Here is a 62,948-nt window from a genome sequence, read left to right as displayed (position 1 = left end):
ACCATCAGAGTGAACAGGCAACCTACAAAATGGGAGAAAATTTTCGCAACTTACTCATCTGACAAAGGGCTAATATCCAGAATCTACAATGAACTCAAACAAATTTACAAGAAAAAAAACAAACAACCCCATCAAAAGGTGGGCGAAGGACATGAACAAACACTTCTCAAAAGAAGACATTTATGCAGCCAAAAAACACATGAAAAAATGCTCATCATCACTGGCCACCAGAGAAATACACATCAAAACCACAATGAGATACCATCTCACACCAGTTAGAATGGCCATCATTAAAAAGTCAGGAAACAGGTGCTGGAGAGGATGTGGAGAAATAGGAACACTTTTACACTGTTGGTGGGACTGTAAACTAGTTCAACCATTGTGGAAGTCAGTGTGGCGATTCTTCAGGGATCTAGAACTAGAAATACCATCTGACCCAGCCATCCCATTACTGGGTACATACCCAAAGGACTATAAATCATGCTGCTATAAAGACACATGCACACATATGTTTATTGTGGCACTATGCACAATAGCAAAGAGTTGGAAGCAACCCAAATGTCCAATGATAGACTGGATTAAGAAAATGTGGCACATATACACCATGGAATACTATGCAGCCATAAAAAATGATGAGTTCATGTCCTTTGTAGGGACATGGATGAAACTGGAAACCATCATTCTCAGTAAACTATCACAAGGACAAAAAACCAAACACCGCATGTTCTCACTCATAGGTGGGAATTAAACAATGAGAACACATGGACACAGGAAGGGGAACATCACACTCCAGGGACTGTTGTGGGGTGGGGGGAGGGGGGAGAGACAGCATTAGGAGATATACCTAATGCTAAATGACGAGTTAATGGGTGCAGCACACCAACATGGCACATGGATACATATGTAACAAACCTGCATGTTGTGCACATGTACCCTAAAACTTAAAGTATAATTAAAAAAATGTAAATTAGTACAGCCATTAAGGAAAACTGAAGTTCTTCAAAAAACTAAAAATAGAATAATTACCATAGGATCCAGCAATCCCACTTCTGGGAATTCAACCCAAAGATTTGAAATCAGTGTGTCAAAGAGATGTTTGTAGCCCCGTGTTCACTGTAGCACTATATTTACAATAGCCAAGTTATGGAATCAACCTAATGTCTATCAGCAGATGAATGGCTAAAGAACATGTGGAAAATGGGGTATATATACACAATGGAATACTATTCAGCCTTTAAAAAAGACATTCTGACATTTGTGACAACATGGATGAAACTGAAGAACATTATGCTAAGTGAAGTAAATCAGACACAGACAAATATGGCACATACTTATATATGGAATCTAAAACAAACTTACAGAATCAGAGTGTAGAATGATGGTTACAAAGGCTCGGGGCTGAGAGGAATGGGGAGATGATGTTCAAAGGGTGTAAAATATGGCAGAAGAAATTTTAGTTCTACTGCACAGCATGATAAATATAGTTAATAATAGCATTATACATTTCAAAACTAAATTTACATGTTCTCATCACAAAAATTGTTAAGTATTTGAGGTGATGGATGTTAACTAGCTTAATTATTCCATATTATACTCATAAATCATAGCACCATTTTGTACCCCGACATACAATTATAAATTGTCAATTTACAGTTAAAAAAAAAAGCAGGAGGCATTTTGTGGAGGGAAAGACTAAACCCCAGAGTAGCAAAGCAACTTTCATGGTCTCCCAGGGTTTCAGACAGAACCATGAGCCTTGTCCAGGTGTGGGTTCCCCTACAGGATTCCCATCATGCTTTGAAGCTCGACTTGAGTCCAGGTGATAATGACAGGCTCTGCAGGATCTGGAAGCCAGTACAGACTTTCCTCAGCACATTTGAGAGCAGGATGTAGGGCTCATAATCTATAATCATACTTGTGTGTATATGTAAGCCCTTGGTAACTACATGTCAAGGGTTTTTTTTCTTTCTTTCTTTGCCTAAACCCAGTGTATGCTGTAGAAAACAAAGTGCTATAGTAATTCGATGAACAGAAAATTCTACAGGCAAATAAGGTGGGAAACACTGCATATTATATCCAACATTCTTGGTGCACCAGGAAACACGTTTGCATATTAAGGACTGAATGGTCCCATAATAAAGAGACACCTTTAGGTTAGTTTAATCCAGTGATTCCCAGATTTATTTGGTTATGACCATCTATCCCCCCAGTAGTCCTCACCAATATTCTGTGGAACAAACCTGTTTATTTGCAGAACACAATTTTGAAAAGGGCTATTCTGAATGTCTATGAAGTATTTTAAATATGGTACATTTTAATGAGGTTATATACCAAAATAGCCTAAACACCAACAACGACAGAAACATCCAGGATGCAACTTGTGAAAGTAAAAATTTTTATTTTGATTGATTTCTCAATGTATAGTTCAGTATAATGCCAGTTTTTAATGGCAAAAATTTGGTTCCACTGAAAATCCATAATGCTACAGAGAGCTACTACTTTTTCCAGGAAGTAGGTAAACAGCTGGAAAGAAAAAGGACAATCTCCTAGCAGCATGGCAACGTAAACTGCAGATCTAATAGGTCTGCAACTTTTATACTAAAAATGGCACAAACAGCTGGTGACACAAGTGAGAAATGGGGAACAAGATGTGAACACTGAAAAGAACAATATATATACTGTAAATATAATGAATAAACCAAATATAGCTATAAGGATCTTAAAGGATGATTATAGAAAAGGGAACCAAATATTTTCCTCAAATGCTTTTTAGAGCCTTTCTGTAGAGATACAAATATATATATATATATATTTATCCAAAAATATGTTTTATACAGATAAATGTTTCTCAATTAAAGATGGGACCAAAGCTATAGGTATAACATAAAGCACATTGTCTTTTGTAAGACTATTCATCCACCTGAATTTTCAATTTCTGTAAAGTTAGTGCATTAAATGTTTCCCAAATATAATTACCTGACAGTCTTTTTATAGATATAAATCAAGTAGGCATTGTTTTAAAAGGGTTTGCAGTTAAACTTTTGTAAGATGCTGTGCATATTAAACTTATTATGAGCCCCATTAAGAATCATTATTAATAAACATATCAAAAAGGGCTATATAAGTCAGATTTTCCTGTTCATAGTAAATATTTTCTTATTTCCAGTTTACAAGTATTGAAAATGCACAAGAAAGATTTTACTTCACAAGTACTTTTAAGAATATACTTTGATTTAATATGTATGTCAATAAAACTCCACGTTGTAACATTATGTTTTTGTTTTTAAAATAGGGATGTAATACTAATAACCACTACCTATAAAATAAAGCACACAATTGTTCTGGTGATTTTACAAATCTTTTTTTCCAGGTGTAAAGGCTACAAAAATTCCAAAAAATTAGAGCACACTGAAAACATATTAAAGTTTGACATCTAACTTTATAGTATTTCCATTTTACCCTGAAAGATAACTTAAAAAATATGGCCTTCTTAGAACAGGCCACTCTGCTATTATAAAAAATTGGTGACAACAAGAAATTGTATCACTGATATGTGGAATTTTTGTAAGTAGTTTTCTCTCCAAATCATTAGAAAAATGTTCAAAAATAAAAACAAAATAAAATATGGTGGTGGTCCCTAAACTATTTTGAAGGCAGGTAGCTTAGTCTAAGCTAAAATATTTTTTTCACTCATAGCAATAATCCTCCCCTCAAATGTCCTTTAAAAAATGCATGAAACCGTACAATAGCAAAAATCAAAGAGCACAGACTGTATTTTCAAGAACAGAAAAATCTCTAATGCTGAAAGATATAGTAGAAAGCAGATTTCTTTGGGGACATTAATCAATTAGTTTATAATTCATTATGAAGATTTCTCTTTTCTATTCCGGGGAGAGTCTGCTACATTTGAAGTTAATGTTCCATTCACACCATTTTCTGCAAAAAGAAAAGAATCCATGTTACTCTCTTTTATAAATAAATGCAAGTTATAATCTTTATATGTAAAGATACCTTCAGGAAAGAAAATGTAAAATCCAATATACACTCAGGTGAAATTTATTTACCAGTATTTAACCAATCACAAAACCTGGTAACATTTTTAACACAATGAACTGAAAGTAGCAAATTAAAAGAAAACTATTAAAAGCAGAAAAAAGTGACAGGACAGAAAACTATAAAGTTACAAGAATTTAAAAATAGTATTCAAGAGAAATACCTTCTGTAGAAATAAAGAAACTTTTCACATTTGACAGCAAAGTCCTTGGGGATATTTGTTTACAATATACTAAAGTTGGTGTTTAGGATAATTCCTATGTGGAGGCGTGTATTATGGCCTTCTTTTTATTTATTTATGTTACTGTTGTTTTTTGAGACAGGGTCTCACTCTGTCATCAAGGCTGTGCAGTGGCACGGTCATGGCTCAATGCAGTCTTGATCTCCCGGGGACCAGTGATGCTCCCGGGGACCTCAGCCTCCCAAATAGCTGGGACTACAGGCATGTGCCACCACATCTGGCTAATGTAATGGCCTTCTTCAAGCTATGATGGAGTAACAAATGTGTGACTGACTCTCTCTCCAAAAATATAAAAGTTGCATACAGAAATGGATGTTTGAGGCGGGGGTAATGGCTTGCACCTATAATCACAGCACAAGTGGAATCCCAGCACAGATAATTCGCACATATTGAAACCTGTGAAATACAGACTGAGCATGGTGGCTCATGCCTGTAATCCCAGCACTTTGGGAGGTTGAGGTGGGTGGATCACCTGAGGTCAGGAGTTCAAGACCAGCCTGGCCAATGTGGTGAAACGCCATCTCTACTAAAAATACAAAAATTAGCTGGTAGTGGTGGTGGGTGCCTGTAATCCTGGCTACTTGGGAGGCAGGAGAATCACAGGAGAATCACATGAGCCCGGGAGGCGAAGGTTGCAGTGAGCCGAGATCGCGCCACTGCAGTCCAGTGTGGGCAACAGAGGTAGATTCCATCTAAAAAAAAAAAAAAAACAAAAAACAAAAAACACACACAAAAAAACCCCAAAACAAAAAAAACAAACCTTGTGAAATACAGTTAAAGCAGTGTTGAAAGGAAAAGTTTACCCTTAACTGAATGTAATTCACAAGAGATACAAATCAATGCTCCAAAGATCCATCTCAAGAAGGTAAATCACAAACAAAACCGCAAATTAAACCCAATGAAAAGGAAAGAAGAATAGAAATCAATGATCCAGAAAAGAGACAACTAGGAAAATCAACACAAAAAGACAAATGTTGGTTTTGACTGATGGAAGGAAAGATAAAAGGCTTACATTACTAACACACGAAATGAAAAACAGGAGTCACTCCTCATTTACAGGCGTTAACAGGATAACGAAAGTCATATGAATAATTTTATGCCAATGTATTTGCAAATTTATATGAACTAGAAAAATTCCTTGAAAAACACTATTTACCAAAAGACAAACGACTAAGAAACAGAAAATGTGAACAATAGTATTATCTTTTTTTTTTCTTCTGAGACAGGGTCTCACTCTGTTACCCCGACTGGAGTCCAGCGACATGATCTCCACTCACTGCAACCTCCATTTCTCAGTGATGGCAGCAGCAGTCCGTATGGAGTGGCTACTGCCATGACATTGGCTGTAGTGTGGGAGGTGCAGCCAGGGCTGCATGCTCCACATAGCTAGCAGGAGCCCCATCCCTTTCAGAGTTGGAGTGGTGGGAGCCCCGCACTCCTGGGCACAGCGGCAGCCGCCCAGCCGTAGCTCTTGGGGGTCCGGGAAGCCCCACTACCTCTGCAGGCTTGGAAGTGCCTGCTCCCGCTGCCTGGCCACTCTGCCGCTCCTGGCGTCTGCTAGTTTTGGAGTGAAGGTGAGACTGACCCTGGGATTAGAGCAGCGCTGATATGCCTGCTCAGGGAGCCCCTAGATCTGGGGCCTTTTCTCTCTTTCTTGTCATCCGCAACGTGGCGAGCAGCGGGGCATGTTTCAGCCTTGTTTGTGCTATAGCCCTTTTAGTCCCGCCATTCAGCAGGTCCAAAGTTCCCAAGGCAGCTCCCTGCTCCCTTGGCCCTGTCAGTACTTTGGGTGCTGATGAGCACGAGACGGAGGCCAAGGGGGGCTGAGGGTAGCTTGGCGTGGGCCTGTAGGCACCCCTTGGCATGACCAGCCTAGGCACCATGGATGGCAGGTCGATGGCAGCAGGAGGCAGACAGGTTCCCGGGCAGAAAGGGGTGGGCCCCTGGTGAAGTCCCTGTCTTCAAGCCAGGGACGGCCTGAAACCTGGGGACCAGGCCACCAGTTCCATGGACTGGAGTGAGAACTTATAGTGCCTTTTCTGGGCCCGCCCATGGACCAATCAGCGTGCACTTCCTCCCCCCTGAAGCTCATAAAAATCCTGGACTCAGCCAGACTTGGGCAGATGATGAGACTGTGGATAGGAGCTAACCACTCTAGGTCTCTTGTCTGCTGAGGGCTGCACAGATAACGAGATGACCTGCCTGAGGAAAGGAGCTAACCACTTCAGGTCTCCTGAGAACTGTTCTGCCTCTCAATGAACCTCCTCTCTGCCTTGCCCACCCTCCAGTTGTCTGCATACCTCATTCTTCCTGGATGCAGGACAAGAACTTGGGACCTGCTGAATGGTGGGACTGAAAGGGCTATAGCACAAACAAGGTTGAAATATGCCCCCCTGCTCACCACGTTGTGGATGACAAGAAAGAGAGGAGAGCTGTGGTCCTTTGGGAAGCCCAGATCTAGGCGCTCCCTGAGCCAGGGCTGTGACAACCTCTTTGGGGTTCGGTGGTTCTGGCCATCTCCAAGCTCTGGAGATGCCACCACATTCCCCTTGTCCAGTCATGGGTGCCTGCAGCAGAAGCCGCATGCAGTACATCTGGTCCAGCTGCAGCCTCACAGAGCCAGCACCTGTGCTGGTGCCTAGAGCTGCCTGCCCTGCGGCAGCAGCCTGTGTGTCTGGCTGTGCACAGTGGCTAGACCTTGCGTGTGCTTGCCCACACACCCCCTGCTGCTCCGCATCTGGCTCATGCTTGACAGGTGTGGGATCTGGGCCGGTAGCTTAAGCCAGGCACAGCCTGTCAGGCCAAGTGGGTGGAATGAGCCCAGTGGGTGCAAGCAATACTCAGGCAGAAGGTACTGCCAGCCACAAAGGTTTCCAGCTGGTGAAGTGACACCCCAAGGGTGACATCAGGATCATGGGATCCTCCCACCTCAGCCTCCCAAGTACTGGGACTACAGGCATGCACCACCATGCCTGGCTCATTTTTGTATTTTTTGTAAAGACGGAGTTTCGTCATGTTGCCCAGGCTGGTCTTGAACTCCTGGGCTCAAGTGATCCACCCATTTCAGCCTCCCAAAGTGCTGGGTGCCCAGCCAATTGGTTGAGACTGGTGGGCAGATCACTTGGGTACAGGAGTTCAAGACTATCCTGGGTGACATGGTGAAATCCCATCTCTACAAAAAACAAAAAAAGTAGTGGCATGGTGACATATGCTTATAGCCCCAGCTACTCAGGATGCTGAGGTGGGAGGATTGCTTGAGCCCACAAGGTTGAGGCTGCAGTGAGCCAAGATTGTGCCACTGCACTCCGGCCTGGGCAACAGACCGAGACCCTGTTTCGAAATAAAAGAAGACTCTAGGTCAGAGGGCTTAGCTGGTGAACACTTCCAAACACTTAAATAAGAAATAATGCTGATATTACACAAAGGACAAATCTGCCCAACACTTTGTTTAAAGCCAGCACAACCTTGAGGTCAAAATCTGACATATTACAAAAAAGGGCTAATACAGGCTGATCTATTATCACATGAACAAAGATGCAAAAATCCTAATGAAATATTGAAAAAGGGAATTCAGTGAAAGTGATGTACAATGGTCTCCCCTTATTTGCAGTGTTGCTTTCCACGGTTTCAGTTACCCACAGTCAACCATGGTCTTAAAATAGGAGAGTACTGTATAATATTTTGAGAGAGAAAAATACCACATTCAATTAACTTTTGCCACAATATGCTGTTATATGTGACTAATTTATAAATAAAACTTTATCATAGCTATATTAGGAGAAAACATAGTATATACAGTCATGCATCACTTAACAGGCTATGTTTTAAGAAAGTGTTAGGCGATTTCATCATTGTGTGAACATCATAGAATGTACTTCCACAAATCTAGATGGTAGAGCCTACCACACACCCAGGCTATATGGTATAGCCGATTGCTCCGAGGCTAAAAATCTGCACGGCATGTTACTGTTTGGAATACTGTAGGCAACTGTAATACAGTGGTAACTATGTATCTAAACATATCTAAACATATAAATGGTATTGGAGAAATACAGCATTATCTTATAGGACCAGTGTCATAAATGAGTCATGTATGCACATATGTTGTACAGCTGTTGACTGAAATGTCATTATTTAGCACGTAACTATATAGTATGAAACTACCCCTGGTTTCAGGCATCCATTGGGGGTTTTGGAATGTGTTCCCCCAGGGAGACTACTATATTATCACCAACTTGGATGCATCTTAGAAATGCAAAATTATTTTAACATTGATAGTCAATGTACTCAATGCAATTCACAACGTTAATAAAGAAAAACTCTATGACTAAATGTTGCAGAAAAAGCATTTCTTAACATTTCACAAGTCATGGACAAAAACTCTTAGTAAATGATGTATAGAAGAGAACTGAATAAAGGGCATCTACAAACCATTCTTAATAATGAAATACCGAAAGGTCTCCCTCTTATATGAGGAACAAGAGTATTCATTTCTTATATTCAATATTATGGTATAGTCCTAGCTAGCGTAATACAGGAAGAAAATGAAAAGGTATAATATGTATAGATGATATAACTATATTTTAGTGTAAACTTTAGAATAAGTGAATTAGGAAGATTTTTTTCAGTACATGGATAGTATCTTAAAGAAAACAAATGGCATTACTACGTAACAAACAGTTAAAATTGTTTTTTAAAAAGAGCACGTACATTAGCTTAAAAAAGAAAATATCTGAGAATAAATTTAATGAAAAATGTATGAGATCCCTATACAGAAACCTATAAAATATCTCCTTCAACAACTCTTCCACCGCTTCTTGGCATTTTGGCTAAGACCAAGTGAAGAACTCTTCCAAAAAACAGAAAAGGAAACAACACTCCCAGTTCATTCTGTGAAGCCAGTATTATCTTGATACTAAAACCAGACAATGATGTTGCAGGAAAAATATACACCAATTATCCTTTATGAACACAGACACAAAAAACTTCAACAAAATGCGTGCATACCAAATCCATCAAGAGATAAAAAGGATCATACACCATAACCAAGTGAAATTTATCCCAGGAATGCAATGTTGGTTTAACATCTGAAAATCAATCTAATCTATAATACCAACAGAAAAAAATAACAAAACCCCACAAGGTTATCTCAAATAGATGCAGGAAAAAAAGCAATTGACAAAATCTAACAACCTTCCATGATAAAAACAAACTAGGAATCAAAGGGGAACTTCCTCAAACTGATAAAGGTCATTTATGAAAAACCCATAGCTAACACCATACTTAGTGGTAAAAGACTGGATGGATGCCTACCCCTAAGATCAAAAACAAGACAAGGATGTCTGCTCTCACCATTTCTATTCAACACTTGTTGTGGAGGTTCTGGGTGGGGCAATTTGGCAAGAAAGTGCAATAGAAAGCATCCAGATTGCCCACCAAAGACAAAAAACAAAAAACAAAAAACCTATTTGAATAAATAAATTCAGCAAGGTTGCAGGAGACAAGGTCAATATACAAAAGTGAATTGTATTTCATATACACTGGCAATGAAGAATCTGAAAATGGAATTAAGAAGATGGTTCTATTTTACAACAGCATCAAAAAGAATAAAATAGGATTAAATTTAACGAACTGCAAGATGTATACACTGATAAATATAATTGAAAGATATTAAAGATCTAAATAAGCAGACATTCATGTTCATACTCTGCAAAGCAACCTACAAATTGAAGGTAATCCATACCAAAACCCCAGCTGGCTTTTTTGCAGAAACTGACAAGCTCATTATAGAATTCATATTAAAATGGCTGGGCAAGGCGGCATGTGCCTGTAGTCCCAGCTACCTGGGAGGCTGAGATGGGAGAATCCCTTGAGCCTACAAGTTGAAGTCTAGCCTGGGTAACATAGCAAGATCCCATCACTTAAATAAAAACTCATATGGAAATGTAAGAAACCCAGAACAACCAAAACATAAAAAAGAACAACAACATTGGGGACTCACATTACCTGCTTTCAAAACTTACTACAAAGCTACAGTAATCAAGATAGTGTGGTTCTGGCATAAGAATTGACATATATCAATAAATGCAATAGAATTCATGATTCAGAAATAAACTTTTCTTAAAAATGATTTTTGAAAAGGGTATCAAGACAGTTCATAGTGAAGGAGTCTTTTTAATAAATGGCACAGGGACAACTGAATATCAAGATGCTAAACTGAGTGTAAAATAGTATAACCACTTCAAAGAACAGTTTGGCAGTTCCCTCAAAATGTTAAACACAGTTACTGCATGACTCGTAAATCCCATTCCTATGTATGTACCCTAGAGAATGAAAACACATGTTCGAACAAAAACTTGCACCTAAATGTTCACAGCATCACTATTCATAATAGCCAAAAAGTAAAAGGCACTCAATATCCATCAAATGATGAATGGATAAACAAAATATGGTATATACCCATACAGTAAGTTTCCATACAATGGAGTATTATTTGGCTGTAAAAATAAATGAAATCTTTATATATGCTATGACATGGATGAACCTCAAAACATTATCCATTTGCAAAAGACCACATATCACATGGTTCTGTTTACATGAAATGTCCAGAAAAGGCCAATCCTTAGAGACAGAAAATAGATTAGAGGGTGCCAGAGCAGAATGAAGGGGGAAATGTGAAGTGATGCTAATGGGCATGGGGTTTCTTTTTGCAGTGATAAAAATATTCTGGAATTAGATAGTGGTTTGCACAATTTTGTGAACATACATTAAAAATGACTGAAATGTATACTTTAAAGGGTAAACTTTATGTGAATGACATCCCATTAAAGCTATTAAAAATATTACTTGGAGAAATTAAAGACAACCTAAATAAACAGAGGTATATATATCATGTTAATGGGTTGAAATAGTCAATTATCCCTAAATCGATCTACAGATTTGATGTTATTTCAACTTAATATCCCAGCAATTTTTGTGGAAATCGACCAGGTTGTACAATTTTTTTTTCTTTCTAAAGAGGCATATGTTGCTCAGGCTGGAGTGTAGTCGCTCTTCATAGGCATTATCATTGTGCACTGCAACCTTGAACTCCTGGATTCAAGTGATCCTCCTGCCTCAGCCTCCTGAATACCTGGACTACAGGCACCCCCCACTGCACCCAGATAAAGTTGTACTAAAATGTATTAAGAAAAGGCAAAGGGCCAAGACTTACTGGGAAAAACTTGAAAAAAAAAAAAAAAAAAAACAAAAAACAAAAAGCAGGGCTGGAGGATGTAAATTATCAGCTATTAATACTTACAAAGGAGTAAACCAGAGTGGACATATTCTAAAAACTTCCTGTGTTACAGTTCTAGGCATAATACCACATACACACTGAAAAAATTAACTGTAATATCAATGCATTTTCAATTTTTGCAAAAACCATAAGGAAAGAAGAGGTTAAATGAAGGCTTTAAAGACAAAGAATCAAGCAATCAGAAGTTATATAAAAAAAAAAGCTATTCCACTTGGGACAAATGGGCAGATGGGAAGAGGTTGTGAAGAGCTTTTTAAAATGTGAATAAGATGCTTGAAAACAAACTACCATCCTCTAGTTTAGTTATTCACTAAACCTGCCCATAAAGTTTGGTCTCAAGTAGCTCGAGTTAACCAAGCATGGAAAACTTGTTAAAGAGAAATTTGGTGGACAGCTTCTGAGGGGAGTAACTGAGTTTCCTCACCCAAGGGATCACCCAATTGTGGAATGCAGTAAGATTACTTTGCCTTTAATTTTGTTGAAAAGCAGAATAGTATTTTCTTTATAAGACCTTAAAACTAATAAATAAGATCCCACAACAAATTTTTTAAAAGTTTTCTACTTCCATGAGTTTTTCATTGCTTACTGAATACAAACCTGTTCCTTTTTTAGAAGATCTGCCTTTAGTTACTGTTGGTTTCTTCTTCACAGCTGGTGCCTGAAAAGCAGAATGTTCCCTCCACCTCCGAAGCTGAAAGTTAATGAACTTCCACATCATGAATGCTTGAGTAATGCAAATGGATGCCAGAACAGCGATTCTAAGAAATATTAAGAAATAAAAAGTTAGTGTATAAAAAACAATGCCACTGAATACATTCTATCTGCTTTCATAGTATTTAGTAGTAATTCCCACTCAGTTGAGAAAATTGTATTAATAATCACTGCATTAATAATTTATCCTAAAAGTTAAATGCTTTAGTACTTCACTTTAGATATGTAAAATAGCAACAGGTATGAAATAAAATCAAATAAGTATTTTCCCCAACCTCATATTCATCCTTTTATAGATGATTCAATGTAGAGAAACTGATAATATATATTATCTAGCTGTATAAAGTGAAGAAAATGTTAAATTGATTGTACCTAACAGCCAACACATTGAAGTTTCCAGTACTGAAATCCAGCTTCTGATTCTCTGCTCTTGCAAGGCCAAAACCAACAGTCAGTACTGAAAGAATTAAAGTCAGAAGTCTTCCCAAAACAAAAAGAACTGCCCACAGAGAAAATCTGCAAGAAAAAGGCCGTAAGTCAAATTCCTGAAATCTCAAAAACAAGATTCTATTAGAAATTAGATTCCTAAGTTGGGCGTGGTGGCAGATGCCTGTAATCCCAGCTACTTGGGAGGCTGAGGCAGGAGAATTGCTTGAAACCAGAAGGTGGAGGTCACAGTGAGCAGAGATCGCGCCACTGCCCTCCAGACCGGGCAACAAGAGCGAAACTCCATCTCAAAAAAATAAATAAATAAATAAAAAAGAAACTAGATTCCTATTAAGTAAAGGCATATTAAAATAGCATTTCTTATTCTGCAAAAAAGAATTTTGTGTCAAATATGTGGGAAAGCCTATATACCACACTCAGAGATATATAACACATATTAGCCTATTTAAATTTCTAAAAAAATCCAGTAAATAAATGTTTAATTTTCTGTTTAGCTTATCTCTTTTCTTGTATAAGAACTATTAATGTTCCTCAGAACTACTAGTATTCAGAATAATTTTGGAAAATGCTGGACAAAACAAACCAAAAAAGCTGTGTTATAAAGAACAGGATGCCCAATTCTCATTTAAGAGTCCCAGTTTTACTTTTTTTAAGACAACTTTGCACTCTTTACAAGTTATACCTCTCCAATTCTGTTTTCAGTTCAATTTCACCATCAATATATTTTAGTTATCTATAAGGCTAATTATCTATTGTTTCATTTTCTTCTGAGAGTTCACTTCTCTCACTCCTCCAAAAGAAAAACCATGCAATAAACAAAGTAGAAGTTATAACAGAAAAGTAAACCCAAGAAGCCTTCAAAATTGCAAGATACAATACGGTATGTCTCTAGCTGAGAAAGCCTCCATTTTAGAGAGTAAAATACAAAGTCTGAATTGCTAAATAATTTCGTTTTATTTAAAGCGGCTACTAATCGCTTAAAAAGTTAATATAATGGCCAAAAGCATGGATCTTGGCAATGTTAGGCACTGACTTTAAATACCTACTACACAAGAAATAGAATGGCTAAACAACTTACCCTTTCTGATACTTTTCATTGCTAAAATAAAACAGGCGGGAAATGTGGAAAAGAAATTCAACAAAATAATGTAGCACCAGAAGAACAAGTCCTAGATGATTCAAGCTGTTAAAAGAGCAAATTAAAAATGGGAATATTAATTATCAATTAAGACAGGTCAGCATACTATCTACCCAGCCTACTTACACACCCATGAAATAAATATCCCAACTCACTTCAAAAGGTAAGCTCCAGCAATGTGGAAGAGGTAAAGACCAATGTAGACAAGCTGACGAGGAATATCTTCCTGTAAAAAAATATATTATAGATTAAAACATGCTAAAACATTTCCTTTCCTTTTTTTAAGAGGTGGGGTCTTGCTATGTTGCCCAGGCTGGTCTCAAACCCTTGGACTCAAGAGATCCCTCAACCTTGGCCTTCCAAAGGGTTAGGATTTCAGGCGTGACCCACTGCGTTTGGCTCATTACTGTTCTTTAAGAGTAAATGAAAAATGTAGAAGTAGGAGATCTGAAAGCTATTCTGCCCCCACCCCACCCCAATCTCTCATACTCAATAAGGTATTATAGCATTAGCAAGTCACTTAACCTCTGCTGGCTTCAGTTATTTCATCCGTAAAATGTGAATACTTAGATTTGCTTCAATCAGATAAGCTCAAAATCGCTTTTAGAGCTAAGATCTATGGCTCTTTTTTCTAATGAACATGTATTAAATGACACAATATTAATCATGGTTACATGCTGACAATTTGATGTTCCTCTAATATTAAAATTGTTATGTTTATGGTAGTAGAGACACTTTTATTTACCTAAAATAGCATTCACATTTTCAGCTCATGCTTTAGTCCCTTGTCAGTCATTACAAGTTTAACATTTTTTATTCTCATTTATACTATTCCTTAATTGTATATTGTTTTTCCTCAATTACTTTGCAAGCCCAAGTACCTAGATTTTATTTTTACTTCTTTTTTTCTCCCACAGTTACCTAGTTGAGCTGGTTATCTCAGCAACAGTATTTTTAGAAAACACAAGTCAAGACCCACTAGTGGGGCCAGGTGTGATGGTTCATGCCTGTAATCCCAGCACTCTGGGAGGCCGAGGTGGGAGGATCATTTGAGGCCAGGAGTTTGAGATCAACCTGGGCAACACAGCAAGACCCCATCTCTACAAAAACTACAATTAGCTAGGCGTGGTGGTATGCAACTGAAGTCCCAGCTACTCAGGAGGCAAGACACGGGAGGAGCATCACTTGAACACAAGAGTTCGAGGCTACAGTAAGCTATGATCATGCCACTGTACTCCAGCTTGGGTGACAGAGCAAGACTCTGTCTCTTAAAAAAAGACCTACTAGTGGATCATAAAATCAATTTAGGGGTCACATCAGCATCTTTTAAAACATGAAATAAAACAGAAAATGTGGCCAGGCACCATGACTCACACTTGTCATCCCAGCACTTTGGGAGGCTGAGACAGGAGGATTGCTTGAAGCCAGGAGTTTGAGTCTAGCCTGGGCAACATAGAGAGACCCCATCTCTACAAAAACATGTTTTAAAAATTAGCCAGGCATGGTGGCATGTGCCTGTAGTCCTAGCTATTTGGGGAGCTGAGGCAGAAAGATTGCTTGAGCCCAGGAGTTCAAGGATGCAGTGAGATAGGATTGTGACTGCACTCCAGCCTGGGCAGCGGAGTGAGACTCTGTCTCAAAAAGAAAAAAGAAAAAGAAAATGCTAGAGTATATAGCACATTGTATTATGAAAATTCTATTCCACATTTTACACACACACACACACACACAAATATAGCACATTGTATTATGAAAATTCTATTCCACATTTTACACACACACACACACACAGTGAATTATGATGTAAAAAGTTTTTCATCTTTGGTTGCAGTAAAAATGTTTACAAAACACTGACAGTGATAAGCTCAACAGGCCAGCCTACTGACTGATAAAACGCCTATACCTCATTTCTAATTTCCTTTGTTGTAGCAGTTTTCTTCATATGTATATTTACAAGGATTATATTAGTCTAGTTAGTACTATTCATGTTCTACAGCTACTAATTAGAACGATGGAAATGGTGGGTTGCTGCTGGCAGGCTGAACTGTGTTCCTTTGCAGCCTCACTAAACTTATCTCTTGCATTTAGCACAGTTGAGTGCAGGTCTATTGGTCCTCCATTTCTGTTTCAGTACAGAGAGCTACTTCACCAAATATTTTGAGGAGTAGAGATTTTTTGAAGTCTAGTTTTGAAATGGAAAACTCTTCTCTAGTAAGAATGGCACAAAGATCAAGTGTTAGGTAGAACATAAGACAGTCTGAATATTACTATTTACAGTACTGTATTTTGGGACTCTTAGGAAAACTGATACCAAGTTTACAGTCATTCTTCCAACGGATGAGAGAAGTATCTCTGAAAATAGAGTCTTAAGATCCTCTCTACATAATTTGTAAATTTCCAATGAAATATTTCAGTTTACAAAAGGAAGGAGAAATGGTGTTGAGATAACACACAACCACAAGGGAAGCTCTCCTCTCCCGTTACAATAATCTCAGAAAAGCTCACTTGTAGTATTATCAATGCAATCTGATGTACAATGCATGTAGAAGTGCCACTATATATATGCCAGTGTTTCCCAGTGTGGTGTGTACATTGGTACTGAACAAAATAACTGCAGACAGTACACAATGAAATACTTTAACTGTGACTAAAATTTTAAATAAAGTGGTGGATCATGCCTGTAATAACAGCCCTTTGGGAGGCTGATGCAGGTGGATTTCTTGAGCCCAGTTCGAAACCAGCCTTGGCAACATGGCGAAACCCCATCTCTAAGAAAATACAAAAAATTAGCCAAGCATAGTGGTGCATGCCTGTACTTCCAGCCACTTGGGAGGCTGAAGTAGTAGGATTGCTTAAGTCTGGCAGGTTGAGGCTGCAGCTGCAGTGAGCCCGTGATTGTGGCCACTGCACTCCAGCATGGGTGATAGAGCAAGACCTTGTCTCAAAACAAAACAAAAACCCAAAATATTTTGTTACTTAATATACCTTAATAATTAAAATGTCAAAAGTATGAATTAGTAGTATGTGAATATGGTAAAGCAGGAAGGTGGCACATAAATGACTAGGTATAAAAAATATTGCCATATTCTTTCATATGTGTTACTCAATGCTCCAAATTTCAGAGGAGAAAACAGACCAAGAAAACCCTGAAAACTTATGAGGGAAGTGTTTTAGTTTTTAACTGCTGATTGAACTCATTTCATTGTATAAAAACTTGGGTAAGGCAATGTAAAAAAAAAAAAAACTAATTTGCTGGAAAAACTATAATGTAATGTCACTACTTAAGAGGATTTTTTTTTTTAATTTAAAAGAAATCCAAGTACGTTTTTAAAATTCGCAGTGGTCAATTAGCAGAGAACCTAAGCTGCCTACTCTTTTCTTCTCTGACAAGACTGAAAATACTATTATAAATTACAAACAAACTACATTTCAAAAAGCCATTCCATTTCTGATCTTTTGTCTTTAAATTTCAACCCAATTAGGTGGAGCGCAGTTGTGCTTGACATTAGCTAAGGAAAAATCCATAGAGTTTCTTTCCTAAGTTCAGATTCGACTTTGTATCTTAGCCCCATACCTCCTTTTTAAAAAAGAGAAACATGGTCTCACTATGCTACTCAGGCTGCAGTGCAGTGGCTATTCACAGGTGCAATTACGGTGCACTGTAGCCTCCAACTCCAGGGCTCAAGTGATCCTGCTATCTCAGCCTCCTGAGTAACTGGGACCACAGGCACGCACCACTGTGCCCAGTAGCCTTACCTTTCCGATAGTCAACCGAGTCAATAATAATAGAGGGTAAAATGCCATCACTAGGTTCTATCTTCACAACCATCAAATGCCTATGCAAAAGTTTTAAAAATAGTATCTACTGCTTTCAAAAAGATAGGATTATCAAGAAACCTTTTTCTAAGTAATGGTCCATTCAGCTTTGCACAAATTGACTAGTGTCTCTAAAGCAGTGTTTGTACACTCAAAGCTTACCACAGAAAAAGTAAATTAGTAAGAGAATGGGTAAATACTTGTGTCACTTACTAGCTGAGGGGTCTTAGGCAAGCTAATTAATCTTTCTGTATAATGGGGATAACAACAACAATAATACCAAAAAAAAAAAATACAGAGATGAGTAGAATACCACAAGGGGTGGTAGCAATTGTGGCTAACTTAACAAACACCCTAGATAAAGGTATTCCCAAATGATTACAAAAAATACATGGAAGTAGGGGTAGTGTACCATGAGTTTTATTTTATTTTTTAGAGATGAGTCTCATTACATGGCCCAGGCTGGTCTCAAACTCCTGGAATCAAGCCATCCCCTTGCCTCAGCCTCCCCAGTAGCCAGGACTACAGGTGTGTGCCACCATGCCTGGCTTACCATGATTTTTAAAATGATAAATTTTATCTAGAAAATGGCTACTTTTTAGTATCCCTGTGGTAGGCCAGCCTCCCTCAATGTTCTCCATTTCCTCTGGGGTTACAGCCCCGATGGCACGGTGTTCACACGTCTGAGGCCGACAACAAAGCCTTGCCTCGCACCAGCACAATGGTCTCTGGATGTACACATTTACATGGGTTGTGGGGGAAGGGAGAGAACAGGGAAGGCTGGGTGAAATCATAACAAATTCTAAAATCGTAAATAACTTCAAGTGCCATTTTCAGTTGTTATTCCAACATCTTTTTATTAAAAAATATAACATACTTCAACAAATGTATTTTTATAAAAAACACATTTCTTGACTACACTATACTGAAAAATAAACAAAGCTGAATATCACATATATGCCCCAAATATAAGGCAAAGATTTCCCCCCAAACCCCAGATGGTACATCTTATAATTAAATCTTTACAAAGCTCTGCATTATAGAGCTCTGTATTAATTATCTTGAACAAATAAATGTTTGCGTAAGACACATACACCCAAAAACTTCAATCAATGTCATTTTTAAAGGTTTATAAGGTCTAATGAAGGAACCAGTAAGACAGACGTAAAGATGACGTCATGATGTGGAAAAAATGTTATCAGATTAAAAAAAGTGCTTCTAGTGATGATGAATGACAGATACTAACATCACAGTTGCATATGAAAAGTGTAATGTAACTTTCATGAAGTAGGAAGGGGGAAAATACTATTTTTAATACTTTATATGATATGCAATTATAGGTATGTATAATTAAACTAAAATTGAATATTAGAAATAAAACATTTGGCTATTTCATGACTTCCCTAAAAGCTCATATATTCAAGCTGTCTAAGAAATATTTTGAATCTTCTCATGGGCAAAATGGAGAACTGTTTATATACACAGTATATGTAATTTAAGTTTTCTCCTTGAAAGAAACTAAGTTATTTGTGACTAACACACCTCTTGAACTGCTCCTAACAGCGCTCCTTTCTTTCCTATTTGTCTGTATGATTGGTTCAAAACAATCACTGTACTAGTTTCTTCCAGTAAAGAGTTCCAAAAATAATTTTCAGAGAGTAAATTTTAAGAAACTGTTTAACACATATGCAGCTGCTACTTTCAAATTATGTTAATTACTTGAAACAGTTACTTTCAACTGTCACATGCAGGTGTTAAAAATAGTTTCAGTTAAGTTCTAAGTTATGCAAATTATTCCATAAAAATTAGATTGCATTTCTGGAGAAGTGCCATCTGGCAGGAACTGATAAGAAAAGAGCTTCAGGAACTAAAATGAACAATTACTTTGAAATGTCCCTTCTTACTTACCATAGACAGTGAAGAAGATATAGACATGGATTAATAATGAAATCCAGAGGTATTTGTTCATGAGTATACAAACACCTTAAGAAGGCTTTAAATATCTGAGCCATGCTACTAAGACATCAAGAAACTATGATACTCTCAGTAGTGCTGTCCAATAGAACTTTCTGCAGTCATGGAAATGCTCCATATCTCCTCTGTTCAAAATGGTACATACTAGCCACAGTAGCTAATAAGCACTTGAAATGTGGCTACTGGGGCCAAAAAGGTCAATTTCGTTTTTGTTTTTGTTTTTTTAAGTTCATGTAGATGTGACTAGTAGTTAGCATTTTGGACAGTACAGCTCCACAATATCTATGATTCACATTAGGAGCTTACTAAACACGGAAGGGCTACTGGAATCTGGGCCTAACAATTTTTTCTGAAGACAGTTCTAAGTCAAGGGTTTAAAAATAAAAGGTCTTCATCGTATTCCTTACAATCAATATAGCTGGAGAAACAATCTACTTTATAAAAGAAATCAGCATAAAAAGAACTTAAGTGCCATAGCATATGGCCTTTAATTTGGTGCTGTTTTCTAATCCTAGCAGACAACATGAATCACGACAGATACACAGAATACAGACACAAAACAGTAGCAAATCAAATGCCTAGTCCATGAATTATTTGTAGCACACATAAAAATAGTGTTTTATGGCTTTTGAGTAGGCAAAGATAAACTAGTCACCAAACTGGCTGTCACACTTTTACTCCAGAAGGTTTCTCAAAGGGGATTTAAAAAAAAAAAAGAAATTTTAAATGCAGAAAAATGTAAACATATACACAACAGACAGAAAAGATTCTGACATACCCATAACTCAATCATTATTAATAAATGATTGAACTTGTTTCATCTATATCCCTCTTCACTTTCCTTCACCTGGTATTATTTTGAAGTAAAATTCCACACAGGATTTCATATATGAGAATTTAAAAAAAAAAAAAACCTTCCAGAAAAAAGGGAAATGAAAGTACTTGATTAATTTATCCGAGGGAAGAGGTGTTCCAGGAAAAAGAAGTGATGTGCTGCAATTACGAAACTAGAGACTATCAGTGTGCATGAAGCGTAAGGAGTAAGCAGAGGAAGGGGTCCCCGGGAAAAGATGGTGGCGATGGGAGAAACTCTCAGGGCACAGTTGAGCAGCATTACTCTAGTTTAAAGTAATAGGGAGCCAACACAGCTTTCAGAGGAGAGAGGGTAAAGAAAATGACTTTTGTGATAGCATGGAAGCCTGCCTTCAGAAGCACTGAGGGTAAAAGTAGGAAGGAGGATTTTGCAGTGCTCCAGCAGTTTACTTATTTGTTCAAATAAAACAAACAAATATCCTTTCTACACACTAAAAAGGGAATGCTCTACCCATTTCAAGAGAGGCTTTGCTGGTGAATATTTATTTTACTTTTTTTTCCAATACTGAATTTTGCTTTAGGACTTACACACAGAACTGTTAGCTGTAATGTGACTAATCCTTTTTGGCTCACTTGTGAAATAATTTGCTAAGAATATCAGTAAGATAAAACAAATATTACATTTAAAAATTTGTTTAAATTTTAATTTACATTACCACTAATATAATTTTAAGACAAGCCATTAACATATCAAATGTAAAAAATGGTAAGCTAAAATACTGACTGAAGGTTTTTTTGTTTTTTTGTTTTTTCAACAAATGCTTAAGGATTTTAGGCTTTGTGGAAAGGGGGTTGGTGGGAGAATGATGGGGTAAGAGTTGAGGTAAGAAGGATGGAGGAAGGGCAAATGTAAGAAAATACTTAATTTTATTAAAATTTGTCAAAAAAAAAAAAAGAAAAAAAACAAGACATTTTTAACACTACAAAATCCCAGCTTACTTTTTTGGTTTTCTGGAAGTAGAGTTCAGGAAAAGCATGAAGCCAGTAAGCCAGCTGTGATATGTAGAAAAACTTCATTTGAAATCTGTACAACACAAGAAAATGAAGAGTATCTTTTAAAGTATAATTTTTTTTAAAAAACAGTAAACAAATACTGGAAATCAGTATATACTAAGTAACTACCTTTGTGTTATCATTCCATACAGTATCTGTGCACCTTTAAAACAACTCTTCAACAACCGCTTTCCCCATCTCCCTGTGACAGTCCCACCATTGGACAAGACCCCTGGATTAAACAGCAGGCAAAGATATTATCTGCAGAAAGCTATTGACATGTAAGCCAGTTGGGAGGAGTCAGAGCCACTATTAGTTCATTAATACTGACTAGTATGTCATGTTAGCTACTGAAAACATAACCCACACGTCTATACAGTTTCATCATGACAAAAAGTGGAAAAAGACTGACACAAAAGCAAAGGCTCATAGATTAATAATCACCTGAAACTGGAATAATCCCAATTTCAAATATCCTGTTTATTTTTTCTTTTCTTAGGCAAATATGGTAACTGTACCTGGTTGGAACATTGAGAAAGCCCCAAATAAATGGAGGCAGAGCTAGGATTAAAGAGAGTCAGAATAAGGCACACAAGGGCTCTCCAGGAGCTGTATCATAATCAGTCTAGAACCAATACTCTCCTCTTGACATTATATCCCTCTAGCCCTTCTGCTTCCTCTTTATTCTCCCTTCTCCTTCTCCTCCAGAAGTCTAAAATAGAAAACACAAAGCCAACCTAATTTCTTGGTGGTGGGGGTGGAGAGAATACGGTCCCACATAAATACAATATTTACAAAGTTCGTTGAACTTTGTAGTAAACTAATAAAACTTTAGAAATCAGAGTATGATTCAGTAGAGTGGGTATTACTGCTGGACTTAAAATACCCACAGTCAGGTTATTCCCTTTCCTTCATATCCTCTCCCTTCTCCAATTCTCACATCACAATGTATTTACTAAATACTGTCTAGGTGACAAGCACCTGCAATGTACCCGGCACAATGAAGGATATAAAATAGTTTTTACTGCTACCAAGGCACATATAGTCTTAGTGGGTATGGGCACAATACAAGACTTACAAAAATGAGACAATTATAGAACAATCAAAACAATATATAGACACTACATCAAATATCTACCAAAATGACAAATTTGGGGATACAAAAGACCAATACAGGCTAAAGTAGTAAGGAAAATTAATATAGAAAAGTTGTACTAAAGCTGAGCTCGAATAATGAATTATTCAGACGTCTTTGTAACCACTGAGCACTTTAACCTGGCAGCACTGTACAGACTAGAGAAATAAAAAAGAAATAATCCCTAACCTCAAGAAGCTTATAATAGGAGAAAAAAAGGAAGATATGAAAAGAGACAGGCGGTGGGGACAAAGAAAAGGAGCAAAAATATAGAGAAGATGGAGTCATAAAAAGGAGAAAGGATGAGTGAAAAGAAGGGAAAAGAAGTGAGTACCAAATTAAGATTATGTTAAAATCAGTTGTCTCAAGCTTACAAAGATGTTGAAAAGATTAGAATAGAAACATTAAAAAAAGGTACACAGCGTTTTTTTTTCTTACGGCAGTGGGACTGTCAAAGACATATTTTCCTCTATTTTATGCATTGCCTAAGGTCCTAAAGAGAATAACAAGAATGAATTCTGATTAATAGTGACATGACCATGGTCCTTAACAAAGAAGGGGCTGCTAAAAATGACTTACGTCATCAGGTTATGGGGATAAGCCCTCCATAAGATAGTTGGGTCTGAGATGTAGTTTTCCTAAGAAAGAAGATATAAAAATTAACCTGTGAGCATAATGCAAACTTCTTGGAAAATAAGACATTACTTTCATTTCTCAAACATTTACAGGTCCCCATATCAGGTTGCAAAGAGCCCACTAACGTCAAACTCCTTAGTTGTTTTAGTTATTTTCAATCTAATTTGAGTTGGTTACTTGAGCAAAATGAAAATCAAAGATATGAGATATGGAATCAGGTAAGAAATAATTCCTGGCCCTAAAAAATCTTTCAATCCCATAGAATAAAAATACACGTACACAAACAAACATAAAACCAACAATAAGAGGCACAACAGTGACCAGGAGAGAAGAATTTTGTCTTAGGTAATCAGAAGATTTCAGGAAAAGTTTGTAGCATCTGACAGGAGACAAAGGATCAGGGCGCTACCGAGTTTTATGGAATTACGTCAGTAAAATACTGCCCCAATTTTTTTCTTAGATAATCAGATCTACTCAGTGAGAATTATTGCATATGTAAGAAAAAAAAAAGATTAAAAAATAAATAAAATCTAAAGTGATTTTTGTAAGAGTATTTTCCCACAGAAGTATAACTTTTATGTTTTTTTAAAAAAATTTGTAATAGTTTTTAAACTAAAATTTACATATTACCTATAAAGTATTATTAAAGCAGCAGAGTAAAATGGAATGAGCAACGGAATAAAAAGCTGAGTTTTAGTCTACTTCCAACATGAAGTGCTTTACCCTGGAAAACTCACTGTTATTCATCTCTAATATAGTGATTAGAAAGAATTATGTGTCTGACAAACTCAAAAGTATGTAAACTATGGAACACCATATAAATTTAAGGGATTGTTATCGCTAATATTAAAGCAAATACTGCCTTTCTTTTTCTCATTAGTTAGAGTGATACAACTAAAGGTTTCGATTGCCGTAACTGAAAAGTTATACAACATTTAAGAAGCTTGGAAAACACTGGGGCTGTTTTTAAAGGAGGAAATGACTGTGAACATTACAACTCATGTAACCTAGCAGGAGTATCCCTCACATCTTACGCTTTCTGCTGATACAGAGGTATCTGTAAACCACTATAAGATATAAAAGTAAGGCCGGACTTGGTGGCTCAAGCCTGTAATCCCAGCACTTTGGGAGGCTGAGGCGGGTGGATCACGAGGTCAGGAGTTCGAGACCATCCTGGCCAACATGGTGAAACCTTGTCTCTACTAAAAATACAAAAATTAGCTGGGCGTGGTGGCGTGCGTCTGTAGTCCCAGCTATTTGGGAAGCTGAGGCAGGAGAATCACTTGAACCCGGGAGGTGGAGGCTGCAGTGAGCCGAGATCACGCCACTGCACTCCAGCCTGGCAACAGAGTGACTCTGTCTCAAAAAAAAATAAAAATAAAAATAAAAGTAACACTCAGAGTGATTAAAAATGAATAAGCCTTTCTGAAACAGTAAACATAGTTTAGAATTTTTGCTGTATAAAAAAATACCTAAAACAGATTTATCACGGAAACTCTTAACTTATACTATTTCATTAGCAGAGTTCCTAATCTTAGATAAGGAAGGAGAACAACAACCTAAGAGGACATACTTACAGAGATGAGAATGAATGTGCCCCAAACACAGGCAAAAAGGTAGAACGCACTAAGCTGACCAGATTCATTAAACTTGCTGTGTTTCGTTTTGGAGAAGTGCATTCGCCTGTTAATTTTCTAAAAATAAAAACAGCCATTAGTAATTAAGAATAAATTATAAATTATATTTAATATATGACTATCAGATTATGAAGAGCTAGTACCTCATAAAGTATAGATTTCTAAGGCTGCATACTTACATCCAACATATACTCTTGAATTACGGCATGAATAATTATCGCCACTAGCATGTAGAAGAAAACCGTAGCCAAATCTTTGATACCATAGTAATAAAGGGATGCTGATTCAGTAGCTTGTTCTTCTGAAGACCAAAAAGGACATAAATACACAAAAATATACACAAGGTTATAAAAACAGCATTAAGTACAACATAGTTATGGAAACAAAGAAGAATAACCTAATAAAAAAGTTCTATATAAACATCATAAATAACGTGGTCTTGGACATCTTGAGTCTTAGAGGCGCAATGAAAATCAAGACTATCTAGAAATCTAAAGCTTTAGAAATTACTTACAAAGACTTGACACATGTTAGTTCCAGCCACCAAAGACCAAAAAACAGGGAAGAGGAGGCCACACTCAATAAACTGGTATTATCCCAGGGGTATAAATTAGGTTGATAAAGCTATACTTAGCCTATTGACCTATTTTTTTCAAAGGGCTTTTGAAACTTTCTACTTCTACTTTCTAACTACACACTAAATTATGATTCTGATGGAAAAGCTGATTTGACCTGTATTTGATTTAATTTTCATCTATAAGCAGCAGAGATAAAGGCAACTACTAAAGTTGTTTTTAATCCTTGCAATTGCTATAATTTTTCAAAACAAATCTTTATCAAATACTTGTGAATTGCTGACACTTATTCTCAAACTTTATGTTTATGGGGAACATATACACCAAAGAGCTTTATTCTTCTCTGGCATATTCAAATTTCAAAACAGTATTGTAGTTTTGAGTAACCTGATAACTAAATCACTAAATTAAATATTTACAAAACTATACATAACTGAACAAAAACCCAACTCAGAGGCTAGGTGCAGTGGCTTACCCCTATAATCCCAACACTTAGGGAGGCAAGAATTGCTTGGGGCCCAAATTCAAGACTGACCTAGGTAGTATAGTGAGACTCCATCTCTACAGTAAATTGAAAAATTAGCTGGGCGTGGTGGTGTGCCCTTGTAGTCCCAGCTACTTGGGAGGTTGACCCGGGAGGATCATTTGAGCCCAGAAGCTGGAGGCTGCAGTCAGCTATGATCATGCCACAGCACTCCTGCCTAGGCAACACATTTGGCAAGACCCTGTCGTCTCTTAAAAACACACATATAAATAACAGCAACAACAACAAAAAACCCCAACTAAATGTGGTATACTACATTATCTTACATTCTAAATAAAAAACTGTGCAGATTTACTGCCTCAACCAAAAAATACGCCATCCCTCACCCACGCTAATTAATTATATCACTGTATTAAATTACAATCAACTTCCAAGAAACACCTAATTTTTACATAGATTAAGAAATAACATTTTTGAAATAAAACCTAATAGTGTGGATGCCATTACCAGATAATTGCTAGAGCTTACTAACACATTTTCTGGAATCAAAATAATTGTTAAAAGTAGAGCACAGGAAAAAGTGTAAATAATCTTAGAAGGATTGCTATTACAGGTCCAAAATATAACTTACAGAAAAACGAAATCTGCCATTGTGCTTTTAGAAGTCTTGAATGAACAATGACATTTAAACAATTTAAAAAATATCTTTTCTTATAATTTTCTTAGGAAAAAATCAGAAGGCAGAGAAAGCAAAACTATTTTATGGAATTTCAGGTCCATTCGCAAAACTACATAGTAAACAGAAAACATATATAGGGTAAAGTCAATCAAAAACATCAGATCTTGTATCACAAAATCATCAAAATAACATTCAGTCACATCATGGATGAGATCTCTGATGATTAATTAATGCAGGACCTAGCATTCATGAAAATTTCCAAGTTCGTTCAACTGAACTTCTATTTATGTAGAAAATTATTAGCGTAAATTACCTACCTGTTGCGGGCAGGGTGACATTGTACTGAAGAGTAACAAAAATGATAGAAGCTTTTGCCGTTATCTATAAAGAAGGAAAAACAAAGATCAAGTCAATTTGTGACCCTCTCCCAAATAACAGATCGGGGCAAAAACATTATAAAATCTGTCCCTAAATCGAAGCACCAAGGGCCTCCTTGTTCCTGTGGAATCCTGACAGACACAATGGAAATTACTGATTGCCAAGGAGCTAATGTAATTCACCAGAGAACTCTTCTGTGGTTTACGTAAGATTGTGTAATTCATCCTTAACTTTAAAATTTCCAAAGACCTTTTCTGCAGTTCCAGAAAACAGTTATTTGACAAATAATGATTCTCTACCCTAGCCCTACACAATGAATAAAAAGTTCCTATTAAGACAAATTTTAAGTGTAAATTAATAAAATAAAGAGAAGCACAGTTAGCATGAGAAAAGCAGATCAAATATAGGGTCTGTGGTGTGGGTGTGTTAGTATCCCACACACCTAGCCGAGTTAAGTGGTCAATAATTGTTTAACTGACCTGACTACTGGTAAAAGTAAACTGGTCAGAACAGAAAAATGGAATGCTTACCCAATCTTTACAGGCGCCAGGCAAAGTGCTAGGCAAAAAAGGACGAGATGAAGATGGATAAAATAATCCCTAATGACAAGGAGCTCTGTGGTGTGAAGAGTACAGGTAAATAAACTGTTATAATACTGTAGAATAAGTGCCAATAGCTTGCACTGTGGGTACTTGGGATAATCAATGAGCTTTGTTGGTTTTTTTTCTGGGGTAGAATGAAATGAAGGAGCTGTGTTTTGATGGAAAATAGGTGTTCCCTAGGTTCACAAAGGGGGATGAAGAGGACAGTACAGATAGAAGAAACAGGGCATGGCAAGATCAAGTAGCAGTGAACACAAGGCCAGGCACAGGACGCACATCAGGAAGTGTTAGAAAAGACTAGAAACATTATTGAGTGCTAGAAAGGACCCTGTTTTTTGAGCTAAGTAGTTTAGATTTCATTTTTGCACAACTGGAGAATTTTGAGGATGGGAAATTTCATGTATGCCTTTTAGAAGGATTGCTGTCTGTGACCTGCTAAGTGGTATCCCAGGCCCCTTCAGATCCATTCTCCACATTGCAACTAGAATGATTTTCTGATCATGTTACCACATCCCCCTCCCTACCTGCTAAAAATCCTTCACTAGATTCCCATCTTTCTAGGAGAATGTGACCACAGGACTCTACGGTCTGACTCCTCCCTCTGCCTCTGCAGCACCTTCTACCACAGGGTCTCTGCACATGCTGTTCTATCTAAAATACGGTTGGAAAATATTTCCCATCAGATCTCAGTTGCATTACACCTTTTCAAGGAAGTCTCCCTGTCTTCCTAGAGTAGGTCATTTCCTTTGTTAGATTATCTCAGAGAACTGTGTTCCTTTCCTTCAAAAGCATACTCTGGTTGATTATATTAATAATTTATGTCTCGCCCATTAGAAAGTAAGCTCCATTAGAACTGGGACCATGCCTGTTTCCACTCATCACTATACTTCAGAGCCCAGCATGAGGCCTGGTACATATTAGGTAATTAATCAATATTGCTGAATAAATATCAGTTAAAGTACAAACCGGAGTGAGCATGCAGCCAAGAATGAAACTTCTGCAAGAGACCACATGAAAGATAATGAGACCTGAACTAAGACAGTGACTGTGGGATAGAGGAGGCACTCATAAGGCAAAATAAGGTCTGGTAAGCTAGAAGAAAGAGTACAAGGTTATTTATTGATGCTTACAGCTGAGATTTCTGGGAGATGTGCAGTAAGGCAGCTAAAACCTAAGTCTAGAACTCAGTAGGGGGAACCTATCTTAAATAAAGATTTGGGAGTCTCTTTCTATAGATAATGGCTGAAGCTGTGAAAATACATAAATCATATATGGAGAGTGCACCGTATTTGTAGAGAAGTAGGACAACATCAGACCCATGGAGAGAACAGGGAAAAAAGCAAAATTTCAAGTCACTGAAACTAAGAAAAAATGGTTAGAGAGACAGAAAAAGACATAAAGAGAGCTTGCAGTCCCAAAAGCCAAAGGGGAAACATTTCTAAAAGGTGTGGTTAATAAAGTCAGAGTTTCAAAAGAGATGTGGGAGGAAAGAGAACAACAGACTGGACAATTTAAGAAGTCGTCAGTGGTCACAGCTTAAGTGATTCCAACTAGGTACTGAGAGCAGGAGCTGCATCCCAGGGGATTGAAGAACACAGAGGCACAAAGTGGTATCCAGTAGATGCCAGGTCAAATTTTATGTTGTTTTTAGGAGAGATTGAGCTTGTGTGGGGGCAACAGTGAAGGTAACAGGGAAAAGGGAGAAGTTAAACACACAGGATAGAAAGAGAATAACGGATGGAGGCATATGGTAGGGAATAAAATTGTAAGGACTGAGTATTGCACTCTTGAACAACTTTTCCTCTTAGATGGGAAGAAGGCAGTAATGGATGGGACACATAACTTCAAAAGACAGGAAAATGAGGAAATCCGTGCTTGATAAATTTTTATTTTCCCTGTGTGAGAAAAAGCAATGTCACATATTAAGCATAATGGGGACGTGAATGATGACTATTTATATAGTTCCCATAGGGAAAGGAGATGGCCAGTGAAAGTAAAAAGATACCGGATGCGAATGTCTGAGGTTAGAAACCTTTGATTTGCAATATTATCTACCAGCATGAGTATGACTTTCTCTGGGAATTGAGAGGCACCGGAAAGGCCAATAGCGGAGTAAAGACTGCAGGAAGAAAGGCCAAACAATGAGGGGACCAATACAGCGGAGAAAGGGAAAGGGGGCCATGGCACCACAAAAACTTGGACTAGGTAGAGAACTGACTTATGAGTACTAGAATGAGGGAGGTGAACAAAACGTAGGTTGTAGCTAAACTCTGTTATCCTGGAATTCAGGAAGTGGAAGAAGTCAGGCTTGCATGACAAACTGCAGGATACGGCCAGTAAACTGAGTGGCTGAACTGGGTTAGATATGAAGGTCTCTTGAGTAGAAAAGGGTACTAAGGCTACTCTATTAAAATTTGGGTCATTAACAAGGACTCAGAGCAGAACGATGACATGAGTCTCCAGGGCAACACTATTTTCATGTGATTATTTTTAGTAAAGGTGAGTGGTCACTACATTTCATTTAGTTTTGCTATCTTTGTTTAGATTTTTAAAATATATACATATAGTCTAAACAATATATATGTATATATACACACACTATATATATGTTTTTTATATATATATATACACACACATACTCTGTTTTAAACACAAACACTCCACATCCCTGTTTCCAGTTTGTAGTATGAAGTCACCACTGTCACACCTAAGAACACTTTGTTAAAGAGACCTTTACAGGCCAGGTGTGATGGCTCACGCCTGTAATCCCAGCACTTTGGGAGGCCAAGGTGGCTGGCTCACCTGAGGTCAGGAGTTCAAGACCAGCCTGGCCACCATGGTGAAACCTCATCTCTATTAAAAATACAAAAATTAGCTGGGCATCGTGGCGGGTGCCTGTAATCCCAGCTACTCAGGAGGCTGAGGCAGGAGAATCGCTTGAACCCAGGAGGCAGAGGGTACAGCGAGCCGAGATCACGCCATTGCACTCTAGCCTGGGTGACAGAGTGAGGCTCCGTCTCAGAAAGAGTCCTTTACAAACAACGAATGAGATTCTTCAAAGATAAATTTAGCATCAAATTCTAAAAGCAGCAAAAATTAGATTATCCTTTTAGCCAGGCTTCCAAATAAAATTAAAATTTGACCTCCAGCTGGTTTAGCATGTGACATTAAGTAGAAGAGGAAAAATGTAAACTACACACTCCAAAAAGTTTCAAGTTTAAGTCAGCAGTCATGCTCCTAGCCATTTCCAGGCCTCCTAAGCCTCACACCCTGCTGCATTGCTGCAGTTAAACTCACACCACAATTAATTAGTAGTAAGATAAGTTAGTTTAGAATATAAATAGGCTACAGAAATATATAATGCACTCAAAAGTAAAAATACCTGAGTTTATGACAGTTTGAACATTTATAGTGCTGCTCTCCATTTACAAAAGTGGAAAAATGAAAAAAGAAAAAAGACTTATTCAGATGCATCTTAAATAGGTTACCAGAAACTGTAACGAATTACCTAATTCTATGCTGTATGCAATGTCGTAAATACAATAACATTTCTTTAATTCAGTGTCACTAGTTGGGGCTTGGTATCTTTCTTGTTACATAGACATGTTAACGACTTTGCACTTGTTTTAGAGGAAGATGTGAACAGTCACTACGTGGACTGGATCCTTGAAAAGTAAAGACAATTCTGAATATCAAATTCCACTTCCAGTGGGGCTCAGTGGCACGTGCCTGTAGTCCCAGCCACTCAGGTGGCAAGAGGGGAGGATCACTTGAGCCCAGGAGGTCAAGTTCCAGCCAAGGCAACATAGCGAGACCCTGTCTCAAAAAAAAAAAAGAGAGACCCCTTTGTAGTTCACGCTTATATGTTTCACGCTCGTATGTGAGATGGGTCTCTCCTTCAAACTTTGTTATGACCTGAACACCTTACCTGTCATAAAAAGAAAGAAAAAAAGGAAAGAAAAAGCAAAAAAAAAAAAACCCAAACCTTGAAAACTGTTTCAAGATTGTTGAAATTGTAAACGTCCCCAAAATCTGTATGGCATAAGGAACTTGCAGATTTTGAATATATTTCCTTTTGAATATCTTTCCTTTATACACTCCTTAAAAGAAATACTTCTCTTGTGAACCCCTAATTCTTCACTCCTCCTCCACATCCTCACTTTCAGAAAGCTTCCCAAGCATCCCTACCATTTTTTGACCATTCAATTTTTCCTAACTCAAATATGAAGCCATTCATTGTATACTATGATTTGAATTATGTGGACAGATACTTACTGTAATAAAACTATGATTCCAAAATTCACAAGCAATTTTTGATTAACGTGAAGTTCCCTGGAAATTAAACTCTTACATTACTGCCAAACAGACTACTCTGTTAGCCTTTTCAGTATGTATGATCTCTTTAGATGCTAACTAAAGAGATTCCAGGCCCTTCTCTCACATAAAAATGCTTTCTATTTCCCAATTTTGGTGAGTTTTTAAAGAATAATAATAGCTACCACTTATTGCACGCCTCTTGCAAGCCAAGTATTGAACTAGGCATAATACATATTGGTTAATTTAATTGTCAGAGTAACCCAATAAGCCCCATTTTACAGATGAGGAAACTTCAGTTCTGAGCTGCCCTAGGTCACCCAGTTAGCAAGCTGCAGAGCCCTAACTTGAACATGAATCCCTTCAGCTCCAGAATCCACGCTTGTACAGTGTATCTCCATTGCTTCTTCATTTTGGCTAGTAATACAGTCTTTCTTTCTTTCTGAATTTCTTTGTTGATGTCACCATAAATCCTCTGACATTTCCTCAATGTATCTGCACAACAGGCTTAACAGTTCTGCAAAAAAATCAATTTCTTGATTATTCTAGCACAAGTACTGTAATTCTATAATTATGTTAACTTTGAGATTCAGCAGCAATTGTTTTAAAAGTCGAATAGCAAAACTAACCTAGTCTACACATTCCTATATCTAGATAACATGCTTTGAAATCCTAACACCTTAACATATGGTAAGAAAATGGAAGAACTCGTACAAACTTCACTTTTGTGTATCACTTTAATGCTCACTTTTGAATTGACTTTAAAAACCTCTATTTAGTATTTTTGTCTATTTAGATTTTCAAATTTTATAAATTTATATAAAGGTGAAAATCCACTGTTAAAAAAAAATCACTAACATGTGAGGCAAGGTATAGGTGGTGGACTTCCCTAGAAACACAGTAAGAGAATGTAAAAGAGTTTATATAAAATCAAAGTTATACTATGTATCTGAATTTCTGATTTATATTTTATTTCATTCAAAGCACTGCAAATATACCTTGCAGGTCACAGTACCCCTAAAATATGTTTTTAAAGTCAGGAATTCTTACCATGTGGAGATGGTTTATGACAAGTTACAGAAAATTGAATATACTACACATATTAAAGTATTACTTTAAGATCAAAGCAGAAAGTATATGCAAGTATCAAATTCAGAAAGTGAATACAAATGTTTAACATTGGGTCTTTTTTTGAGACAGGGTCTTCTTGCTCTGTCCTTCAAGCTGGAGTGCAGTGGTGAAACCTTGGCTCACCGCAGCCTCCACCTCCTGGGCTCAAGTAATTATCCCACCTCAGCCTCCCAGCTGCGACCACAGGTGCGTGCTATCTATCACTCCTCGCTAATTTTTAAAAAATCATTTGTAGAGACAGGGTCTCCCTATGTTGCCTGGGCTGGTCTCGAACTCCTAGGGCTCCAGTGATTCTCCCGCCTTGGCCTCCCAAAGTGTTGGGATGTTTACAGGCGTGAGCCAGCGCACCAGGCCTAGCACTGTATTTACCTTCACACCGTATTATCTGATCCTTGCAAAAAATGGCTGTGAGGAGAATACTACAGGTGATATTATTTCCTTATAGCAGAAAAATTGAGGCTCAGACTTGGGTCACCCAGTAGGTAGGTGGCACAGCCCAGACTTAAAGCTTGAGAATGTTAGTTTCCTTCTACCTACCCTTTAACTATACCTGCTACCTCCTTAGCAGTGGTTTCAAACATGCATGACATAATCAGGAGTAAATAATATCTGTATCTAGATCCAGAAAAGCCCATTTGATAGAGGCGAAAATAAGGTTAAAATATTATTTAATTTTAAAATTAAAAAAAAAACAGGCTCCATTAAAAAAATGTATTCACCTTTTGGTCACTGGTAATATCATTCCATTAGGTTTTCTCAAGGATTCTTAACGTCGCTCATATTTTTTAAAGCACTCCTATGTCCCAGGCACTATCCTAGACTCTGGAAATACAGACTCGTAAAAATACTCCAAAATCTCTACTCTCACTTGTTACGTGCAGGAGAGAGGAGACAAAACAAGGCAGGAGCAAAATAATTTGTATATTTACTGAGACATAAGGGCTCCAGAGAAAAATTAAAAAGGGAAAAAAGCAAAGGAATGAGCGTGTGTATTGGGGAGCGAGGGGAAAAACGTAGGATGTTACTCGTTCACCTTGCAAAGTTTATCATCCACATTCAACAGCTGTTAAATAAGTCATCAAAATACTAGATATGTGGGAAGAGAATTTACACACTCCTGACATTCCCATCCTCTCCTACTTCAAGAAAAAAAATTACTCGATTCCTTGGCACCGCTGTTCAGAACCTAGATTTATCCATCAGACCTTGTTTCTTTAAAGCATCAGGGCAAAAAGTTCGTTAACTGGTAATAATATCAGTTTAAAAGACAAAAATTAAAACAATCTGGCGCGCCTCCACTGTGCCGGTGCCTGGCGGCCACCGCCCTTCGAGTCGAAAGCAGATGCCCGACTCCGGTTTCTCGCTCACTCCAATCTCGGAGCTCCCCGGGGCCCCCCTGTCACTCGGGGCCTGTGGCCTCCAGGCCCGCAGTCCTCAGACCCGGGGGCCGGGCCTCCGCCTTCCCCGGCCCTCGCGGGGCTGCCGCTCACCGCGGCCGAGGCTGGCAGTACCCCCAGGTCCGCCCACCCGCCCCGAGCCAGCTCGGCAGCTCAGGGGCCGCCCCCACCCGCCGGCCCCTCGCCGGCTGCCACGTAACCCTTCGCGGGAACCAGGAACTGCGCCGCGCGGCCGGCGGGAGGGGGCGGCGGCGGGTCAGGAAGGGGGCGACGCGGCGGTCCCCACCCCACTGCGGGCCGCGATGAGGCCCACCGGGACTTCGCATCCCCGGGCCGGCCGCCGGGGAGCTGCCGCCGGCGTTGGGCAGGGCACGGCAGGCCCGCACCTCAGGGACTGGGGGTCCGCACCTACCCCGGGCCCGAGCACCCAGCGGTCCTGGGCGGAGAAGCCGGTGCTGGCATCTGGAGCCCGGGCCCGGACAGGGGGTGGCGGGGCAGGCGGTTGAGACTCGGGGCGGGCTCACCTCAAACATGAGCCCCAGCAGGAAGACCATCGCCACACAGGAGACGATGTCCGCGTGATTCTGCAGGACGAATTCGTGGCTCAGCACCGGGGGGCTCTTGGTGCTTTTCTTGCGAATCGCCATGGTGGGGCCTCCGCCCGCGCCTGCAGGTGCTCCGCCCCGGTTCCGCTCTTCCCAGCTGCTCACCGACTCACCGCCGCCGCCGCCTCCCCCTGGCTGCTCCTCACGGCCCCGCTGCAGCCGCTCGCTGGGGCTTCACTTCCCATCCCACAGCCAGTACGCAGCCGCCGGGCCGCCCGGGGAAGAAAAAAAAAAAAAAAACAAAACAGCCAGCCCGCAGCGGGGGCGAGAGCATGCGCACCACGGAGACGACGCTCCCTCGTGCCGCGGCCGCCTTCGCGAGCCCACAGCGCCACCTGCGGACCGGAGGCCGCTGGCCCGCGGCCGGGCGAGTGTGCAGGAATGTGAGCGGCGCTTCTCTGCTTCGCGCCGGGCTTGGGTTTGGGAGTCGTTTGAGGCGCGAGCTTCCTGCGCCTGCTCGGCAGCCTGAGACCGCGGCCGGGTGCCCTCCCGCCCTCCTGGCCATCCAGGGATTGGGTGTCAGTGGCCTGCTGCACACTGTCACTTCTACAAGTGACTGCCACCGTCAGGATAATCTAAAACTACGAATACTACTTGACTCCATAAGGGTACGGTGTATTCTCCAGTTTAAGCATCTGCCTTAAAAATTACCTCAGAGTTAAGCACTCCTGGGGACTTATTTCTATTCTTTGTAAGTTTGGACTAACTTAAAAAAAAAAAAAAAAAGAGCTGACCCTATTCTGGTCTGCCTGTCCGTTCCCACCCGCATCCCCGTCCCCATCCCCACCCCTGTCCCCCACTGGCCTCAGACTGAAGACGAAGGGATCAGTTTGGGTTTACTGCCTTCACATATAGTTAAATTAACAACATGTTTTAGTAATCTAAGGGAGATAGTAAAAAAGTTAAAAAGGATCGTGGATTAAGACACGTCCTCCTCTTATCGTTTTGCCCAAACCTGGAGTCCTTTGTATTCTTTTTCCTGAAGAATTGCTCTCCTGTTTACCCATGAGCCAAATGTAGAAACCAAAGTCATGCTAGATCGAGCCCTTTCAGCGCCCTTCCACATCCAGTCATCACCAACCCCAGGCAGGCCTATCACCGCGCTTCCCCACTACCACAGTCCGAGGGTACTTGCCTCTTGCCTACAATATTACAACTCTGGTGTAATCACTTAGTGGTTTAAGAATGTGGGTTGTTAAATCAGAAGTCTGCCACTTATTACTTGTATGATCAAGGACAAGTTACTTAATCTCTATGGGACCCGATTTCCTCATTTTTAAAAATGTATTCATTTATGTACTTTCTGAGGGTTGACTATGTCCTGGGCACTGGGGATACAGAAGTGAAATACAAATTAAATTATTCCTAGGGACTTATCATTCTAGTGTGGGAGAGAATCTTTAAACAAGATTTCAAAAGTGAAACAGATGTTAAATTGAGTTGAGCATCCAGGAGAAAAATAAAACAAGCGGAATAGGAAAGTGTGAGGCACTTATACTTGCCTGAAGACCTGCAGGAGGTGAGGGAGCAAGCCCTGTGGATATCATCTATAAAGTGGGGATAACTATTGCTCAGTTTCGTAATTAAATGAGATGATTAAAGGAAACTGCTCAGCAGGGAATTAGGGCTTTATAAATTTAGTCAGTGATTATTCTTTTCCTCCTTCTGGGCAATCACTAGTTTCATTTCCCTTCAGATCACCTTTCAACGTTTATACTAGAATGATGCTTCTACTGGCAGAAAGTTTTTCAGCAGGTTCCCTTTCCCTTCATGGAAAGCTAGCATGATGAAATAGCCCTTTCTGATTTGGTCCCTGCCTACCCCAACAGACTGGAGCCCTGCATCTGCAGGTCATAATCTCTGTAGCAGCATTATTGACTACACACACTATACAGTTGCCTCTCCGTATCTGTGGGTGCCACATAACTGTGGATTCAACCAACCTGCAGTAAAAAATATTCAAGAAAAAAACTGCATTTGTACTGAACATCTACAGACTTCCCCCCCATGATTATTCCCTAAACAATATAGTACGGCCAACTATTTATTTAGCAGTTATGTTGTGTTAGATATTATAAATAATCTAGAAATGATTGGAGGTCTGTAGGAGGATTTAGGATATTCTTTACCAGAATATTGCATCATCTTATATAAGGCACCTGAGCATAGGTGGATTTTGGTATCCGCGAGGATCCTGGAACCAATCCCCTGTGAAGACTGAGGGACGACTGTACATACCATGGCATGCTCTCTTCCCATGCTCTCCCCTGCCTTTGTGTGTGCTGCTGTCTCTGTCTGGAATGTTTTCGCCTGTCCTCTCATAGACACAGCACGCTCCTGCTGTTCCTTCATGTCTCATTTACATATGACCTCTTCGAAAGCTTCACTGAATTCTGTGACCTAAGCAATTTATCTTTTATGATTCAATTGCATTTTTGAAATAGTTTTATTGCAGTATAATTTATGTCATATAGTTCAGCTATTTGAGATATTCAATTCTGTGGTTTTTAGTATATTTACAAAGTTGTGTAACAATCACCATAATGTAACTTTAGAACATTCTTGTAATCTCTAAAAGAAATCTTATACACATTACCAGTAACTCTCCATTTCCCCTCATAGTCTTGGCAGCCCTTGGCAACAACTGATCTATTTTCTACCTCTCTATATTTGCTTATTGTGGACATTTCTTTTTGTTCTTTCTTTGTTTCTTTTCTTTCTTTTTTTGAGATGGGGTCTTGCTCTGTTGCCTAGGCTGGTGTACAGTGGTGTGATCATAGCTCACTGCAACCTTGGACTCCTGGCCTCAAGAAATTCTCCCACCTCCCAAAGTACTGGGATTACAGATGTGAGCCACCATGGCCAGCTTGGACATTACATGTAAATAGAATCATGATCTTTTGTGACTGACTTCTTTCACTGAAGATAATGTTTCCAAGGTTCATCCATTTGTAACATGTATCAGTACTTCATTCCTTTTTATGGCCAAATAATATTCCATTATATGGGATATAGCACATCTTATTAATCAGTTGAACATTTGTGTACAAGTTTTTGTTTGAACTCAATTCCTTTGGGTATGTACCTAGCAGTGGAATCGCTGATCATGAGGCAACTTTATGTTTGACCTTTTGAGGAACTCTCACCCTAATTTCCAAAGTGAATGGCACCATTTCCCATCCTATTAGCAATGTGTAGAGGTTCCAATTTCTTCCCATCCTTGCCAATACTTTTATTTTCTGTCTTTTAATCTTATCTATCCTAGGGGGTATGAAGTAGTATCTCATTGTGATTTTGCTTTGCATTTCCGTGAGCACTAATGATGTTGACTACTAGCCTTATCAGGTGCTCAGAAGCCATTTGTATCTTTTTTTGTAGAAATGTCTATTCAAATCCTTTGTCATTTCTAAGTTGGATTAATTTTTTAAAGTTTATTGAGTTGTAAGGGTTTAAAAATATCTATTCTATATGTCCATGTTGTTCTGTAATTTATTTTAAAAAATAAAAAATAGATTCTAGATCTTAGCAGATACATGATTTGAAAATATTTTCTTTCAGTCTTTTACTTTCTTGATGGTTTTCTTTGAAGCACAGAAGTTTTTAATTCAGTGAAGTCCAACTTATCTGTTTTCTCTTTAATCACTTGCTATTGTTGTCCTATATAAGAAATCAGTGCCTAACCCAAGATTCCAAAGATTTACTCCTGTGTTTTCTTCTAAGAGTTTTATAGTTTTAGCTCTTACACTTGGTCTATGAGGACTCACTTGTATTTTGTACATAATTTCATTTTAGCAATAATCATACTATCTTCTATTGTTTGCAAGTCTGTCTTCCCACTAGACTGGTACTCCTCAGGAACTGGAAGTCATTTCATTTTTCCGGCTCCTACTACCTGGTGCTATACTGTCAAATATTTAGTGGTCAATATTTATTGAGAGAATGAAAAGAAAAAATACCTCACATAAATGAGAATAAAACCTTACGATAGTTTAACCAAGAAACAAATATAAAAATGATATATGGCTCTACAAAGTTACTCATTTTAAATATATTTAAAGAAGACTTGCAATGCACCAAGCAAGTCCTGAGTTGTAGGATATAATTATTAACAAGACAGATTTAGTCTTTGTTCTTGAAACTCATACCTGGAATAGAAGACAGACAATAAACAATGACCAATGTGATGGATATTTACAAAGAGACAGTGCAAGGTGCAGTAGAAGTGTTCTAGGTCATTTGGAAATGAATTGCTCTACTAATGTCAGTTTTTAAACTGAAATTGGTCCTTTCAAACCTGAAATCTGGTGATTTTTCACTCCTTTGTGAGAAGACACATTGGTCTTCTTTCAGCTGCTGAAACCTCTCATACTCTGGCCAGCCATAGGACTTGAGATGACCATTGGGTTTTTTTTGTTGTTGTTGTTTGTTTGTTTGTTTTTGAGATGGAATCTCGCTCTGTTGCCCAGGCTGGAGTGCAGTGGCACGATCTCAGCTCACTGCAACCTCTGCCTCCCGGGTTCAAGTGATTCTCCTGCCTCAGCCTCCTGAGTAGCTGGGATTACAGGCACGTGCCACCAGGCCTGGCTAATTTTTGTATTTTTAGTAGAGACGGGGTTTCACCATGTTGGTCAGGCTGGTCTCGAACTCCTGACCTCGTGATCCACTCACCTCAGCCTCCCAAAGTGCTGGGATTACAGGCATGAGCCATTGTGCCCAGTGACCACTGGGTTTGGTAAGATGGAGGTTGTGTGGTTATGTTAGTTTGGGTTGTCCAGGAAATAGATGCCAAGACAGAGTTAGAAGCATAAGAGACTTATTGGCAATAACATTTGTGAAAATTAAAGGGGAGGGGAGGTAACAGGGAAAGCCTTCAGACTATAATGTAGATCTGATCCTTGTGAAAGGAAGGAAGAAGGATCAGGCAGGAAGAGCTGCAGACTGAGGTGTAGCTGAGAAAGTTTTGGCCAGCCTTGTGTGTAGAGCTCCAGCACAGAGACTTCCTATTGAGGATTTCCACATTGGATGGAGATGATGAGTCCTTGGACCACGACAGTGCCCTGTCATGCACTGTGGGCTCCTACCCTGCACTCTTGCCATCTTCCGCAGAAGGTCCTCGCTTCTGTCAGGAGACCTTCTCTCCACAAATCTCTCTTGGGTTTTGGTAATTATCCTTCTTGCTCCTTCAGGGACCCTATTGTTTATAGCCTTGGGGTACTGCAGTATCATTTGTCGTTTCCTTACCTGAACCCACACGCTTGAAGAGAGTGCCTTTATACAATTTCCCCAAATCACCCAATTTAAACATGACATTTGCTTCTGCTAGGACCCTGACTCTTATGGAGTCACTAGTGACTTTTAAGACAGTATTTTCTTTGGAAATGGTAGCAACAAATGGCTGACTGGAGTGGGTTCAAGAGAGAATGGGAAATGGTAAGATGGAGGCATGAGTATAAGCAACTCATTTGAGGGGATTTCCCTGCAAGGGAAGGCAGAGTAATGGGCACGTGGTGAAGAGAGGTGTAGGGAAGGGTTTTGCTTTTCTTTTTGGATGAGCTATATTATGATGTATTTACACGCAGATAAGAATGATCTATAAGAAAGATTTATTCTACAGGAGTTGCTTGCAGAAGCAAAGTCCTTGAGCAGCTCAGAGTTGATGGCATGTAGTGTACAGCTGACCTCAGTGACAAGATAGGGTGCCCACAGCAACCAGATAGAGGGCAGAATTTAGGGGTAGGCTGAGAATGGCAAGATGAAGTTGTCTGCTTCTGATTGCTTCTACTTTCTCAGTAAAATAGGAAACAAAATCAGGAGTGGAGATAGTGTGATGGCATTTGAGAAGAGAATGGAGGAAAACTGTGGAGGGTGAGTAGATTAAAGGGACATAATCAGACAGCAGGGCCCACTTGATATTTGGGGTCATACATTTAATGTGAGACTAGTAAGCAGAGCCACATAATTTTCTCCAGGCTATCTCCCTGTTTGGATACAGGTATGGAGAAGGCAGAGTTGGGCTTTGCCAGGCCAGTATGACAAAGGATGTGGAGGATGTGCAAGGGTGAGGGCAGGGGTGATGAAGTGAAGGCCATGAGGTGGTGGTCATGCTTGTTATACCATCACCCTCTGCCCTGAGAGTCTACCCTTTTCTGCTGTGAAAGGCAAATGTCTGCAGACTGCAGTACTGGGGCTCCCTCGCCCTTGACTTCCCACTGGAATGGGACTGGAAGTCTGTGGAAGACACTAGCCAAAAATCAGAGGGTTTGGGGATTTCTTTATACTCCCATCATCCCTCCTTGCCTTACTGTGGTTCCAACAGTGACTATGTTTGTTCTCCTGTGGCCACTGCCTGTGTCAGGTAGCTTTTCTGTTACTGTTTCAGCTCTAAGTGGGCTCCAGGGACCTCATTCTCTCCCCCGCCTCTTCAGGCTGTTGGTTGTAATAGCTTCCCATGCTCTTACTCCCCGGATACTTCACCATCCCTTGTTGGTTCATTCAACCGGCTACTCCTCTGTGAATAAGCCCTTCATTAAACTCTCTCCAGCTAAATTCTTTTGAATGGGCCATCTTTTCCTTGCCAGTTCTCTGACAGAGACAGAGGACACAGAAATGGTGCTAGGGCCTCTGAATTGGAGGCACCTATGTGGCTGAATTGTTGTGGAGGGTAACTGGCTGAGGAGGAAGTGGTGAGAGAGTGGGATGCTGGAAATGATTTCAGAGGTTGTGCAGTCACTGGCAATGAGATGCACAGGGTAGAAAGATGGGAGTGGGTAGCTGAGGTGAATGGAGGAGGAGAGCTTTGAGAGTGAGAAGTCAAGGCAGTAGGAGGCTAAGGGGCTCAGCACATGGATGCTAAATCACCAAGAATGACGGAAGGAGAAGAACGGAAAGGGAGCCAGTGAGGGAGCTGGGCACTAACATCTGCTGCAAATGAGGAAGAGCCTGAGAGGCTGGCAGATGATTGCCACAGGAGGGTAGTGGGTGGTGTAGTTTCAGGGCATGGACTTCCAGAAAAGCTGGGGTTTTTGAGCAAGGGAGGAGAATTTTCTGTCAGCAGCGATGAGGACCATGAAAGACACCCACTCCACCCCTAGGCTCTGTGGTATGTGGTGCGTGGGAGGGAAGAAACAGCCACCCCTTGAGAGGGCTCTAGGGAAGCAGGTTTCAGTTTTCAGTTAGAGTTGCCTCCAAGTTTCTGAGCGAGAAGGTGAAGAAAACATTTAGAAAGAGGCAGAGGGTGTTGGGGATTTGGTAGATGGCACACCTGGAGCTTTGGGGGATACACTGGAAGAGTTTGGGGACTGGGAAGGGGCTTTTGGCTTAAGCAAAATAAAGGGATGAATATAGCTTTGTGGGTAGGAGATTGTGGTGATGATGGACAACAATGGAGGTTTGACTCTGGAGGTGACTAAGGTGGAAAGAGTTTTGAAGCATTATAGAATGATCCTGAGGCCTTTTAGGGGAATGTGGAGGTTTAATAATAATTTTAGCTTCTGTTTTAGGATTGGCCTCTTAAGTTTATAGTGAAAGGTGGCTGCCATTAAATTCTCCAAGGGTAGGTCATGGTGGTGGGGAAAGTGGTCCTACCAAGACACATGGGCTCTGGAGGCCTCCCTCAGCAGATTTTTTGTTTTGTTTTGTTTTAGAGACAGGGACCAGGCTGGTCTCAAAATCCTGGCCTTAAGCAATCCTCTTGCCTCGGCATCCCAAAGTGCTGGGATTACAGGGGTGAGCTACCCCACCAGGGACCCCTCAAGCAGATTGATTGCTTGTGTGTGTTCAGCTCTGGAGGCCACATTCCAAGTAAGTAAGACTTTGGCAAACATAGCCTGGATCCTGAAATTCTCAGGATTCTTTTAATGACTGTAGGACAGAAGTCCGCTTATTTGGGATTAGGTCTATCCAGGAAAATTTGTGGTACAAGGTTGCTGTAATTATGAGAAATATAAAATAACAGAAATATGATCTTTGCCCTCAATGAGATTGTGTTTAGTTGGCCTTACAAGACATGTATAAGAATGAAAAACCTGTTCTGAGATGATGTGAAAGTAGGTACAAGAAATTACCTAATAGAAATAAGTTATAACTAAAATGGGACTGTTTGATTTCAACCTCTCCTTGGGGACAAATTGATGAAAAGTAAGAAACGAATGTTTGTTACATGCTTATTAAATTCCAGGCATTTTGCTTTTACATATATCATTTGGTCTTCACATAAATCTTATAAAATAGGTGTTGTTGTCTTTATTTAAAGACAGAGAAGCTGAGGCTCAGAGATGTTAAGTAATTTGCCCAAGGTCATAGGTCTAGGTATCTGTGTGCCTGCCAAATCCATTCTTTTTAATGTTTTTTGAGACAGGCCTCGCTATGTTGTCTAGGCTGGCCTTAAACCCTTGGGCTCAAGAGAACCTCCCAAGTAGCTGGAACTACAAGTGTGCACCACTGTGCAGCAAACAAACCCATTCTTGTCTCACGTAAACAGTCCTGCAGGGTCTGTACTTGCCAGAAAGACTGTGACTCTTCAGAGAGCAGTAATTCTCAATCTTATCTCATTCCTGATCTATTCAAGAGACTGGTTGCTGCCTACGTAGAAACACAAAGCCCATGAAAAAGACCCCAACAGATAATTTTTCTGTTTACATGCTATTGTTATATCATTAACAGTGAGTTTAAAAATATAAACTTGTACTTATCTGGTGAGAAGGAAATTGTATTTTCATGAGGAAGCAAAACCACTTCATTAATATTTGGAAATTGTATGATTTCCTTGAGTATACACTTTGCTGCTGTGGAAACGAGAAAACAAATTTATAATACAGTGTTGCTACTCGTATGTAAGACTGGCAGGAGATGGCATGTCACATTTAGAGGTAGATCTGGCAATTTGGGGAGAGCTGGTTGGTAATGGCTATGAAGATTCTGTGACCCATCTGACCACTATCTAGGTGTCTCTCTAGGGGTAGAATGTAATCCTGTGACCTATAGAAGCTTAAGGAGCCTAAGCACAAAGTGGACTTTCTCACCCTATTTAACCAAGCACATCAGGGCCTGAGTAATACTTCTCTGATGAAAGAGAGCCCAGTTTCAGTAAGTGGTGAATGCAAAGTGAAAAATGGAAACAGGAAGTAGAGAGAATATTTTCAAGAAGTTTAACTTTGAAGGGGAGAAGAGAGCAGGTTGTGTAAATAAAGAAGAATAAGGGAGTCAAGGTAGGTTTTGCTTTTGTTTTTTGAGTGATGTCACAGTTGAGCATGTTTATTAATAGACGGTAAGGAGGGGAGAGATGAAGAGGCTGAAGACAGGGGGAAGACGTGGGCAAAATGATGGACAGAGGTTTCTAAAGTTTGGAATCCACTAGAACTTTACATAGGAAGGGACACTTCTTTTTACACCAAAAGGATGGAGGGAGGAGGAAAGGCTAGTAGAGACAGGGCAGTCACAGAATGACAGTGGATGTTCTTCCACGTGGATGGTGAACTCAGGAAGGGCACTGCAAGGAGAACCGTGAGCCAAGTTTATGTTTTGAATTGTTACAAATAAAAACTACAGGCAAAATACATTTAACAGAGTTTACTCGAACATTAAAGGATTCACGAAGTAGGGAGCACTCAAAACCAGAAGAGGTTCACAGAATTGTGTTTCAGCCGTGTGAGCAGCAGGCTTTTATAGGCTGAACAAGCAAAGAAATTACTTGGCCAGGCACAGTGGCTCACGCCTGTAATCTCAGCACTCTGGGAGGCTGAGGTGGGCAGATCACCTGAGGTCAGGAGTTCTGTGACCCATCTGACCACTATCTAGGTGTCTCTCTAGGGGTAGAATGTAATCCTGTGACCTATAGAAGCTTAAGGAGCCTAAGCACAAAGTGGACTTGGTTAAGTGGTACCATTAGGAGTAGTTGGTATGTTTTTTGGCCCTTTCTACTTGTCCACCTTTGGACTTGTAGTGTGTGCTCAATTACGAATGCCTCTCAACTTATGATGAGGCTGTGTCCCAAGCCTGGCCAACATGGTGAAACCCCATCTCTATTAAAAATACAAAAATTAGCTGGGCGTGGTGGAGCGCACCTGTAATCCCAGCTACTCAGGAGGCTGAGGCAGGAGAATCGCCTGAACCCAGGAGGCAGAGGTTGAAGCTAGCCGAGATTGTGTCACAGCACTCCAGCCTAGGTGACAGAGTGAGACTCTGTCTAAAAAAAAAAAAAAAGAAAAGGAATTACTTGATTGGGTCCAGCTAAACATTTCCCTTATTTGGGTGCAATCTGATGGAAGTCTTTAGAGGTAAGTTGGTGGTTTGTGATTGGTTAAGCTTAAGTGTCCTTTTACTGTTTCTATTGAATTGGGTTTTAGTTTGTTTGTGTAGGAGCCTAAGGTGCTCATTGGCCTTATGGCTGCCCAATTACTTTTTTTTTTTAATTTTATTTATTTATTTTTGAGACAGAGTCTCGCTCTGTTGCCCAGGCTGGAGTGCAATGGTATGATCTCGGCTTACTGCAACCTCCGCCTCCCGGGTTCAAGCGATTCTCCTGCCTCAGTCACCCAAGTGGTTGGAATTACAGGTGCCCGCCACCATGCCCAGCTAATTTTTGTATTTTTAGTAGAGACAGGGTTTTGCCATGTTGGTCAGGCTGGTCTTGAACTCCTGACCTCAGGTGATCCACACACCTCGGTCTCCTAAAGTGCTGGAATCACAGATGTGAGCCAGCGCACCCAGCCAATTACTTATTTTAACAGAATGAATGAGTGGGGAGTAGCAGTAATAACGGCCCAAGGAAATATGTCAGCAGGAACAGGGATTTTTCAGGCATAGGGGGCACTGAATGGTTTAGAGAGGGAGAAGGCTATTAGCCCCACCTCAAGACATACAAAGTTTGACAGAGGAAAGATGTTCATTTAAGAGGGCTGAAGGGGATTGGTGTTTTGAGGGGAGAGCCAGGTATATAGTTAAAGCAGCTGGTGAGAGGGAATGTTTGGTGCAGTGGCAGAAGTTGTAGGAAGTTTATTTATAATGGAATGAATTATATTAGTTATAACTCTTTTCGTTGCAAGTGACTGAAATGGGAATAGAGTGAACCGAAAGTTAAGAGAGTCAAAAGAAAAGCTTCAGGAGCCAGGGTGCATTGTGGATCTTAGGAAATAGAACCAGGCACTTGACTTCATTAGATTCTCTCTCTACCTTTTTCTCTCCTTTATTTTTCTTCTGTCTTCTGTTTCAGCTTGGCTTCACTTTTTCCTATTGTAAATGTAAAATTTATTTACATGGCAGAGAACATGGTCACTTGCCGGTTCTATCAGAACAATTCCAAGGAAAGACCTAAAGTAGGCTGGTTTAGGTTGCATGATCATTTCTGGTTCAATTATTGTGGCCCATCTTGGCCACATGCTTTTCCTTGTGGGTAGGGTGAGTTTAGTACCAGAAGGTGTGGAGGAACAAGTACTAGACAAGTAGAACCACCATGGGTGTCCTAGAGAACGTGGTGTAAAGGATCTGGAGGTACAGGAACAGTGGGAGGTGGTTGGATCAGGGAAGAAAAATCCAACTGTAATGTGAATGTTAGTGAATGAGAAGAATGGATGGAGTGACTTGTATTTGAGGCAATGGCCAAGGACTGTGGGGATATCTAGTAGGGTGATTTCTAAAATAATCTCAGCAATCACAGATAGGGGAAGGACTTCAGTTTGAATTTGTTGTACTTTCAAGAGGGTTCTAGTTCCTAGGAACAGACAGGAAAATGGTGACAGCTAATTGGTTCCTGGGAGGCTGGCACGTTCTGGAGACAGCAGCAGTTTCTGGGGATGCTTCACAAGGTTATTATGCACTGACATCTGCCATGGACCACCAAATAGAACATTTTCACCTGATCAGAATTAAACGTTGACAACATCATTTTGTACAAAATGCCTTCCCCAAATTAGAAGGACTTATGCCTCAGGGAATTTGTGACTGACGGAACTGAATAGATATCTTGTAGCCATCAAAAACTGGCATGTGGCTCAGTGCCTAGTAGAACCCAGGTCTTGGGGTAATGGCCAAGGATTCTTTGGAGCTCCTTCCTTGCTTGCATCAGCCCATGTGTTCCAAGACAAAGCTTATGGCACAAATTAAAACTACAACGTATACAATTCTTTGCAGTTCCCAAAGCACTTTTGATATACATTACTAATTTTAACTTTATGTAAACCTAGAACATAATGTTATCTCTGTTTCAAATGAGGAGATAGAGGCTCAGAAAAATAACTTACGGTTTTACAACTAAGTTTTAACTCCCAGGATGAAGAATATGAATTTTAGCTTATAAAATTATGGTCAGATTATACTAAAGACTAAATAGGGTACTTTGTGGCAATTAATTGGTATAAGTCAAAGTGAAATAATCATAAGGGAATACGTGAATGTACTGTTAACAACATTAAAATAAAATTAATATTTATTGGATGCCAAGCACTATGCCTAACACTACAAACTACTCATTTAATAGTGACAACAACTCATTGAGTCAGACCCTATTACCATTCCTTTTCTACAGATGAAGACTGATTAGACAAATATTACTAAACTGTTAATACTACCACCATGATAAGTGGAAACAGGAATAGGCTGCATACAGGGAAATCAACTAATAGTAGTTGATTTTAATTAGGAAATGAGCACTAGGCTAGGGAAAGAAGAGAAAGGAATAAATCCTTGAGTCTGTCTAAGACAAATGATAGGTTTTCTCCCTGTGAAGCAAACCACTTTTATTTCTTAGGCCATTTATCCCTCCTTCTGAGTATCACTTATACCAATCAGCATTTTCTTTGGTTCTTGATCTGCCTTCAAACTACATCCTCAAATTGTAGCATAAATATTTCCCAGTTAAGTGAAGTGCGGCTAAAAAGAAACAAGGGTGACAAAGGACTAATTCAGCTCGGGACATGGGAGAATGGTAATGCCATTTACCCACATGGTGTGTAGGGAAAGGGAGGTAATCAGGAAATTTTCAGTAAGCTGAAAAGTTTGGTTTTGGATGCACTGGGTTTCTTCACATGCATGTCTGGTCTTTGGGAGACAGCCAAATAAAGGATCCCTACAGACAGCAAAAGATTCAGGCCTGGGGCTTTGGTGAGTGATTCAAGCTAATCACACATTTGGAAATTATTCAGCATGGTGGTAATGTTAACAACACCAAAATGGATTAGCTTGTTGAGGTGGTGAATAAAAAGAAAGAACAATGCATTTAGTCTTGGGGGTGTCCATATGAAAGAGGCTTAAGGGGAACCAGGAATTATGTATATGTCATTTTAATAGCAAATTTCAGAGTCTTTTTCAAATGATAAGTTTCCCATAGTCTCCACAAAACTGAATGAGGAAATTTTTAAAAGTCCATAATATTCTTTTACTCTATCATCCTAGTAACTGATTTATTTTAGGCTTAAATGCTATTTCAAGAAATGTGCTGGTCTAAGAGACAGTACTATTAGGTTATTTCCTCCCATTTTGAAATGTATTAAAAACGTACTAAATGAGCCAAGTAATATAATAGGGAAAGAAATAGAGAATAATTACATTAAATAACTGAATTCCAAGAATAATAGCTTCCAGGAAGCCAAGGCAAAAAGTGATCATGGCGAATTAACTAGATATTATCCCATGTAGAGTTTTGGAAACATGGCTAATTATCAGTATCACAAGGGCTGTCCCTCACCAGGAGAGTCCAGGGAATGGTCTTAGAGCTGAGAAGCTGTGTTGTTTTAATTTAAAAGTTTCCCAGGAAATTCTGAGAACTAATCAAATTTGACAAGCACTACTCTAATAAAGGAAACATAGAAGTTCACAGGAGAGACAAACTTTTTTTCTAGCTCTGAAATCAGAAAGAGATTTTGTTCCATTGACATTGAAGAACATTCGATAATAAAACAGTGTCCTCAATGGAATTAAAAAAAAAACAGGTAAGATTTTATCTGTCTTTTTTTTTATTTTTAATAGAGACAAGGTCTTGGTGTCACCTGGGCTGGAGTTCAGTGATGCTAATTTTGGCTCACTGTAACAAACTCCTGGGCTGAAGTGATTCTCCTGCCTCAGCCTCCCAAGCAGCTAGGACTACAGGTGTGCACCACCATGCCCAGCTAATTGTGCCTGGCTAATTTTTAACTTTTTTATAGAGACCAGTATTGCAATGTTGTCCAAGCTAGTCTTGAATTCCTGGCCTCAAGCCAACCTCTTGCCTTTTGCCTCCTAAAGGTCTGGGATTGCAGGTGTGTACCACCACACTCGGACTTATATGTCTGTGTCTTTATACTGACTTTTGACAAAATAAAAGCCACCAACATAATATTAAATTACAATTCTGTTGCTGTAGTAAAAGAATCATCTGGGTCAGTTGAAAAAAACTATACTCCTTTGGGGCCCAGAAATTTGCATTTGTAATAAGCCACCAGTTGATAGTGATACAAATGGTCCAGGAACGCATTTTTACACTGAGAGAATGGATGGTTAACAACAGTCCTTAGCATTTTAGGTTTAGATATCAAATGTTAAGGTGTACCATTTGTAATAGACATTTTCACCATTTTTGAAAACTGAAGCAGGGTTAATCTACTTCTATAAGCTGGGAAGACTTCTGTGGTACAAAACCAGAACACTTCTAGTGAAACTTTTCTTCAACACTCAGGAAAATATTAAAAGCATGGGTTGCTTTATATGCCACTAGAGTAGATATTAATCTCACTCTAAAAAGAAGAAATTCATACTCAATGGATTAAAACCTTTTAAAATCATGGGATAAAACATGGGAAAACGAATTTACTAGTCTTTTGGTAGAGATGCACTTAAAACACTAAACAGCCAAAGACATCACTGTGTTAATACAACCATATATAATATAAGGTCATATATATGGTCCTGACTTGCTGCAACCCAACATATTTGGAAACATCTGATTTGTAGCAACACGATTTTCAAGATTGGTCTTTATTTTCAAATACATCAGGAAAAGATATTCTTAAGGGGAGTGCTTCTTTGTGGTCATAGTCATCTCATACTTCTTAAAAACACTAGTAAAAATAAGTAGAGGAATCTGCCATATAAATGTTGCATTCCTACAGATTTAGTAGTAACTTGACCACACACAGAGAAAATGTGGTGTTGGCTGAAGACTAAGGGATAGAGGCAGGGTCCTTTTTCTCTTTACTAGTTATAGAATCTAGTTACTAGTTACTGAACCCTAAATTCAAGTCAACTCTCAGTGAGAGAAACTTGAACTATCATAGATTTTTAATACTCTAATATATTGTGACTAAAAAACAAAGGTAGGATCTACCACAGACATATAAATAGCACCCTGCTGGATTCAGGTAACTTTGGATCTAGTTCTTTTTAGATGGTTTTCATACTGCAGTATAGGTCATAGAAGTCTGACTCCAGTTCACCTTAATTCTCTAGGTCCTTTAGTCTAGATAGTAAGTGCAGGATTTCTTTTTAGGAAAAACTTTGTGCTTCAGAATAGTATCCATGAAATAATATGAATTTGGAAATTTCTATTTTTAAACCTAAGTGAGCAATAAATAAGCATGTACCTTTCATTGTTTCCAATTCCTGATAGCTTTTGCAGGATAAAAATTCTAGGACAAAAATGCTTATTCCACTGAACTAAAAAGTTGGAACCCATCCATTGCATACTATCAGTATTTTGACATTAAAAATTTAAAGTTTTACCAAACTAATAAATAGACCTAATTTAAATATTAAATAGTAACAGCAGGAAAAACATTTCTCCATTCTCTCTCCTCCCAGTCCCACACTTCCCAAAGGCAACAACTAAACTCTTTTAGACTTTTTTTTCTAGTATTAACTAATAAAACACTTCTACTACTTCTCGATTTGCCAATTTTAGGCTTTATTGACTTTCTATTATCATAGGTGATGATTTAGTATTCTTAACCTCCCACTTCCTATCTCCTGTTATCCTATATCACCATTTTTTGGTCAGTGTTTACACTATCTCCTAAGAAAAAATGCAGAGGCAGAAAATATTTCATGATTATTTCCTTCCTTGCACTACCTTAGTTTTCTGGAATAAACAATTGTCTCACATTTTCTATCTGCATAGTTTTCTATGAACTCATTATTTCAATTGTTCAACTAGAGCTGTTGTATGACCACCAGCAGTTTTTTTTTTACCCCCAGTGCTCAAATATATCAGATAATATATTGGTTCCATTTTTCCCCCTGGAGATCTCTCTCTCTGAAGGTCCCCCTTCCTCCCGCTCCAATCTGGAGAAGGCTCTGGGCACACCTTTGTCTTATAACTTCTTCTTGGCGTTTTTCTGTGGTGGATTTACTATTTCAATTTTGTGCTTTCCTTTTTTTCCCATTTTTCTAGAGTATTATCATACTGCAGTTCTCTAAAGAGAGTTGCATGGCAGATACACTTTTTGAGTCCTTACATTCACACATGATTAATTGGTTGGCTATACATTTCTAGGATGCAAATAATTTCTCCCTCAGATTTTTAAAATTCATTAGTTATTTGAGATGGGGTCTTGCTATGTTGGCCAGGCTGGTCTCAAACTCCTGGCCTCAAGCAATCCTCCCATCTTGGCCTCCCAAAGTGCTGGGATTACAGGTGTGAGCCACTGCACCCAGCCTTCCCTCAGATTTTTGAAGGCTTTCTGTCCTAATACCCACTGAGCACTGAAAACGTCAGTGCCATTTTGATTTGTGTTCCCTTCTAAGTGATTAAAAATCCCTAATCCTACCACCACACCTACAACCTACAATCTCTTAAGAGCTTCTCCTTATTTCTGATGTTCTGAAATTTCACAATGGTATGTCTTGGTTTGGATTGTTTTATCTTTGTTACATTGTTGGTTATTAAGTAGACTGTTTCAATTTAGACTCATCTTGCAGGTCTGGGAAAATTTCTTATATTTCTTCTTTGATAATTTCTGTCTATTTTCAGTTCTTTTTTTGGGGGGACTCATTACATTAATATTGTACTTCCAGCTTGCCTCCTAAATTCTTCTATCTTTTCTATTTTCCATTTTTGTTTTTTGTTGTTCTATTTCTAAAAAATTTCTCAACTTTGTTTTTCAAACTTCCATGTATTTTGGTTATATATGTTTTTATTTTCCAAAGCTTTTTCATAGAGCTATTTTTCTTTTCCTTTTTTTTTTTTTCCCTTTGAGACAAAGTTTCACTCTGTTGCCCAGGCAGGAGTGCAGTGGCATGATCACAGCTCACTGTAGCCTCAACCTTCCAGGCTCAAGGGATCCTCCCATCTTAGCCCCTGCAGTAGCTGGGATTACAGGAGCACCATCATGCCCATCTAATTTTTTTTTTAATTTTAGTAGAGAGGAGGTCTCACTATGTTGCCCAGGCTTCTTGTGAACTACTGAGCTCAAGTGATCCCCCTGCCTGACCCTCCCAAAGTGCTGGAATTACAGGTGTGAGCTACCATGCCTCGCCTCTTTTAATATTATTTGAATATATACCTCTATTTACTTATTATTTTTTATTGGGCCTGGGAAAGGAGTAGCAATAATAATAAGCATTATTTCAAAGAATAATGCTTAATGTTTTAAAAAACTGTACATAATGTTAATGGCATTTAATGTGGATTGTTAGGGATTCAGAATGTTTAAAATTTAGCATTATGAGTGATTTCTCCGGATAAAACTGGTAACAAGCACTTTTTTGATAATTTAATTTTATATCACCCAATAATGGACAAAATAAGCATAAGCAGCACATAAAATAGAGTCCTCATTTACTACTGTTGACCTTCCTTTTTCAGACACCTCTCTTGGCTGATAAACACTACTCCCCCAGTGATTGTCCTGTGCTTGATTCAATCTTTCTAATCTTCTTTGGCAGCTTCTTTTACTATATACAGTAGTCCTCCCTTAACTGTTGGGGATACATTCCAAGATCCCCAGTGGATACCTGAAACTGCATACCAAATAGCATCAAACCTATATATACATTGCTGTTTTTTCCCTATACATAGATACATACATACCTATGATAAAGTTTAATTTATAAATTAGGCAGAGTAAGAGATTAACAATAATAAAGTAGAACAATTAAAACAGTATCCTGTAATAAAAGTTATGTGAATGTGGTCTTTCTCTTTCAAGATATCTTATTGTTCTGTACTTAGCTATTTTCGTACCCAACTGACTGTGGGTAACTGAAATTGCAGAAAGTGAAACTGCAGATAACGGGGGACTACTGTATCCACCCCAAGGTTGTCTACACACACTCACCCATTGCTTCAATTGCAACCTCAGTGCTGATGACTTCCCAATCTCTATCTCTAACCCAGACCTCTATCATAAACTCCTCACTGTAGACTAGTTCTCACTAGTTCCCAGTGGTCATCTACTTCCCCATTAGATTCTACGAGACAGCTCAGGCCTTTAATTTTCATTAAAACGTTTTATTATTTATACTTCAAATAGGCAATACATTCAAATAATTCAATTCCAAAAGATATAAATGGGTATACTGTAAAATTTCCAGTCCTATCCTCCATCCCTTAGCCACTTAAAAGTTCTTTTCCTGGGAGGGAACCAATGTTATTGGTCTTTTAATATTTTTGATATCTTTCTGGAGATATATTCTGCATACACAAGTAAGTCCACTTATATGTGCCCCCTCCCCCACTAGTCACTTTAATTCCAAATTTGTTTTAAAAGGCACCAATGCAGGTGGAACCAAGACTTTCACAACCAATATTTCTTTTTTTTTTTTTTTAACTATTATACTTTAAGGTCTAGGGTCCACATGCACAACGTGCAGATTTGATACATAGGTATACATGCACCATGTTGGTTTGCTGCACCCATCAACTGGTCATTTACATTAGGTATATTTCCTAATGCTGTCCCTCCCCCAGCATCCCACCCTATAACAGGCCCTGGTATGTGATGTTCCCCGCCCTGTGTCCAATTGTTCAGTTGAACAGTTCCCACCTATGAGTGAGAATACGTGGCGCTTGGTTTTCTGTCCTTGTGATAGTTTGCTGAGAATGATGGTTTCCAGCTTCATCCATGTCCCTGCAAAGGACATGAACTCATCCTTTTTTATGACTGCATAGTATTCCATGGTGTATATGTGCCACATTTTCTTAATCCAGTCTATCATTGATGGACATGTGGGTTGGTTCCAAGTCTTTGCTATTGTGAATAGTACTGCAATAAACATATGTGTGCATATGTCTTTATAGTAGAATGATTTTAATCCTTTTGGTATATACCCAGTAATGGGATTGCCGGGTCAAATGGTAATTCTAATTCTAGATCCTTGAGGGATCGCCACACTGTCTCCCACAATGGTTGAACTAATTTACACTCCCACCAACAGTGTAAAAGCATTCCTATTTCCCCACATCCTCTCCAGCATCTGTTGTTTCCTGATTTTTTAATGATTGCCATTCTAACTGGCATGAGATGGTATCTCATTGTGGTTTTGATTTGCATTTCTCTGATGACCAGTGATGATGAGCATTTTTTCATTTGTCTGTTGGCTGATTAGTTGTCTTCTTTGGAGAAGTGTCTGTTCATATCCTTTGCCCACTTGTTGATGGGGTTGTTTTTTTCTTGTAAATTTGTTTGAGTTATTTGTAGATTTTGGATATTAGCCCTTTGTCAGATGGGTAGATTGCAAAGATTTTCTCCCATTCTGTAGGTTGTCTGGGCACTCTGATGGTAGTTTCTTTTGCTGTGCAGAAGCTCTTTAATTAGATCCCACTTGTCTGTTTTGGCTTTTGTTGCCATTGCTTTTGGTGTTTTAGTCATGAAGTCCTTGCCCATGCCTATGTCCTGAATGGTATTGCCTAGGTTTTCTTCTGAGGTTTTTATGGTTTTAGGTCTAACATTTATGTCTTTAATCCATCTTGAATTAATTTTTGTATAAGGTGTAAGGAAGGGATCCAGTTTCAGCTTTCTACAGATGGCTAGCCAGTTTTCCCAGCACCATTTATTAAATAGGGAATCGTTTCCCCATTTCTTATTTTTGTCAGGTTTGTCAAAGATCAGATGGTTGTAGATGTGTGGTGTTATTTCTGAGGCCTCTGTTCTGTTCCATTGGTCTATATCTCTGTTTTGGTACCAGTACCATGCTGTTTTGGTTATTGTAGGCTTGTGGCTAAGTCGAAGTCAGGTAGTGTGATGCCTCCAGCTTTGTTCTTTTTGCTTAGGATTGTCTCGGCAATCCAGGCTCTTTTTTGGTTCCATATGAACTTTAGTTTTTTCCAATTCTGTGAAGAAAGTCATTGGTAGCTTGATGGGGATGGCACTGAATCTATAAATTACCTTGGGCAGTATGGCCAATTGCACTATATTGATTCTTCCTATCCATGAGCATGGAATGTTCTTCCATTTGTTCATGTTCTCTTTTATTTTGTTGAGCAGTGGTTTGTAGTTCTCCTTGAAGAGGTCCTTCACATCCCTTGTAAGTTGGATTCCTAGGTATTTTATTCTCTTTGTAGCAATTGTGAACAGGAGTTCACTCATGATTTGGCTCTCTGTTCGTCTGTTACTCATGTATAGGAATGCTTGTGTTTTTTGCATATTAATTTTGTATCCTGAAACTTTGCTGAAGTTGCTTATCAACTTAAGGAAATTCTGGGCTGAGACGATGGGGTTTTCTAAATATACAATCATGTCATGTCATCTGCAAACAGGGACAATTTGACTTCCTCTTTTCCTAATTGAATACCCTTTATTTCTTTCTCTTGCCTGATTGCCCTGGCCAGAACTTCCAACACTATGTTGAATAGGAGTGGTGAGAGAGGGCATCCTTGTCTTGTGCCGGTTTTCAAAGAGAATACTTCCAGTTTTTGCTCATTCAGTATGATATTGGCTGTGGGTTTGTCATAAATAGCTCTTATTATTTTGACATATGTTCCATCAATACCTAGATTATTGGGAGTTTTTAGCATGAAGCGCTGTTGAATTTTATCGAAGGCCTTTTCTGCATCTATTGAGACAATTGTGGTTTTCGTCATTGGTTCTGTTTATGTGATGGATTATGTTTATTGATTTGTGTATGTTGAACCAGCCTTCCATCCCAGGGATGAAGCCGACCTGATCGTGGTGGATAAGCTTTTTGATGTGCTGCTGGATTCAGTTTGCCAGTATTTTATTAAGGATTTTCACATCGATGTTCATCAGGGATACTGGTATAAAATTCTCTTTTTTTATTGTGTCTCTGCCAGGCTTTGGTATCAGGATGATGCTGGCCTTATAAAATGAGTTAGGGAGGATTCCCTCTTTTTCTATTGATTGGAATAGTTTCAGAAGGAATGGTACCAGCTCCTCTTTGTACCTCTGCTGGAATTCGGCTGTGAATCCGTCTGGTCCTGGACTTTTTTTGGTTGGTAGGCTATTAATTATTGCCTCAATTTCAGAGCCTGTTATTGATCTATTGAGAGATTCATCTTCTTCCTGGTTTTGTCTTGGGAAAGTGTATGTGTCCAGGAATTCATCCATTTCTTCTAGATTTGCTAGTTTATTTGTGCAGAGGTGTTTATAGTATTCTCTGATGGTAGTTTGTATTTCTGTGGGATCGGTGATGATATCCCCTTTATCACTTTGTTGCGTCTATTTGATTCTTCTCTCTTTTCTTATTTATTAGTTTTGCTAGCGGTCTATCAATTTTGTTGATCTTTTCAAAAAACCAGCTCCTGGATTCATTGATTTTTTGAAGGTTTTTTTGTGTCACTATCTCTTTCAGTTCTGCTCTGATCTTAGTTATTTCTTGCCTTCTGCTAGCTTTTGAATGTGTTTGCTCTTGCTTCTCTAGTTCTTTTAATTGTGATGTTAGGGTGTCAATTTTAGATCTTTCCTGCTTTCTCTTGTGGGCATTTAGTGCTATAAATTTCCCACTACACACTGCTTTAAATGTGTCCCAGAGATTCTGGTATGTTGTGTCTTTGTTCTCATTGGTTTCAAAGAACATCTTTATTTTTGTCTTCATTTCGTTATTTACCCAGTAGTCATTCAGGAGCAAGTTGTTCAGTTTCCATGTGGTTGAGTGGTTTTGAGTGAGTTTCTTAATCTTGAGTTCTAATTTGATTGCACTGTCGTCTGAGAGAGTTTGTTGTGATATCTGTTCTTTTACATTTGCTGAGGACTGCTTTACTTCCAATTATGTGGTCAATTTTGGAATAAGTGTGATGTGCTGAGAAGAATGTTTATTCTGTTGATTTGGGGTGGAGAGTTTTGTAGATGTCTATTAGGTCTGCTTGGTGCAGAGCTGAGTTTAATTCCTGGATATCCTTGTTAATTTTCTAATTGATCTAATATTGACAGTGGGGTGTTAAAATCTCCCATTATTATTGTGTGGGAGTCTAAGTCTCTTTGTAGGTCTCTAAGAACTTGTTTTATGAATCTGGGTGCTCCTGTATTGGGTGCATATATATTTAGGATAGTTAGTTCTTCTTGTTGAATTGATCCCTTTACCATTACGTAATGGCCTTCTTTGTCTCTTGGGGAAGTTCTCCTGGATAATATCCTGAAGAGTGTTTTCCAACTTGGTTCCATTCTCCCCATCACTTTCAGGTACACCAATGAAACGTAGATTTGGTCTTTTCACAGTCCTTTATTTCTTGGAGGCTTTGTTAATTTCTTTTTACTCTTTTTTCTCTAACCTTGTCTTCTCGCTTTATTTCATTAATTTGATCTTCAATCACTGATACCCTTTCTTCCATTTGATCAAATTGGCTATTGAAGCTTGTGCATGTGTCACGATGTTCTTTTGCCATGGTTTTCAGCTCCATCAGGTCATTTAAGGTCTTCTCTACACTGTTTATTCTAGTTAGCCATTCGTCTAACCTTTTTTCAAGGTTTATAACTTCCTTGAGATGGGTTCGAACATGTTCATTTAGCTCAGAGAAGTTTGTTATTACCGACCTTCTGAAGCCTACTTCTGTCAACTCATCATTCTCCGCCCAGCTTTGTTCCATTGCTGGCGAGGAGCTGTGATCCTTTGGAGAGGAAGAGGCGCTCTGATTTTTTTTTTTTTTTTTTTTGAGACGGAGTCTCGCTCTGTCGCCCAGGCTGGAGTGCAGTGGCGCAATCTCGGCTCACTGCAAGCTCCGCCTCCCGGGTTCACGCCATTCTTCTGCCTCAGCCTCTCTGAGTAGCTGGGAATACAGGTGCCCGTCACCATGCCCGGCTAATTTTTTGTATTTTTAGTAGAGACGGGGTTTCACTGTGGTCTCGATCTCCTGACCTCGTGATCCACCCGCCTCGGCCTCCCAAAGTGCTGGGATTACAAGCGTGAGCCACCGCGCCCGGCTGAGGCGCTCTGATTTTTAGAATTTTCAGCTTTTCTGCTCTGGTTTCTCCCCATCTTTGTGGTTTTATCTACCTTTGGTCTTTGATGTTGGTGACCTACAGATGGGGTTTTGGTGTAGATGTCTTTTTTTGTTGATGTTGATGCTATTCCTGTTTTTTAGTTTTCCCTCTAACAGGTCCCTCAGCTGTAGGTCTGTTGGAGTTTGCTGGAGGTCCACTCCAGACCCCATTTGCCTGGATATCAGCAGTGGAGGCTGCAGAACAGCAAATATTGCAGAACAGTAAATATTGCTGCCTGATCCTTCCCTCTGGAAGCTTCGTCCCAGAAGGGCACCTGCCTATATGAGGTGTCTGTTGGCCCCTACTGGGACGTGTCTCCCAGTTAGGCTACATGGGGGTCCAGGATCCACTTGAGGAGGCAGTCTGTCCATTCTCAGAGCTCACATGCTGTGTTGGGAGAACCACTGCTCTCTTCAGAGCTGTCAGAGCTGCAGACGTTTAAGTCTGCAGAAGTTGTCTGTTGCCTTTTATTCAGCTAAGCCCTGCCCATAGAGGTGGAGTCTAGAGGCAGTAGGCCTTGCTGAGCTGTGGTGGGCTCTGCATAGTTCGAGCTTCCTGGCCACTTTGTATACCTACTCAAGCCTCAGCAATGGTGGATGCCCCTCCCGCAGCCAGGCTGCTGCCTTGCAGTTCGATCTCAGACTGCTGTGCAAGCAGTGAGCAAGGCTCTGTGGGTGTGGGACCCACCAAGCCAGGCACAGGAGAGAATCTCCTTGTCTGGCAGTTGCTAAGACCTTGGGAAAATTGCTGTGTTTGGGTGGGAGTGTCCCATTTTTCCAGGTACAGTCTGTCACAGCTTCCTTTGGCTAGGAAAGGGAAATCCTCTGACCCCTTGCACTTCCCAGGTGAGGCGACACCCTGCCCTGCTTCAGCTTGCCCTCCGTGGGTGGCACCCACTGTTCAACCAGTCCCAATGAGATGAAACCAGGTACCTCAGTTGGAAATGCAGAAATCACCCGTCTTCTGCGTCGATCACACTGGGAGCTGCAGACCGGAGCTGTTCCTATTTGGCCATCTTGGGACAGATCCCCCAGTATTTCAAATACTGAACAGATATCCCCTAACAAAACATAAGTATTGGCTGGGTGTGGTGGCTCGTGCCTATAATCCTAGTACTTTGGGAGGCCGACGCTGGTGGATAGCTTGGGTCTAGGAGTTCCAGACCAGCCTGGGCAACATGGCAAACCCCATCTCTGTTTTTTAAAATAAAAATTAAAGCAAAAGTATCCTTCCAAGCACCCCCAAAAATAGAATAGGAGGGAAAGACTGATAATAATGAGAGTTTTCCTTCTCCAACATTCCCTGAAAATTGACGGCAGGTCCCATTTTGATGTGTTGTGTTTATAAGCACAGACTTTGGAGGGGGCACTGATAAACAGCACTGGCAGAAATAAGACTATCTGCTCTTGATTCTTTTCACATGTTCTCCAGGATTCTACCTTCCCTGCTACCAGCCACTTCACTAACTTTTTCTGGAGAGATGACTTCAAAATACTCAAAGTCACAAGAGAAATACACAGAAACAATTAATGTTGCAAAGAGTTGACCCAGTCATTCTGTAAATTGCTGCAGAAAAATTGGATTTATTTATTATATATTTTACACAAATTGGAAAGAAAGCAAAGTTATTTAGTAAGGTAACTATATTCATCCAGAATCTTCCTGTGACAGTCTTCTTCTGGGAACAGACTTTGCTCACTCCAGCCACTGGGGTAGCTGGGTTAAATACAGTACCTAATGTTTCCTTGACCACAGGGACTGGTCTAAGGAATGGGTAATGAGCCAGTATAAATCACTGAATTCTTCTCCTAGGATTTTTCATCTCGAAGCTAGACAAACCAGCTTTTTCTGCTGGTTATACAGTGGTGAGAATATGAGCCTAGAGGCCAGGTATGGTGGCTCATGACTGTAATCCCAGCACTTTGGGAGACTGAAGCAGGAGGATTGCTTGAGCTCAGTTCAAGACCAGCCTGGGCAACATGGCAAGACTTTATCTTTACAAAAAAAAAATAATAAATAAAAATTAGCCAGGCATGGTAGCCTGCACCTGTGGTCCCAGCTACTGGGGAAGTTAAGGCAGGAGGATCACTCAAGCCTGGGAGGCGGAGGTTGCAGTGAGCCGTGTTTGTGGGACTGCACTCCAGCCTGGGTGATACAGCAAGATCCTGTCTCCAAAAAAAAAAAAAAAAAAAAAAACAAGTAACATGAGCCCAGAGCTCCCATAACCATGTCCATGACCTTCATCATGTGAAGAACCCAGTTGACTGTGGGGTCTCTTACCTGCAAAGATAGAGGTGAGAGGTTTGGGGTTGTATTGATGGGATGTAAACGCCTGTTCTTGTTCACAGGCCTGGCTCTGCTCTACCCTTATTCTTCTCAGGTTGGTTACATGTGCCAACCAACTTCCCCTTTTGCTTAAGCTTGTTGAAATAAGTTTCTGTTACCTGTAACAAAATATATCTTATCTGCTTAGCTCCAGTTCCATATATCTGAGTGACTACTAGGTATCTCCCTTTGGATGTTTCCTGGTACTTCAAACTTGTATCTGTAATAAAATGCATCTTTCTTCTCTTCTGTACTTTACCTATCCTATTTCTTCTATTCTCTCAATCTGGTTACCAACATCTACCCAGCTGCCCAAGCCAGAAATCTATAGCTCTTCTAGACTTCTTTCTACCTGATCCCCCATCTCTCAATATCTAATAGGTTTCTAAGTGCTATTCCTCTTCTTAAATATTTATCCTATCTCTTATCCCCTATTCTAGTATCCTTGATACCTCTTCTGTTTTCCTTCCCCCACTATACTGAAAAGACCAAATCTCAGAATGCTTACACTCCCCACTGCCTCTGTTCAATGGGGTCCCTGTCCCCTTCTGATAAAACTTCTGGTCCCAGATGATTGGTCCAGAGCAGTCAGCATAAAGCCTGGTCAGTAACATATAAGAAAGTGTGGCAAGAAAATTCTCTCAAACAGAGAACAAACACACCAATCAGATTGTTTTCTATGAGATCAGTACCTGAGACACGAAGAGGGCTACTCAGTTGCCAAACAGAGGCTGAAGATATGCAGAGAGAAGGCAGAGGTGACAACAAGCAGGCTTTGGAAACTTGAATAAACAGAAAATGAGTCAGCCAAAACTTCCGGGTGTTCTGAACGGAAGGCAAAGTGATTGTCTGAAGTAATGGAAATGAATAGAGGAATGAAATCACCATAATAGAAAAGGGCCGGCCAGGCGCGGTGGCTCACGCTTGTAATCCCAGCACTTTGGGAGGCCGAGGCGGGCGGATCACGCGGTGAAACCCCGTCTCTACTAAAAATACAAAAAATTAGCCGGGTGTGGTGGCGGGCGCCTGTAGTCCCAGCTACTCGGAGAGGCTGAGGCAGGAGAATGAAAAAAGGGCCAACTCTTGCTGTGAGGATACAACAAAATAACACTGGAATTGCCCCAGAACCTGAACTGCTTTCCAATTCCTAAAGTATATATACTGCAATCTGTATGAAGCATGGCTGGATGACAATACGTTGCTTCTTGTGTGAATTCTGTGTTCCCATGAGATTCTTGTTATCTCTATGGCCTCAACACACACCATAAATTCTAGTTGTATAAATTAGTTCCCCAACCAAATGATGCTCTGCCATATCTGTTTATGTGCATATGATTTCCTCCAACTGGAACAATTCCTCTCATCTCCCATACGAATACCCCTAACTTCGTCTGCCTACCATGCACTCACCTTTTAAGACTGAGCTCAGGGTCCTCTAAGCAGCTTTCTATAACTCAGCCAGGTTAGCTCCTCTTCCTTTACTCTAGCACATGGTAATTGTATGTCTTCATAACTAAAATATGAGCTTCTTTTGTTTAACTTTGTATCCCCAGGGCCTGGCCCAGTACCCAGGACAAAGCAGACATTTAATGAATGCCATTGTTTTGGTTAAAGCTCTCAGTTGCTAGACTCTTTGAATAAACAATAAATGTACTAGCCTTCCATTATCACCCCTCTTCCAATATATCTAATTGCAGCCTGCAGTATCTGAAGTGGGCCACGGTACTATAAAAAGACAATGATTCCATGGCTTTTATATAAGATTTCCTCAGCTCAGAATGCCCTTCTCACCCGTTCCCCAACTTCCTCCAAGAATAGAAGTAGGAAGCCCAGAATTGATTGCACTAGTTCAGGCAAGAGAGGACCATGGCCTGGACTAAGGAGTATTGGTGGGGTAAGAGGTAGTGATACATTCTGGAGGTGGAATAGGCATTAGGTACTTGATGCAGATTTGGTTATAAGAGGAGGAAGAGAGGCATATCAAAAATGAATCCTGGAGTTTGAGACCAGCCTGGCCAACATGGTGAAACTGAAAACATAGTTCTAATAAGAACAGTTCAGTTTCTACTAAAAATACAAAAATTAGCTGGGGCTATAATCCTAGCAATTCAGGAGGTTGAGGCAGGAGAATCGCTTGAATCCAGGAGGCAGAGGTTGCAGTGAGCTGAAAT

General features: G+C 39.6%; 1 protein-coding gene and 1 pseudogene across 3 annotated transcripts; one reads left to right on the top strand and one right to left on the bottom strand.

Annotated features, from left to right (window-relative positions):
• Positions 1-2,378: 2,378 nt before the first annotated feature.
• On the bottom strand, positions 2,379-35,386 carry TRAM1 (translocation associated membrane protein 1). 3 transcript variants are annotated; one of them, XM_032759593.2, is made up of 11 exons: positions 35,036-35,386; positions 27,007-27,070; positions 25,131-25,252; positions 24,892-25,008; positions 23,258-23,316; positions 21,490-21,574; positions 14,043-14,113; positions 13,828-13,932; positions 12,675-12,818; positions 12,189-12,349; positions 2,379-3,936 (listed from the first exon to the last, which is right to left on the bottom strand). In XM_032759593.2, exons 1-11 carry the CDS (start codon positions 35,156-35,158, stop codon positions 3,863-3,865), a joined length of 1,125 nt encoding a protein of 374 aa, XP_032615484.1. In that variant the 5' UTR covers positions 35,159-35,386; the 3' UTR covers positions 2,379-3,862. The 3 variants fall into 3 exon arrangements, with proteins under 3 accessions (XP_032615484.1, XP_058300002.1, XP_058300001.1); XM_058444019.1 differs by lacking the exon at positions 35,036-35,386 and adding an exon at positions 34,483-34,602; XM_058444018.1 differs by lacking the exon at positions 35,036-35,386 and adding an exon at positions 33,834-34,584.
• Positions 31,510-31,607, top strand: LOC116814044 (small nucleolar RNA U13; annotated as a pseudogene).
• Positions 35,387-62,948: the final 27,562 nt, after the last annotated feature.

The sequence above is a fragment of the Hylobates moloch genome, unplaced genomic scaffold (assembly GCF_009828535.3).
Source record: "Hylobates moloch isolate HMO894 unplaced genomic scaffold, HMol_V3 SCAFFOLD_9, whole genome shotgun sequence".
NCBI classification, from domain to species: Eukaryota; Metazoa; Chordata; class Mammalia; order Primates; family Hylobatidae; genus Hylobates; species Hylobates moloch.
This window is presented reverse-complemented; position numbering and strand designations above follow the sequence as displayed.

Bases quoted from the DNA above. Each gene is read 5' to 3' on its own strand.
- TRAM1 (XM_032759593.2), bottom strand. From the start codon at position 35,158: ATGGCGATTCGCAAGAAAAGCACCAAGAGCCCCCCGGTGCTGAGCCAC. The intron at 23,317-24,891 runs GTAAGTATGTCC...CTTCTTTCTTAG, and splicing joins GCACATTCATTCTCATCTCT to GAAAACTACATCTCAGACCC. The intron at 21,575-23,257 runs GTAAGTCATTTT...TGTGTTGTACAG, and splicing joins TATCCCCATAACCTGATGAC to ATTTCAAATGAAGTTTTTCT.